This window comes from Thalassophryne amazonica, chromosome 4, assembly GCF_902500255.1.
Source record: "Thalassophryne amazonica chromosome 4, fThaAma1.1, whole genome shotgun sequence".
NCBI classification, from domain to species: Eukaryota; Metazoa; Chordata; class Actinopteri; order Batrachoidiformes; family Batrachoididae; genus Thalassophryne; species Thalassophryne amazonica.
In genome coordinates, this window is record NC_047106.1 from 24,231,928 (window position 1) to 24,300,958 (window position 69,031).

A 69,031-nucleotide genomic window follows, 5' to 3' on the forward strand; every position below is an offset into this window, starting at 1 on the left:
TTATGAGTAATTTCAATTCAATATAGGTTGAAGAGGATTTGCAAATCATTGTATTCTGTTTTTATTTACATTTTTCACAATGTCCCAACTTCACTGGAATTGGGGTTGTATAAGCATGCATTACTTACTGATTACAAAGCGGACCTATTACTCTGATTTGATCAACAAAAACAAGCATAACTGAAAGTTCTTGTTCGACATGGTGGCAACACTTATTCATGGACAACCACCTGTAGTTCGCTCTGCTTTTACAGCACAAGATTTCCTGGATTACTTTGAGAAGAAAATAGAAGACATCAGATTAAACATATCCCGGCATGCCTCAACCCAGCCACTACACCCTGCTATTGAGGTGGGCGCCACTACTGAGGTATTACCTAGATTTACAGAATTTGATAGTATCTCTCTCGGCATGCTGACAAAACCCATAACGTCAACAAAAAGCACAACCTGTTTATTTGATCCGATACGAACAAAACTGTTTAAGGACCTGTGGCCCACTCTTGGGCCGACGGTGCTGGAAATTATTAATCTTTCTTTAACATCTGGATCTGTTCCTAAATGTTTCAAATCTGCAGTGATTAAACCATTAATTAAGAAACCTAATCTTGACCCTAGTGTATTGAAAAAACGATCGGCCGATATCAAATCTATCATTTTGCTCTAAAATTCTGGAAAAAATGGTGTCACAGCAGCCCGTGGACTATCTTACTGAGAATAATCTCTTTGAGCCATTTCAGTCTGCTTTTAGAAAATATCATTCCACAGAGACGTCTCTCACTAAAGTGGTGAATGATCTTCTGCTTGCAATGGATTCAGACAGTGATGGGCACATTTCCGATAATCCGATAACCGATAATGATTATCTTTTTAGATAACTTGAAAAACCATTATCGAACTAATTATCTTGCAATAAATTTTTGACCGATAATTTTTAGGCCGACAACATGGTAAATAAAGCTGAACAGCTACAAATATTTATAAAACTTAATCAGTTGAGCACCTACCTGTTAAATATTTCATAGCTGATGTGTAGTTCCACCCTCTGCAAAACAGGAAGAGCTGCTTTAAGAAGAAACCACTCTATCCTCTATAGCAGTGGCGTCCAAACTATTCCAGAAAGGGCCGAGAGGGTGCAGGTTTTCCTTGCAGCCACTGAGTCCAGCAGGTGATTTCACTGATTAACATCACTTTGAGCAGGTGGGATGAGTTCATCAGTGAAATTGGACATGCCTATCTCGGCTTTCAATACTTACCAGTCCAGTAAGTATCAGAGAAATTGTGGAGAGCTGGACATGTCCAAACTTGTCCTCTGACACACCGAAATGGAGGTGTTCCTTTGTCTCGCTTCATCAGCGAATCGGTCTTTACACGCGAAGCCTCCGCACGGCTTTCCATGACAAAATCTCTTGTTAAAAGTGAAATCTGCCGGAAAATGGCTGATGTCCAGCTCTTGTGATAACCAGAGAAAGAGCACACGACGGTCTCGTATCCACAGAGCCATCCATTTAGAAATGGTCCGGTGGCTTGTGCCGCATCGTCTCAGCTCGGAGCGCGGCGCACCGAGCGTCCTTAAAGGGGTCCTTAAAGCTGTACTAACAGACCTTATTCTCTGTGAAGCCCGTAAAATTTTCACCGAAAGCCAGATAAATTTTTCGAATGGTTTCCAGGTGCCAGTCTCTAACAGCTTCTGAAAAAAGTCTGATGGAAAAAAGTCCTTTTCATTCCGCCACTTCCAGACAATGAAAATCCGACGAGGGGGCGGGACCACTCCTTCCCAAGGCGTGCTCACAGGCGAATGACGTCACTGACAGGCATGGAAAAACTCACGCATGCGCACGAGGGTTCAAGCATGTCTGACGTAAAAACATATGAATGAAATCCATATAGTTTTTGAAAAAAATAAAAGGGCCGTTACTTTATTGACAGACCTCGTATTCTCTGGGTTTATAGACGTTGTTATTGTGTCTGCGTTTATTAAATTCCACGCATCTTAAATGTAGCAGATGCGGATTATCTGGAATTTTGTTTTGGCAAGTTTTCAAGGACTACTAGTAGTGTTCATTCGCCCTATTGACGTATCCCATAATCCCTTGAATGCCAGAGAGTCACTGCAGTCAAACAATATAGAAAATAAACACGATGACAGTTGTAAATGAATATTATACTACAAAAATGTATTTTTTATGCTTTTCGTCATGTTAATAAGAGACTGCTGCACGATACCCTGAAAACCTGCTAAAACAATTATAACAAATAATCCGTGTCTGTTATGTTTAATCTGCGTGGAATTTAATAAACACAAACCGAATTTCAGACATATTATATATTAGTCTGGAACAAAGAGGACAAACAGTTTTGTAAAGAACAATAATCAAGACATTAAAGACCAAACTTCTTTCCCCCAGAACGACATGATCAGGAAGCGATTGTAGCTCACAGCAGCTCCCATTGAAAATAACGGAGACACAGACTGTGATTCTCGCATGTTTACATAAAATAAATTCAATAACAACATCTAAAAACCCAGAGAATATATTCATGAGAGTTTTAGGCACAGTATAAAAATAGTTTTATGTTGCGATGTAAATGGTGTTGTCTGTGTGCAGCGGACGGTTAAAGTGCAGCGTGATCAGAGCGTCTCAATGCAGTTCTCAGTGTTACTGAGATCTTGCAGTGCGGCGACCTCTCCGAGGTTTTGTGGGATTTGAAACGTCAATAGGGCGAATAGCCAACATTTATGTGTTAAGACAATATTGAGTGCACGTTTTACAATATAATAAAACGTGCACACAACATCATAAAACGTGCGCACAACGTCATAAAACGTGTGCACATTCTCTCCACATGTAAAACATTTTGCAATGACACTTCCAGGGCCCCGTAAAAATGCCTGTTTTTACAAATAAGAAAAAGTAGTCCTGGTGTATCATTGGATGGTCACTAACAGCCTAAACCTAAATTCTTATGGTTCTGGTGTGACATGTCCTTTAAATACATGGATATTTGGTCTCCTGGAAAGATATTGACATTGCCAAAAGCATCTGTCCAACAACTAAACCTACCCTAACCCCTCAACCCTTACCTCTTACCCTGAAACCTACCCCTAATGGCTCTAACCCTAACCTCCAACTTCTTTACAGGCATCTCTCAACCTCACAGGCCAAGGACCCAAAGATATGAAGGTCACTGAAGAGATAAATTAATGTTTCTACAAGTTCAACACTTTTGCTGCACATAGAAGGCTGAGTACAGGAAGTCATTGAAAGCTTGGATCTTTGTTGTGATCCAGGATAATCTCATACCCAGACACTCCAATTCCTCACTCAGCTTCTCAAGTGAGGGGGAGGTGATGGTCTAGTGATTAAGGTGTTGGGCTTGAGTCCAGAAGATCATGGGTTCAAATCCCCGCCTGACTGGAAAATCACTAAGGGCCCTTGGGCAAGGCCCTTAATCCCCTATTGCTCCCGGTGTGTAGTGAGCGCCTTGTATGACAGCACCCTGACATCGGGGTGAATATGAGGCATAATTGTAAAGCGCTTTGAGCATCTGATGCAGATGGAAAAGCGCTATATAAATGCAGTCCATTTGATGCAATCAGGGCATCCACTGATTCCACAAATATCACATCATCATCTGCAAAGCCAAGGTCAGTAAGCCTTTCTTCACCAACAAGGGCACCTAACCCACTGGTATCCACAATCCAACTCAATGCCCGATCTAATATACAAATTAAATAATGCTAAAATTTCACTAGATGGAAAAACTGGAAAACCAACCTTTTTGGAATTATTAAAATACAGGTAACTATATAGCAAGTCATATTATCTCAAATATTTTCAATAAAATGTTCAGAAACAACAAACGCTGTTGAGTCCAGAGTAGCCACCTGCTAGTGGATTTTGCTAGCAACTGGACCTGGGACACTAGCTGTCACTCAAAGTGACCAAATCCCCAATTATTCATAGCTTTATAACTTAAAATAGCTCCAACTAATGGCTTACATTAAAAATTCACCTACAGAGTTGTCATGAATAGGGAAATCAGGCAAAAGACCAAAACTGTTTTTGAACTAGGTTTTAAACATGTTTATTTCTGCTGTAAATTTGAACCTTTTATCAAGTCAGTGAGGGCTGACGTTTTTTTGGATCCAGCCTCAAATAGTTATTCAAGGAACTGCAGGTTTTGGCACTTCCACCTCAGCTTCATTTTTCAGCACCTGAGGTTGCTGCTATATTAAAATGCCACTTCATGCACATTCTTTTGTTTTGTCTGAGTTTTTTTTTTGTTTTGTTTTATTTTTTGTATTTGCCTGTTATTTGTTTTGTGTTATAATAAATATATATTATTATAGATATATTTTGGACCTGCCATTTTCTTGGGACAGCAGCTACTTTTAGGAGATAATTAAATTTAAAGATAGAAGTTTTAATGTACTCTTACTGCTGAAGGTCTGAAGAAATGTAAAGACTTGAAATGGCAATTTGACTGTAATATTAAAATGAAGCTATATTCAAAGAAATGATGTGAAGCTGTGGTCCCTCATGCTGTGGCATTAAGCCTTGAATAGATCCATTTTCTCCACCCTGGCATTTTAATATGCTGTCTGAGGCTCCAGGCGTCTGTGTAAATCAATATGGTTTCACTGAATAGCTGTGTTGACTCAGACTTATATATGTATTTATATAGTGTACATATGGTATTATGTTGTTGAGCTATTCTCAGACAAAGGTTATTTTTGAGCTGAGGACTCTGGAGCATAAACAGCAGCAACATATAGAAAAGTAATCAGTTTAGCCAAAGCCAAATGTGTTTCCAGTTCATTAGATTGGATTATTATTATAAAACTGTCAGTATTCTAACTCTGGCTCCTCTGTTAGTAGAGGAATTCACCTTTTATTCAAATAACTTTCTATGCATGTTTTGCACTTTTGCATGTGGTTTTATATACTGTATGTGGCTGGGAGACTTGGATGGTAAGCAGTGACCTAAAGTGATGGTGCCCGGTCTCTTCAGAGGATCCTTGGGTAGCACTGCAATAGCTTCTCTATGGGAGATGAAAATGAGGAACGTTACTCAGATGTGAAATTTTGGCCAAGTGGTGCGTTTCTCTGGGTGTGTACGAATATGTGCTTCAGTGTTGAGGATCCCAGCAGCTGGAGAAGGCCAAGGACACGCTGTGGTGGTGACAATAATGAAGATCAGCAGTGTTTACTCAAAGTGTCCCCCGTGTCTGGATGCTCCAGCATGTGATGAGTGTTCTGATTTGTGGTGAGAACTGATTCTCAGCTCTGTATGTGTGACGATGATGGTGATGATGAAGAACCTCCATCTTCTAATAAGTGTGCTTCCTGAGCACCAGCAGGTGGATGCTTCAGTCCTCATCTCATTACCCTCCTGGGATTCCAGAAAAAAAACAACAAAGTACTTGAATTGGGAATCAGACACAGAGAACACACAAGCTGTGGTGCTTCCTGTCTCACCGCATGAGTGTCAGACATGAATGACAAATAGTGACCTTTAGGGAACGTCTGTATGTGTTTGGCACTGGGACGTTTTCGATGATTCTGGCTACCGCTGGAATGGCCTTGTGTCAAATGGGAGTCTCTCTGGGAGGAGTATCACTTGCACTGTGAAGGAGCGTCAGCTACGACGTTTTGGCTGCGTGGTGTGTTTCTCTGAGCACGATCCAACATGGTGCCTCAGTGCTGAGGGCTCCAGTGGTTGGAGAAGATTAAGAACGCAGCCACATTTCATCTGGCTACTTATGCAGCATAGTGATGGTTTTGTTGGAGAGGTGGGGATGGACCGAATGCCTACCTGGGTGGTTGCCGCCCAGGATCCAGGGTGAGACATACATGCATGATGTCAGTGTTTAACGTTTCCCCCTAATGTTTGAGAACAGAGACAAAATCGACCCCTAATGGGAGCAGCCATAAGAAGAAGATAAATACATACCATATTTTCTGGAGCATAATTGGCGTTATTTATTTATTTTTACTAGTTTAGGAGGTCCTGCAAGTTATACTCCGGTGCAATTTATGTACCAAAAAAAAAAAAAGAAAAAAAATCACACTTTTTGTATAAATAATAATTATAATGACTAATTACACAGGACTTTCCCAGGAATCAAAGCACTAAACAACATACAAATAATGAATGTTTATAAGTTCAATGGGATGTTATGATTTTGGTGCGACATGTCCTTTAAAACATAGAAGAATGGAAATAATATACGCCGCTATCCAGCACCAAAATCTCAGAGAATGAAAGTGTGTCTCGGCGCCTCAAGAATTTTGATTTTTTGCCATCTTCTTTATAAGAGCCTCCCTGTTCCATGTCACAGTGGCTGCAGCATTGTTGTTAGCGACACGAGCTGTATAGTCATCACCGGGTGAAAGAAAAATGCAGAGATCGTCCTGTGATTGTCGGGCTTCGTGTAACAGGATAAAATATAGAGCTGAAGTTGTGTATGTAAAATTTCCCTGCAAAAATGGGTTTGCCCGCAGTCAGATTCCCACCAAGTTTTGCACTAAAACATCACACGATGATGCGCCAGTATTCCACTGACTGGAAAGAACCCATTTTGACGGAAGTCCATTATGATGAAAAACTGGCACCCATCATGTTTCAAAGAGCAATGCACTGGTACAGTCCGTTGCCTCATACAGAAGAAGAAAAAGAAGAAGAGCCTTTATTGTCATTGTACACACATACAATGAAATTTGTCCTCTGCATTCGACCCATCCTAATTAGTTTGGCACAATCCAGCCACTAGGAGCAGTGGGCAGCCACAGTCCGGCACGCGGGGACCAACTCCAAATGTAGAGACGCTGCCTTGATCAGGGGCAGAGAAAGGAGCAGACCCAAAATAAGTTTTGATTGTGGGCTAACCAGTAATCCACCGTGCTCATCCACCACACTGCAGAACAGTCTATTACCACCTCTCTGAAGGTCAGGTCTATCTGTTGCAACATGGGCATTCCCTTGACCTTCTCCAGCTGCCGTTGCCCTCTACATTGAGGCAGCCACATGCTGGATCATATCTGGAGAGAAACACACCATATGGCCAAATTGTTGTAGATGTCGTTCCCTCACAATGCAAGTGATAATTCTTATTTTAGTCTTCCAAAGAGACTCCCATTGGAGAGAAAGTCATTCCAGCATACCAATGATCCTCAGAAGAGTACCACAGATATCCAGTACCACCATACCTTAGGTCACTGGTTAGGCTGCAAGTCTCAAAACTATGCAGGAACACTGAAAGCACCAGGACTCTTAAATCTTGGACCTTTGTTTTCCTGCAAAGGTATCATCATCTCCAAACACCTCTCTCCAAGGATCTCCTGATTCTATAAGCACTTCCCAGGTGTGTCTCAATCAAAAAGGCCGAGGACTCACAGCCATGAACATCACCGCAGAGATAAGTGAATGTCTCCACCAGTTTGATACCTTCACCACATACAGATACGTGTATGATGGCCGAGCCCAGATAATCACTGAAATCCTGGATTTTTGCCTTTTACTGGGACAACTGTAAACCCAGAAACCCAGACTCTTCACTCAGCTTCTCAAGTTTCACAGTCAGGGTATCCAGTGGTTCCACAAAGATCACAACATCGTCTGCAAAGTCATGGTCAGTAAACAGGGTCTGTAAATGGGGACCAGCCTCAGCTGGGGAAGTAAGCTGCATTGGACTGGTGTCCTGTCCAGGGGTAGTTCTAGATTGTCATCCACTTGACGGTATCCAAAGATAAGCAACCAGCCTCACAGCTTATATAGGACTGTCTTCTTCTCCATTTATATGACCTAGTTTAACGTAACACATCTGGAAATACTTCATCTCATGTGTCAACCAAAACTGTGATAAAGGTTTTGGGTTGGTCCTGGAGGATTTTCAGATTTCAAAATGGGTGTCATTGTTCTTAAGTTTGTGAATGGCTGCCAAGACAATAAAAAGAAAGAAAAAAAAACACATATTTCAAAATCAGAGCGCTGTCAGAGCGCAAACCTCTTCCACAACCCAAAATTCATATCTCTAAATGTAAATATAATTATAAAGGTCTTAAAAATTTTGATGCGTGAACCCCATTTGTGATTATGTCTGAAATGTCACACACCCACCTTCTAACCAACTTTGGTAAAAATCACTTCATCAGCAATTAAGCAACGCTGCAAAAAACAAACAAAACCCCCGCAATTATTTTACTGGCAGGTAAATAATTTTTCACAGCTCAGTAAAGTGAATACATTCAGAATCCATGACCAAAGTAAACCTGGTTTGTTTGTCGTCCAACATTCAAAAAATATAACCAACACAGACCTAAAAAGGCAAACTTTAATAAATATCTGCAGTACATGCATTTATGTCTTATACCATTCTGATGCACAGTTATTAAGTTATTTTTCACTTAAACAACACAATTTTAACTGTTGATTGAGTCAATTCTGTTTATGCCTTGTTTGCATTTTGCTGTTACAGTGAAATATTTGCTTCCTTCCAACAACAACAACAAAGAAGAGAAAACATATATTTGACCCAGAGTCTCGTACGTGTGGTCGTGACAGCTCAGAGGAAGGACAGATTCACTTTAAAAACAACACAACCACTTTTCTACCAAACACAAGTGTAAGTCATGCAGTGTCTCAGAACGAGTGCATCAAAAATCAAAATGAAATTAGTGGAGCTGAATGCAGTCTCAAGGTTCACTTAGAGAGAAAAACCAGTGCAACTCGGCTGCCAAGTAACAGACCTCAGCAATTGGAATATTGGGTGTTTTCTCCTTCTTATTCTTTTCAATGAATGTGTCATTTTAGTTTCTTTAAGCTACAGTGTGTATAATTTAGTGCCATCTAGTGGTAAGGCCAAAATTTTGTTTTCCTTCATGTTTTCATCCTGTTCTTTTAGTCTTCAGTCTTCAGGCCCGGCTGCAAAATGCACAAGACTGCATGAGTATATTCATGTGTTAATGTATTAAATATTCCATTTCTGCTAATAAACGCCCCAAAATTATACATACGATAGCTTTAATGTGCAATCTTTGCTGCATCATGATGAATTTAATTCTTCATAATCATCTTTATATCCCTTTTAATATGCATATGTCACGAACATGAATGAGCGACGCTCGTCAGCATCTCACCATGTCCTTTAGGTCCTTCAGACTTTATTTTGAGTAAATGCTTCAGCAGAGCATTAGCATAGCAAAAACCTTTCAGCTTCTGGGGGGTTCCATCCCCTCCCAGACCCCCCGCCTTTTTAAGCATTTTTCTTTATTTACCTCTCACATGCCTGGAAAAGCTCCTCGCCATCTAACCATGTCCTTTAGGTCCTTCAGACTTTTTTCAGTCAAATTGTTCTTGGGAGCATGAGCATGACTAAAACCTTTCAGCTTCTGTGGGAGCCCCCCACCGTTTTAAGCATTTTCCTTATTTTGCTTTTCAGCTTCTGGAGAGCTCTGCCCCCCATACTCTCCACCTTTTTTAAGCATTTTTCTTTTTTTGTTTTTCAGCTGACCCCCCTAATTACAGCCCTCTTAACCCCCTGCCACTGTAAGCATTTTTTTATGTAGATATAAATTAATATTCAAAGTTTTCAGCTATTTGACAGTATTGTACAATATGGCCAAATGATCTTATCTCAATATTGTCATATAAATTGTCATGTAAATGTCACTTATATACATGCTGTCCATATTCTTGAGCCGCTTGGGTGGGTAGGGAGAGTTCCCATGGGATAAAAAAGCTTCTCAACCTACCATCCCTGGTTCTCAACACCAGGCACCTAAGTGGCTCTACTCTCTCTTTTATTTTTTTTTTTTAATATATTTAGGTGTACCTTAGTAAACACTAGTAGAGTTCCACCTTAGATTTGGAATGTATAATAAAAGATATACCTTTCTGAATTTTCATATCAATATGATATACAATATGATTATGATTTCACACAAAGTGCAGCAACAGTGAAAATTAAACATTCTTAAACAAAACAGTAATAATACTACACTCATTTTGCACTCATCATAAGGTTAGGATACTGTGCCCTCCAAAAGTATTGGAACACTTGGAATTTCACACATTTTAATTTGTTTATGGCATTTCAAATACAAGAAAAACAAAAAATAAAAGAGTATGAATTTCTCAAATGATCTTCCTCAAACTCAAACTGAAAGCAAATCTCTAAAACTTGATAAAACCTGTAAATAATAATCAGTTATTATCTAATCCCGACCTCCAGTCTAGCTCCACCCATGCCAGGAAGTGTTCAACATTTCCTGTTTCACTGTGACTGATAAATTGGCACTTCCTGTTTGAGTGTGAGCTTGCCACTGAGTTCCCATGAGATTCCATGGAATCTCGCCTGTCAATCCAGGAAGTGTTTAACATTTGAACATTTCCTGTTTTACTGTGGGCTTGAATTTTGGCACTTCCTGTTTAGGACGCCCTGTACCATGAGTGAGCTTCATGCCGCTGCGCGACGCTTTGCTCATATTATTCCTAGTCTTTGGAAAAGCCTAGGCATGCATTCTGTCACGTGCTGTGAATGAATGAATGAGTGCACCCCCCGTTTGTTTACACAATAAAAAGTGTGTATAGTAAAACCTTATAATAACAAACTAAAAGTGCATATAATGAGGATAACGCCATTTAAAGCTGATTCATTTTGATGCACCAAATCAATCCAAAAAGCAGCTTTGTTTTGCTTATGTAATACACTGTCAAACTACAGCCACCTACTGAACATTGCCACCTGCTGGGTTGTTGGTGGATGTTAGATGGATGGTGGAAATTAGGACCAGGTGTTGTTGAAGTTATACCCTAGGGACACAAACAGTCCTGCGACATAGGAATCGAGAGCCAAGGACCATCATTTCAGTCTTCTCCGAATTTAAAAGTACGAAATTGCTGGGCATCCAGCTTTTCACTGAAGCAAGGCTTCTAAAGTCTTGATGTGTATGAGATTACCAGCAGTTATCTGCATGTCCAACTGAGTATCATCAGCTAACAGTGAAAAGTAATCCCATAACTTCGCAGTAGAGGTGGGCGGATCGATCCTAATATCGATAATATCGGTACCAACGCTGGTATTGATATTGAACGATCCTCGTGTACAAAGATCGATACTCAAGCTTTTTTTCTCTCCCGCATGCACTGACTGTTGTGCACACAGATTCATCAAAGTCTACTCTCTGTCTGTAAGAGCAGCGCTGCGCTGTGTCACACAACACGGTGCAGCGCACCCTTGTATTGTGGTTTGTCAGCTCTCTACCTCAGGAGATTTTGTTTTAAGTTGTGTTGAGTGATTTTTTTTTTTTTAACAAAAATGTTGATTGTGATATTAAAGTATTTTGTTGTCAAGTACAATGTTTGGCAAAATTCTACCCTAGGTGTTTTGGATCCTTTGGCTCTATGAAGCTTCAATATGAAAAAGTATCAGTATCAGTATCGATATCGGCGATACTGGGCCTGTATTTACTTGGTATCGGATCAATACCAATATTCCCGGTATCGCCCACCTCTACTTCACCTCTGCCCAAGGGGTGCTATATAAACAGAAGCAGAATACAGTTAATACAAAAAAGGGGAGAAGATAGGTGAGTGTAAAAACAAATAAAAGTGATTACAGCTGGTGTTTGATTCCAGCCAATGACGGAGGTAGAACGCTCACATAAAAGCGAGTAGAGAACATCTGTCTGTCTCTCTGGCTGCTGGAGATTGGTTGCACGTTGTTGTCTGGTGGTTTCACTTCCGCGTTCCTGTGGGAAAAGGTCGGCACGCTTTTTTTTTGGTTAATCTGCTGCATCAAAGTTAACCAACATCTAACTGGTTCATTTGCATTATACACCCTTCTAATTTGGTGAGTTTCAAGATGATAGCATTTACTTTTTATTATTCATCTATTCATTCACTCGCTGCATTTTACAGCCTACATGCTTTGGCTTTTCCAAAGCCTGGGCGTAAATAACACTTCTGCTGAAGTGTGTGGTACATTAGATGTGCCAGTTCATTGCTGCAGAACAGGAGTTGTGCTCATAAATGGACCTGACCTTCAGGTTCTTACAAAAAAAAGCTTTAATAATATTTGGTGTGGTGTGTGTGCGCTTAGTGGCAGCAGAGTGATGCTTACTTCTTCATGTTCCGAATAATAATTTGGTCTTTGACTCAGCCTCGTTCTCCAGGCAGAGCAGAAGCACTTTGATTCAACTACTTGTAGGACTTTGCATGGATTGAGGTGCACATTTAATCTCCCACTGATGCATATACACATTGTTGGCACACAAATCCACACAAAAGGAGCACATTTGTTTGAGTGCATTGACAAGATGCAAAGTTAGACTTTGAAATCAACTGTCGAGGCTTAGAATAAACACCACACAACACCCAATCAGATAGATACATTAGATTATATTTGAATTAGACAGACAATATATGAGAGAGAAATTCAGATTCATCCGAAACTGAATGTATTTTTTGTTTTAAACAGGTATAAATACTGCTAGTACATTTTTTGATAAGGGTGAATATGGGAAATTTAAATGTAAATATGTTTCCCATATTCATGACTGGAATAAACTTATAATACAATTTCTCAGACCCCTGAAGTACAACATACCATGTTTTAACAGCAGTTGGACATTTGCCATCGTTGCAGTGGCTAATTTAAGAGCTCATCTCCACATAGTATTTTTTCCTGAGCAACCTGCGTTATTTTTTTAATTGCTCTAAATGAAAACAGTATGTTGTTGAGAGAAAAAGTGCTGCAAGCAGTGGCTTCACCTTTTTGGTGCAGCTGCTCACACATTTTGACAGTGCCGGTGCATTGAAAGTAAAATTTGTCTTGCATATTGACTGTGTAGTGCGCTGACCTTTGACTGAGCAGCCAAGGAGACAAGAGGCTCATTTATGCTCCATTTGTGTATGTAAATTGATACATGTGTTTTAAACCATGTAACCTGCATTGCACACACACATCCATACGTCTGTCACACTGGCATGGATGTTAAGCAATACAACCACTAGAGGGCACTGCACAGGCTCAAAGTTGCTGACAACATCAAATATGGTGACATTTTAAAAAGTCTTAATAATGTAGCTGCTGCAAAAGAGACAAAAAGCTGACAGAGCAGTCTGAGAGGCCATCAAATACTTTACAACAATATTACAACATTACAATATGTAATATGTTTTCATCGTGTCCGTTTGCCTTGTGGTCATGTCTCACTTGAACAAAGCTCCTCTGTTTTGTTCGTAACCACAAGCTTTCAAAAAGTGTGCACAAATACAAAATGAAAGCATAATGGGGTTTAAACGCTGTGTTTAACCTTAAGTATAAATGAGACTTAAGGCAGAGTCACTATAGATCACAATGAAAGAGGCTAATGCTGCTAACATATCTGTCGGAATTAGCAGACTTGTGCAACAAAAAAAATTCAACAAAAATATAAAAGCAACACTTTTGGTTTTGCTCCCATTTTGTATGAGATGAACTCATAGATCTAAAACTTTTTCCACATACACAATATCACCATTTCCCTCAAATATTGTTCACAAATCAGTCTAAATCTGTGATAGTGAGCACTTCTCCTTTGCTGAGATAATCCATCCCACCTCACAGGTGTGCCATATCAAGATGCTGATTAGAGACCATGATTAGTGCACAGGTGTGCCTTAGACTGTCCACAATAAAAGGCCACTCTGAAAGGTGCAGTTTTATCACAGCACAATGCCACAGATGTCACAAGATTTGAGGGAGCGTGCAATTGGCATGCTGACAGCAGGAATGTCAACCAGAGCTGTTGCTCGTGTATTGAATGTTCATTTCTCTACCATAAGCCGTCTCCAAAGGCGTTTCAGAGAATTTGGCAGTACATCCAACCAGCCTCACAACCGCAGACCACGTGTAACCACACCAGCCCAGGACCTCCACATCCAGCATGTTCACCTCCAAGATCGTCTGAGACCAGCTCGGACAGCTGCTGAAACAATCGGTTTGCATAACCAAAGAATTTCTGCACAAACTGTCAGAAACTGTCTCTGCGAAGCTCATCTGCATGCTTGTCGTCCTCATCGGGGTCTCGACCTGACTCCAATTCGTCGTCGTAACCGACTTGAGTGGGCAAATGCTCACATTCGCTGGCGTTTGGCACGTTGGAGAGGTGTTCTCTTCATGGATGATGCGAAGGAGATGTGTTGCACTGCATGAGGCAAATGGTGGTCACACCAGATACTGACTGGTATCCCCCCCCAATAAAACAAAACTGCACCTTTCAGAGTGGCCTTTTATTGTGGGCAGTCTAAGGCACACCTGTGCACTAATCATGGTGTCTAATCAGCATCTTGATATGGCACACCTGTGAGGTGGGATGGATTATCTCAGCAAAGGAGAAGTGCTCACTATCACAGATTTAGACTGGTTTGTGAACAATATTTGAGGGAAATGGTGATATTGTGTATGTGGAAAAAGTTTTAGATCTTTGAGTTCATCTCATACAAAATGGGAGCAAAACCAAAAGTGTTGCGTTTATATTTTTGTTGAGTATATATAGCGCTTTTCCATCTGCATCAGACGCTCAAAGCGCTTTACAATTATGCCTCACATTCACCCATTTACACAAACGCACTCACACACCGATGCCAGGGTGCTGCCATGCAAGGCACAAAGCAGAGATTTACAGCTTGAAGGGCAAAATGATGAGCCTTTGCAAAAGGACGTCTGTAATCGGTGCGGTGCAATGAGCTAATTGCTGGGTCATCTTCCTGAAATTACACCTTTAGCTCGTACCACTCAAACCAGTGCTTGAATCCAACACCCAGCTGTGTTACCAACAGAGCCACTCTGGCTCGGGTTCTGTTTACAGCCCTGCAAAGCCACAGGATCTGCTCAGTGTCCATCCGACAGAAACAAAGGCATAACAAGAGACAACTTGATCCTGTTTATCTTCCAAGACTGCAGTCTGGATTAGTTCTGCTTGTCCACTTCTCTGTCATGAGTGGCCTTATTTGGCACGGCCACTGCTGAAGCAACAGTTAGAACCAAATGTCTTAAACTCCCACAAACACAGAAGGCTGTGGGTTAAAATGATGTCTTTATTTCCTGTAGAACATCAGTATGGTGTTAGCGGCTCTGCTTGCGAGGAGGCTGTATTATCACAGTCACGGAGGGGAATCAGCTCCTGGACGCCGCTGATACCACAACGCCCCGCTGACGACTGTGACGAGGACAGAAGTAACCTTTCAGGTGCGAGCGTACCTTGCTGTGCAGGGAGGCGTAGATGAATGGGTTGTAACACGCAGAGCTCATCGCCACTAAGTGACAGCAGACTTGTAAGATGTTGACGTAGCGTTTGCCTATGATGTCAAATTCTGGATCCAGGTCCAACAACAGGTTCAGCACCTACACAGGGAGATGGGAATATGTGTCTTTACTGATGTCTTAAAATATATTCAACAAATCCTGATTGTGGCATCGACCCATCTGCACTGCAATCATTCATTATTATGATGATAAAATCCCAATCCAGCCTCATCTATGAGGCATTTGCAAGGCTCACTGTGAATGTAATGTTGCTTTTCAAGAGGCAGTTTCCTTGATGACTTGATTCTGTACTTAATGATGTATAAAATTATTACATCATGGATTTGGCTGAAAGCTTTCAGTCTCATTATGTTATGCTGCTGCCAGTTTATGATAAAAGACAAGAAAATGGAGGTCTGTGAGTGGTTGGAGATTTTTGACGCACCTAAATCAGACCTTTGGAGATACTTTGGCTGCTTTGAAAATGATGGGAACCTTCACAAGACATGTGACAACCTTCACCAACATTTGTACAGAATGCCGTGCTGCTAAACCATACAGCCGCCACTGCTTGTCTTAACTTGGATAGTCCTCTGAGGCAGATTGTAAACCTAGCTCAAGCAAAACTCTGGTCAGAAAAGTACCTGAAATTACTTTTACCAAGGCGGTACTCTGTCAATGAGTGACCCACTTTAAGTCACTCATTGAGGCTGATGTTTTTTACTATTTACTGTACTGTTTAAGTTCTGACTTCGTGATGAAGCAGGTTCCAAATATGAGGGAACGATTCCTGTTCCATAATGTTGAATCTGGTAAATTTGCTGCTTATTAGGAGTAAAACAAGTCCTTTACCTCTAGTCGAATCAGACGCAGAAGAAGAATACCATACTGAATTGCAGCTTCTTATTTTCTATTTAAATTTTTGGTATAATTTCTATGCATCATGTTGAATTGCATCATATCGCACCAAATCACATCGTATCACATTGTGAGGAATTGAATCTCCATCAAATTGCATCGAATCGGGAACAGGGGTGGATCGTATGGCATCACATCGTCATGTATCGTATCACTGGTAGTGTATCGAGGTGCGTATCGAATTAGGGCTGCAGCTATCAATTATTTTAGTAATAGAGAGTATTCTGGTGATTCATTGAGTAATCGGATAAAAAGTACTTTGCGTTTTTAAATATCAATAGTCCAGGGCTCTCCCTAAACAATGGCACAATGTCGCTGCTCCATCGCACAGATTGTCAAATTTAGTGTATCCCTTTCTGTTTTCCTGGTTAATTATTTTGTCATGTCTTTACAAGTTTTGGATCTTTCCCACATTGGATATTGCTCCCGGTGTGTAGTGAGCGCCTTGTATGGCAGCACCCTCACATCGGGGTGAATGTGAGGCATTATTGTAAAGCGCTTTGAGTGTCTGATGCAGATGGAAAAGAGCTATATAAATGCAGCCCATTTACCATTCCCAGTGCCAGGAGCTATCAGGGGCTCAGCACTCTCCTGTTGATGCTACAAAATGACACGTGCACTGTGAAGGTGCAGTGAAGGCAGGGAGAGTGCTGAGACGGGGGGCTGAGCCGCTCACATCCAGTGGTGGGCACAGATAACCAAAAAATTAACTTCGATAACAGATAATCAGATAACTGAAAAATTATCTGCTATAAAGATAAACCGATAAACCACCCAAAAATGTATCGGAAGTTACAGATAACCGATAACTTCCAGTATTGTCTTTGGTACACGTGCAACTACTAACAAGCTGATTTTGAGTTTTAACACCACGATTGGCCTCTACTGGTGGTTGGCTCTCACTGCGGTATTGTATCACTTCCTGTTCCGGAGCACAGCGGTGTTTTTCTGTATCTGTTAGCTGTTTAATCTGCGCAGTTAGATTGATCTAGTTATCTAGATTACGATTTGTTTCCCAGTGTAATCTTTACGTGCCTTAACTAAAGCACTCCTTCTGCTGAATCACCTCTAAATTATTTACACATTATTCACTTTGCGTGTTTTTAGGAATCCGCTAGCTTAGCGTAGCTACTAGCTCTTAGCCGATTTAGCATGGCGGCTTCTCCTGTCTCTCCCGCACTTTTCTGCTCTGGGTGTGAAATGTTTAGTTATTCCTCGGCCTCCTTTAGCAGTAATGGTACTTGTAATAAGTGTAGCTTATTCGTAGCTTTGGAGGGCAGGCTGGGCGAATTGGAGACTCGGCTCCGCACCGTGGAAAATTCTACAGCTAGCCAGGCCCCTGTAGTCGGTGCGGACCAAGGTAGCTTAGCCGCCGTTAGTTCCCCCCTGGCAGATCCCGAGCAGCCGGGAAAGCAGGCTGACTGGGTGACTGTGAGGAGGAAGCGTAGCCCTAAACAGAAGCCCCGTGTACACCGCCAACCCGTTCACATTTCTAACCGTTTTTCCCCACTCGACGACACACCCGCCGAGGATCAAACTCTGGTTATTGGCGACTCTGTTTTGAGAAATGTGAAGTTAGCGACACCAGCAACCATAGTCAATTGTCTTCCGGGGGCCAGAGCAGGCGACATTGAAGGAAATTTGAAACTGCTGGTTAAGGCTAAGCGTAAATTTGGTAAGATTGTAATTCACGTCGGCAGTAATGACACCCGGTTACGCCAATCGGAGGTCACTAAAATTAACATTAAATCGGTGTGTAACTTTGCAAAAACAATGTCGGACTCTGTAGTTTTCTCTGGGCCCCTCCCCAATCAGACCGGGAATGACATGTTTAGCCGCATGTTCTCCTTGAATTGCTGGCTGTCTGAGTGGTGTCCAAAAAATGAGGTGGGCTTCATAGATAATTGGCAAAGCTTCTGGGGAAAACCTGGTCTTGTTAGGAGAGACGGCATCCATCCCACTTTGGATGGAGCAGCTCTCATTTCTAGAAATCTGGCTAATTTTCTTAAATCCTCCAAACCGTGACTATCCAGGGTTGGGACCAGGAAGCAGAGTTGTAGTCTTACACACCTCTCTGCAGCTTCTCTCCCCCTGCCATCCCCTCATTACCCCATCCCCGTAGAGACGGTGCCTGCTCCCAGACTACCAATAACCAGCAAAAATCTATTTAAGCATAAAAATTCAAAAAGAAAAAATAATATAGCACCTTCAACTGCACCACAGACTAAAACAGTTAAATGTGGTCTATTAAACATTAGGTCTCTCTCTTCTAAGTCCCTGTTGGTAAATGATACAATAATTGATCAACATATTGATTTATTCTGCCTAACAGAAACCTGGTTACAGCAGGATGAATATGTTAGTTTAAATGAGTCAACACCCCCGAGTCAATCAATCAATCAATCAACTTTTTTCTTGTATAGCGCCAAATCACAACAAACAGTTGCCCCAAGGCGCTCCACATTGCAAGGCAAGGCCATACAATAATTATGAAACACAGTCTACGTCTAAAGCAACATAACCAAGGGATGGTCCAGGGTCACCCGATCCAGCCCTAACTATAAGCCTTAGCGAAAAGGAAAGTTTTAAGCCTAATCTTAAAAGTAGAGAGGGTATCTGTCTCCCTGATCTGAATTGGGAGCTGGTTCCACAGGAGAGGAGCCTGAAAGCTGAAGGCTCTGCCTCCCATTCTACTCTTACAAACCCTAGGAACTACAAGTAAGCCCGCAGTCTGAGAGCGAAGCGCTCTAATGGGGTAATATGGTACTACGAGGTCCCTAAGATAAGATGGGACCTGATTATTCAAAACCTTATAAGTAAGAAGAAGAATTTTAAATTCTATTCTAGCATTAACAGGAAGCCAATGAAGGGAGGCCAACACGGGTGAGATATGCTCTCTCCTGCTAGTCCCCGTCAGTACTCTAGCTGCAGCATTCTGAACCAACTGAAGGCTTTTTAGGGAACTTTTAGGACAACCTGATAATAATGAATTACAATAGTCCAGCCTAGAGGAAATAAATGCATGAATTAGTTTTTCAGCATCACTCTGAGACAAGACCTTTCTGATTTTAGAGATATTGCGTAAATGCAAAAAGGCAGTCCTACATATTTGTTTAATATGCGCTTTGAATGACATATCCTGATCAAAAATAACTCCAAGATTTCTCACAGTATTACTAGAGATCAGGGAAATGCCATCCAGAGTAACGATCTGGTTAGACACCATGCTTCTAAGATTTGTGGGGCCAAGTACAATAACTTCAGTTTTATCTGAGTTTAAAAGCAGGAAATTAGAGGTCATCCATGTCTTTATGTCTGTAAGACAATCCTGCAGTTTAGCTAATTGGTGCGTATCCTCTGGCTTCATGGATAGATAAAGCTGGGTATCATCTGCGTAACAATGAAAATTTAAGCAATACCGTCTAATAATACTGCCCAAGGGAAGCATGTATAAAGTGAATAAAATTGGTCCTAGCACAGAACCTTGTGGAACTCCATAATTAACTTTAGTCTGTGAAGAAGATTCCCCATTTACATGAACAAACTGTAATCTATTAGACAAATATGATTCAAACCACCGCAGCGCAATGCCTTTAATACCTATGACATGCTCTAATCTCTGTAATAAAATTTTATGGTCAACAGTATCAAAAGCAGCACTGAGGTCCAACAGAACAAGCACAGAGATAAGTCCACTGTCCGAAGCCATAAGAAGATCATTTGTAACCTTCACTAATGCTGTTTCTGTACTATGATGAATTCTAAAACCTGACTGAAACTCTTCAAATAGACCATTCCTCTGCAGGTGATCAGTTAGCTGTTTTACAACTACCCTCTCAAGAATCTTTGAGAGAAAAGGAAGGTTGGAGATTGGCCTATAATTAGCTAAGATAGCTGGGTCAAGTGATGGCTTTTTAAGTAATGGTTTAATTACTGCCACCTTAAAGGCCTGTGGTACATAACCAACTAACAAAGATAGATTGATCATATTTAAGATTGAAGCATTAAATAATGGTAGGACTTCCTTGAGCAGCCTGGCAGGAATGGGGTCTAATAAGCATGTTGATGGTTTGGATGAAGTAACTAATGAAAATAACTCAGACAGAACAATCGGAGAGAAAGAGTCTAACCAAATACCGGCATCACTGAAAGCAGCCAAAGTTAACGATACATCTTTGGGATGGTTATGAGTAATTTTTTCTCTAATAGTCAAAATTTTGTTAGCAAAGAAAGTCATGAAGTCATTACTAGTTAAAGTTAATGGAATACTCAGCTCAATAGAGCTCTGACTCTTTGTCAGCCTGGCTACAGTGCTGAAAAGAAACCTGGGGTTGTTCTTATTTTCTTCAATTAGTGATGAGTAGAAAGATGTCCTAGCTTCACGAAGGGCTTTCTTATAGAGCAACAAACTCTTTTTCCAGGCTAAGTGAAGATCTTCTAAATTAGTGAGACGCCATTTCCTCTCCAACTTACGGGTTATCTGCTTTAAGCTACGAGTTTGTGAGTTATACCACGGAGTCAGACACTTCTGATTTAAAGCTCTCTTTTTCAATGGAGCTACAGCATCCAAAGTTGTCTTCAATGAGGATGTAAAACTATTGACAAGATACTCTAACTCCCTTACAGAGTTTAGGTAGCTACTCTGCTCTGTGTTGGTATATGACATTAGAGAACATAAAGAAGGAATCATATCCTTAAACCTAGTTACAGCGCTTTCTGAAAGACTTCTAGTGTAATGAAACTTATTCCCCACTGCTGGGTAGTCCATCAGGGTAAATGTAAATGTTATTAAAAAATGATCAGACAAAAGGGAGTTTTCAGGGAATACTGTTAAGTCTTCTATTTCCATACCATAAGTCAGAACAAGATCTAAAATATGATTAAAGTGGTGGGTGGACTCATTTACTTTTTGAGCAAAGCCGATAGAGTCTAATAATAGATTAAATGCAGTGTTGAGGCTGTCATTCTCAGCATCTGTGTGGATGTTAAAATCGCCCACTATAATTATCTTATCTGAGCTAAGCACTAAGTCAGACAAAAGGTCTGAAAATTCACAGAGAAACTCACAGTAACGACCAGGTGGACGATAGATAATAACAAATAAAACTGGTTTTTGGGACTTCCAATTTGGATGGACAAGACTAAGAGACAAGCTTTCAAATGAATTAAAGCTCTGTCCCGAGTCACACTAACTGTCAGAATGCTCGTAGCACGGGCCGGGGCGGAGGATTAGCAGCAATCTTCCATTCCAGCTTATTAATTAATCAAAAACCCAGACAGAGCTTTAATTCATTTGAAAGCTTGTCTCTTAGTCTTGTCCATCCAAATTGGAAGTCCCAAAAACCAGTTTTATTTGTTATTATCTATCGTCCACCTGGTCGTTACTGTGAGTTTCTCTGTGAATTTTCAGACCTTTTGTCTGACTTAGTGCTTAGCTCAGATAAGATAATTATAGTGGGCGATTTTAACATCCACACAGATGCTGAGAATGACAGCCTCAACACTGCATTTAATCTATTATTAGACTCTATTGGCTTTGCTCAAAAAGTAAATGAGTCCACCCACCACTTTAATCATATCTTAGATCTTGTTCTGACTTATGGTATGGAAATAGAAGACTTAACAGTATTCCCTGAAAACTCCCTTCTGTCTGATCATTTTTTAATAACATTTACATTTACTCTGATGGACTACCCAGCAGTAGGGAATAAGTTTCATTACACTAGAAGTCTTTCAGAAAGCGCTGTAACTAGGTTTAAGGATATGATTCCTTCTTTATGTTCTCTAATGCCATATAACAACACAGTGCAGAGTAGCTACCTAAACTCTGTAAGGGAGATAGAGTATCTCGTCAATAGTTTTACATCCTCATTGAAGACAGCTTTGGATGCTGTAGCTCCTCTGAAAAAGAGAGCTTTAAATCAGAAGTGTCTGACTCCATGGTATAACTCTCAAACTCGTAGCTTAAAGCAGATAACCCGTAAGTTGGAGAGGAAATGGCATCTCACTAATTTAGAAGATCTTCACTTAGCCTGGAAAAAGAGTCTGTTGCTCTATAAAAAAGCCCTCCGTAAAGCTAGGACATCTTTCTACTCATCACTAATTGAAGAAAATAAGAACAACCCCAGGTTTCTTTTCAGCACTGTAGCCAGGCTGACAAAGAGTCAGAGCTCTATTGAGCTGAGTATTCCATTAACTTTAACTAGTAATGAGTTCATGACTTTCTTTGCTAACAAAATTTTAACTATTAGAGAAAAAATTACTCATAACCATCCCAAAGACGTATCGTTATCTTTGGCTGCTTTCAGTGATGCCGGTATTTGGTTAGACTCTTTCTCTCCGATTGTTCTGTCTGAGTTATTTTCATTAGTTACTTCATCCAAACCATCAACATGTTTATTAGACCCCATTCCTACCAGGCTGCTCAAGGAAGCCCTACCATTATTTAATGCTTCGATCTTAAATATGATCAATCTATCTTTGTTAGTTGGCTATGTACCACAGGCTTTTAAGGTGGCAGTAATTAAACCATTACTTAAAAAGCCATCACTTGACCCAGCTATCTTAGCTAATTATAGGCCAATCTCCAACCTTCCTTTTCTCTCAAAAATTCTTGAAAGGGTAGTTGTAAAACAGCTAACTGATCATCTGCAGAGGAATGGTCTATTTGAAGAGTTTCAGTCAGGTTTTAGAATTCATCATAGTACAGAAACAGCATTAGTGAAGGTTACAAATGATCTTCTTATGGCCTCGGACAGTGGACTCATCTCTGTGCTTGTTCTGTTAGACCTCAGTGCTGCTTTTGATACTGTTGACCATAAAATTTTATTACAGAGATTAGAGCATGCCATAGGTATTAAAGGCACTGCGCTGCGGTGGTTTGAATCATATTTGTCTAATAGATTACAATTTGTTCATGTAAATGGGGAATCTTCTTCACAGACTAAAGTTAATTATGGAGTTCCACAAGGTTCTGTGCTAGGACCAATTTTATTCACTTTATATATGCTTCCCTTAGGCAGTATTATTAGACGGTATTGCTTAAATTTTCATTGTTACGCAGATGATACCCAGCTTTATCTATCCATGAAGCCAGAGGATACGCACCAATTAGCTAAACTGCAGGATTGTCTTACAGACATAAAGACATGGATGACCTCTAATTTCCTGCTTTTAAACTCAGATAAAACTGAAGTTATTGTACTTGGCCCCACAAATCTTAGAAGCATGGTGTCTAACCAGATCGTTACTCTGGATGGCATTTCCCTGATCTCTAGTAATACTGTGAGAAATCTTGGAGTTATTTTTGATCAGGATATGTCATTCAAAGCGCATATTAAACAAATATGTAGGACTGCCTTTTTGCATTTACGCAATATCTCTAAAATCAGAAAGGTCTTGTCTCAGAGTGATGCTGAAAAACTAATTCATGCATTTATTTCCTCTAGGCTGGACTATTGTAATTCATTATTATCAGGTTGTCCTAAAAGTTCCCTAAAAAGCCTTCAGTTAATTCAAAATGCTGCAGCTAGAGTGCTGACGGGGACTAGAAGGAGAGAGCATATCTCACCCATATTGGCCTCTCTTCATTGGCTTCCTGTTAATTCTAGAATAGAATTTAAAATTCTTCTTCTTACTTATAAGGTTTTGAATAATCAGGTCCCATCTTATCTTAGGGACCTCGTAGTACCATATCACCCCAATAGAGCGCTTCGCTCTCAGACTGCAGGCTTACTTGTAGTTCCTAGGGTTTGTAAGAGTAGAATGGGAGGCAGAGCCTTCAGCTTTCAGGCTCCTCTCCTGTGGAACCAGCTCCCAATTCAGATCAGGGAGACAGACACCCTCTCTACTTTTAAGATTAGGCTTAAAACTTTCCTTTTTGCTAAAGCTTATAGTTAGGGCTGGATCAGGTGACCCTGAACCATCCCTTAGTTATGCTGCTATAGACGTAGACTGCTGGGGGGTTCCCATGATGCACTGTTTCTTTCTCTTTTTGCTCTGTATGCACCACTCTGCATTTAATTTAATTTAGTGATCGATCTCTGCTCCCCTCCACAGCATGTCTTTTTCCTGGTTCTCTCCCTCAGCCCCAACCAGTCCCAGCAGAAGACTGCCCCTCCCTGAGCCTGGTTCTGCTGGAGGTTTCTTCCTGTTAAAAGGGAGTTTTTCCTTCCCACTGTAGCCAAGTGCTTGCTCACAGGGGGTCGTTTTGACCGTTGGGGTTTTACATCATTATTGTATGGCCTTGCCTTACAATATAAAGCGCCTTGGGGCAACTGTTTGTTGTGATTTGGCGCTATATAAAAAAAAAATTGATTGATTGATTGAATTGATTGCTTCTGGTAGCATCAAAAGCGACAACAGACCCAAACAATGAGTCAGCACTTCTGTCTTTGAACATCTTGCTCCCTGCTGGAGTCTCCTGTTTACTACATGGCTTCCAGCAGAGAAGCAAGCTGAGAGGAGCCACAAAGCTCAGCTCTCTACTCAATCACAACACTGCCATCAGGCAGATGTCTTGGAAAATAAAACAGTGCTGAGTTATGGTTTGATGTATGAATAAAATTAATACTGATAGAATAACTCCATTAATGTCAATTCTGTTATTTGTACAAAGTTAAAATATAAAATATATCTTTTAACGTTGAATAATGCACTAATTCTGAAGTTTTGTAACAGAGACAGATCACAAAGGATTCTGGGTAAAATGTGCCTCTGCTAACACTGATTGGTTGACTCATTCATTCTATGTAAACCAACACGTTAATGTGAGGTGTGTCATGTGTTGGTGTTTACAGATAAATGTGCTTTTGTAAAATATTCCATTTTTTTATTTGTAAAAAAGGCATTATCAAAAAAAAGGAAAAAAAGCCAAGTTGTAATTAGATAATGTCTGATATAACCGTGTCAAAATAAATAGAACACTGCCATGATCTACTGGTGCCAGACGTTCAGTACTTCAGCTAGGTTTACACTGTGCGAGTTTTGGCCCTTTTTCAGCTGATTTTTCATTCGTGTGAGAATTTTTTTAGATCGCACCGAGTTTCAGGTTAATCGCGCGTCCTGCATCGTTTAGCATACATGGAATAACGAGGTGCGTTTAATATCTCACGATCACCTCCTGATCGGTGATCTTATGGTCAGATGAAAATCAAACCTGTTTGATTTGTTTTGTGAATTGTTCTGTAATTTGTGTCTGTAGCATGGCCGAAGCAGAGGGTCACCCCTTTGAGTCTGGTCTGCTTGAGGTTTCTTCCTCAGAGGGAGTTTTTCCTTACCACTGCTGCTCTGGGGGTTAGTAAGGTTAGACCTTACTTGTGTGAAGCGCCTTGAGGCAACTAGGTTGTGATTTGGCACTATATTAATGAAAATAAATTGAAATTGAAATTCACTCTTAAAACTACAGTGTGTTGTGAAGTTGCACATTGCATTTTGCCATCATTGGTCATGATTTTGGTTCCCTTCATGTTTTCACTTCTCTGTCAGTGGGGACATTTCCTCCCTGGCCTTCTCTTGTGAGACGCCGTATGTATGAGGCTCCATTTCACAAAAATGAAGGTTGTCAAACTTGTTAGCCTACACTAGCATCTAGTAGACAGTGCACAGGGGATCAACCACTGATTCCGTTCCTTTTTTCTTCAGTCTTCCAGCTTTGCTGCAAAATGTAAAAAGCGGAGTCAGTATGTCGTTTTCAGGCTGCTGTATTGAGCAGCCCTCCATGGGGGGCTACTACCATGTAAATATGAAGGGCTTATTCCTTATTCCTTATTCCTTATTCCTAAGCTTATGAAAACACATTGATTTATTGTTGTAGGTAATTGATACACTAATGAACAGATGGATATGATTCTAATTCCATTTCTGCTACCCTTAAATCCTACATACGATACCTTTAAACTGGCAATAATTTTTTATTATTTAATTGAGTTGCACTGAGACACTCTGAGGATCTCCTCAGCCGTACTGACATGCCCTCCCTCAAGCAGGCAGAGATGGAAGACTCGGGCAGATCCGCTGCCATCACACTAGCAGGAATCACTGAGGGAGTCAAAAAAACTCCTCGGTCGCAAGTCGCTGGGGGTGGATGAGATTGGTCCTAAGTTGCTGAGTCTCTGGATTTTGTTGGGCTGTCATGGCGTACACACTTATGGGATAGTAGCTCTGGACTGACAAACTCAGGTGGCGGTCCCCATCTGTAAAATAAGGGACTGGAGAGTGTTCCAATTATAGAGGAATCACACTTCTCAGCCTCCCTGGGAAGCCTATGCCAGCGTACTAGAGAGGAGACTTAGACCGTTAGTCGAACCTCAGATTCAGGAGGAGCAATAGGGCTTCCATACTTATCGTGGAATGGTGGACCAGCTCTTTACCCTGGCAAGGATATTGGAGGGGTCATGGGAGAATGAGCAGTCTACATGTGTTTTGTGGACTTGTAAAAGTCATATGACCAGGTCCCTCGGGGTATCCTGTGGGGAGGTGTTGAGGGAGTATGAGGTATAAGATTCACTGCAACGTGCAATCCAGTCTCTACACTGAAAAATGAACTTAAAAAAGCGCTACAATTGGTAAAACCTGACTGAATTAAGTTGTCTGAACTTACGTTTGTAAGTTCATAGAACTTAATTCATTCAGGTTTTACCAATTGTAATGCTTTTTTTAAGTTGGTTCAACTATTCTCTTTTTCTGTGTATGTACCCAGGGTAGGAGATGTGTCTGCATTTTGGGCATTAGAACAGACCTGTTTCCGGTGAGAGTTGCACTTCTCCAGTGCTGCCCCTTGTCACCAATCCTGTTTGTGATGTTCATGGACAGGATTTCAAGTCCAGTTTGGTGACCTTAGAATTACATCTCTGCTCTGCAGATGGTGTGGTTCTGTCAGCTTCATCAGGCAGTGACCTCCAATGCACACTGAGCAGGTTTGAGGCCTGCCCCCTCTGGGTCAGAGGAGAGTTACTGCCCCAAGTGGAGGAGTTTAAGTATCTCTGGGGGATTGGAGTGGGGGATCAATAGACAGATTGGGGAGTTGTCAGACATTTTTACGGACGTTGTACCTGTCTGTTGTGGCAAAGAAGGACCTGAGCCAGAAGGCGAACCTTACAATTTACCAGTCGATTTACACTCCTATCCTCACCTATGGTCATGAACTTTGGGTAATCCCTGAAAGAAGATGATCGCAGATACAAGTGGCAGAAATGAGATTCCTCTGTTGGGTATCTGGGCTTACACTCCTGGACAGCTTGATTATCTGGGAGGGACTCAGACTAGAGCTGCTACTTCTTAGCATCAAAAGGAGCCAGTTGAGATGGTTTGGGCATCTGGTGAGGAGGTCCCCTGGTCACCTCCTGAGGTCTTCCAGGCACGTCCAACCAGGAGGAGGCCCAGAGGAAGATCTAGGACACGCTGGAGACATTATATTTCCCAGCTGGCTTGGGAATGCCTTGGGATGACAAGGGAAGAGTTTCATGACTTAGCTGAGGATATGGAAGTGTAGGATGAGCTGCTTGCTCTGCTGCTAGTGTGACCTGGACCCAGATAAGCGGTTGATAATGAATGAATGCATTGAACAGTCCATCGGTAAACATCTGCTTTTTGTGGTGCCTGTACTTTTGTTGTGTTGCTGATATTTGCTACGTCTGTGTTTTTGTATGTGTTGTGTGAATTTGCAGCAGACAAGATATCAGATTAAATTGTTGTATGTATGTATGAATGTAGGTTACACTGGCTTGCAATTTTCTAAGTTTTCAAGCATTTATAACAATTCACAAGATGTTTCTTGATACAACTACATATTTTTGAATTGATGCGTGCGTTTGTTATTGTTTTTGGGTTTTTAAAAATGTATTTATAAGTGTTTTCTGTATCTCCTAGTGTTGTCTTAATTAGTAAGTGTTGTGGCCTTTCACGACCACCATATCAATGATATCACCATTTTAAATAGAGTAGTATGTCACTGGGGTGGGACTGTTGGCGAATGGCATTCCTGAGGGAGTTCCCGAAATTTCACAAAAAACATGCATAGAGGTTTGCATTCTCCCCACGAGTCGCAGGGTGTGACTCACGTTGGTTGAAAAAATTATTTTCATGACAGTTTTTCTGTGTAAATAGTCACAGTCTTTGCAGGCAACTCGAACCCTTCTGAATTTAGTTTCCACTAGTCAGAAAGTGTGCAACATGTAAGACAACTTGTGTGGGTTTGATGACACACGTTCCTTTTATATGAATGGAGAGGAACTGCCCATCTGGAAGCGGCCAAATGAGTCCAGCAGCTGATCTGGCTACAACCCGGCATGCAGTGAAAGGCAATGGGCTGCAAGAGACCTGTCCAGCGGTGGAGGACGACGACATGTGTGACCTTTTATATACTGTATTGTCGAGATGCAGTGGGGTGTCACTCTTATCATTCTGCATGTCAGTGAGTCACCACACCTGACAGGTTTTTCTATGTATATATTAGCAATATGATTATCAAATATTAATGTCTTTACTTTGATTGTTAATGTCTTCACTTTGATGTACTCTCTGTGATCTTGTCTTTGATTCTGTTCTCTATTTTTCATATACATATACGTATGCATGTGTGAGAGTTCATGTACCATTATTCTTTTAAATAATTACTCATTGTCAAAGCAATCATAAACACTGAACTGTTCAAGTAATCATTAAAACTGTCACACAAGAAAGTGAGCAGATGATCTTTGGCTTAGTGGATGTGCAGACTGTTTTGCTAGAATGTGCAGACTGTTTTGCTAGAGTTATGTTTTTGCTAAGCGCAGATGTGCATCTTTAATTAATGGTTCAGCCTTGAGGGAAGAGCGGTGTGACCAGCACACTGGTTCAGGGCTGGACATTATTATGGGAAGCCTAGGAGACTGAGGGCTCAAAGCCATAACAGTTTTCATGTCAACGTGAGACCAGACTTTGTGTCTTTTCATTGTTTTTTGATATTGTCACTCCTATATGCTTGTATGTAACTACACTCAACAAAAATATAAACGCAACACTTTTGGTTTTGCTCCCATTTTGTATGAGATGAACTCAAAGATCTAAAACTTTTTCCACATACAAAATATCACCATTTCCCTCAAATATTGTTCACAAACCAGTCTAAATCTGTGATAGTGAGCACTTCTCCTTTGCTGAGATAATCCATCCCACCTCACAGGTGTGCCATATCAAGATGCTGATTAGACACCATGATTAGTGCACAGGTGTGCCTTAGACTGCCCACAATAAAAGGCCACTCTGAAAGGTGCAGTTTTGTTTTATTGGGGGGGGATACCAGTCAGTATCTGGTGTGACCACCATTTGCCTCATGCAGTGCAACACATCTCCTTCGCATAGAGTTGATCAGGTTGTCAATTGTGGCCTGTGGAATGTTGGTCCACTCCTCTTCAATGGCTGTGCGAAGTTGCTGGATATTGGCAGGAACTGGTACACACTGTCGTATACGCCGGTCCAGAGCATCCCAAACATGCTCAATGGGTGACATGTCCGGTGAGTATGCCGGCCATGCAAGAACTGGGACATTTTCAGCTTCCAAGAATTGTGTACAGATCCTTGCAACATGGGGCCGTGCATTATCCTGCTGCAACATGAGGTGATGTTCTTGGATGTATGGCACAACAATGGGCCTCAGGATCTCGTCACGGTATCTCTGTGCATTCAAAATGCCATCAATAAAATGCACCTGTGTTCTTCGTCCATAACAGACGCCTGCCCATACCATAACCCCACCGCCACCATGGGCCACTCGATCCACAACATTGACATCAGAAAACCGCTCACCCACATGACGCCACACACGCTGTCTGCCATCTGCCCTGAACAGTGTGAACTGGGATTCATCCGTGAAAAGAACACCTCTCCAATGTGCCAAATGCCAGCGAATGTGAGCATTTGCCCACTCAAGTCGGTTACGACGACGAACTGGAGTCAGGTCGAGACCCCGATGAGGACGACGAGCATGCAGATGAGCTTCCCTGAGATGGTTTCTGACAGTTTGTGCAGAAATTCTTTGGTTATGCAAACCGATTGTTTCAGCAGCTGTCCGAGTGGCTGGTCTCAGACGATCTTGGAGGTGAACATGCTGGATGTGGAGGTCCTGGGCTGGTGTGGTTTCACGTGGTCTGCGGTTGTGAGACTGGTTGGATGTACTGCCAAATTCTCTGAAACGCCTTTGGAGACAGCTTATGGTAGAGAAATGAACATTCAATACATGAGCAACAGCTCTGGTTGACATTCCTGCTGTCAGCATGCCAATTGCACGCTCCCTCAAATCTTGCGACATCTGTGGCATTGTGCTGTGTGATAAAACTACACCTTTCAGAGTGGCCTTTTATTGTGGGCAGTCTAAGGCACACCTGTGCACTAATCATGGTGTCTAATCAGCATCTTGGTATGGCACACCTGTGAGGTGGGATGGATTATCTCAGCAAAGGAGAAGTGCTCACTATCACAGATTTAGACTAGTTTGTGAACAACATTTGAGGGAAATGGTGATATTGTGTATGTGGAAAAAGTTTTAGATCTTTGAGTTCATCTCACACAAAATGGGAGCAAAACCAAAAGTGTTGCGTTTATATTTTTGTTGAGTGTATATTCAATAAAAAGGAGAAGCAAATGGGCGGGGCCTTGAGAGCAAACGACGGTTCTTGACGAAGGGACTCCCTCGTTTGTTCTCTCCTGATCAGGAAAAGAAATTCAGTGTCTTCTGCGTGATTATTTTCTGTGTGTTAACTAAGTTGTTCTTTTCAGTTCCAACTCTGAACAACTCTGACAACACCAAAACATCCACTTTTCTTTATTTTATCTCCTCTGTTAGGCTGATTTTTAATTTATTATTGACAGGGCTTTGTCTTCCATGGGTACAGTCTGGGGTATTTCCACAGCCTCTTTTCACATAAAAACAGCATCATAGCAGCCTGCAGCCATCTTGAGCACTGTGTTTGCAAATGTGTCATTATCTCAGTGTGATTCTGTGTAAAACTGTCAGTAATTCATGTATATTCTTGCAAATTTGTGTTTCCTACTACTACTAACAGTCACAGCCCAGTAAGACACCGCCCTTAGCTTTCACACAATACATGAATCAGGGTAGGTTAACCAAGAAAAGCATGTACTTTAGTTTTGGGCTTCTAATGCTCAAACACATACCTGCAGGGGAAGCCAGCACAGGGCAAAAGCAAGCACTGAGGCCACCAGCAGGGAGAAGGTGCGCTTCCTCCTCTGGTTCCAACGCTGCTGGCTGTTGGATGGCTCCCCAGGTACAGCGTAGCGCTTTAAGATGATGGTGATGGCACAATATGACACACTGACTGACAGCAGTGGGAGCATATACGAGGCGATGAGTATGAAGCAGGAGTAGAGTAGCCTCAGATGGCCTCTATCCTGCCAGAATTCCTCACACACAACCAGGTTATAGCCACTGGGTCGGAGGTCAAGATAGCGCGTGTGTAGAGATGGAGGTGCAGCCAGGGCCAGAGATAAGAGCCAGACACCCAGAGTGACTGCTCCACAACGCCACACCGAGATCCTCTTCCTGACTGGGTGAGCTGAGAGAGTGGGAATAGAAACATGAAACACCAGGAGCATTATGTGATGTCACACATGTAAGCAAAGAATTAACGTTACTGTAACAGCAGTGTTAATATTCCACTGCAATTATTCAAATCTGGTGTTAAATAGAATAGAAAAATAGAAATGCCTGTGGATTTTACTGTACTGGTATTTCTTCTGAATGTGACGTAGCCCCGTTTTCACCACTGGACAAACACTCATCCGTAGATGTTCTGAAGGGTGGTTATAAAGCTCAAATGGGGTGGCACTGGATGCTTAACTCTGCCTAACTCCTGGTCAATCCACAAATGAGTAAAGAGCAAGAGGGAAGCTTCAGTGGCTCAGATGAAGCCCAACCAGATGAACAAGTTGCAATTCCTTGACTGGCTGCTTGAGGTTGACTCCAGCACATTCCCATTCAAGTCTGTGTTAAAATGTCCAACTTTAGAGCAGAAATAAACATGTTCACTGCCTGGTGCATAAAGTGTTTTGGTCTCTATAGATAGTTTCCTCAATCCATGACAATTACTTTCACACTTTTTAATTAAGTTATTTGTTTAAGCCGTAAATTTCTATATGACTGAGGGCGTGGCCACTTTGAATGACAGAGGCTGAGCCCAGCAACTCCACCTCAGGTAAATTCGGTAACCCAGTGTCTGCTCAATCTGGCTGCTAACTGTTGTGAAGAGCTGTGATTGTTGTTTTGAGCATTTTATTACAAATACCTGGAATAATCTCGCTTATTATGTGGTAAAACACTCTAATGGATCATCTAAAACATCTCTGCGGCAATATCCATGCTAAGCCAGCAGGGGTCATTGTGCATATGGTAGTCAATAGGGCTCACTCCACCGACAGCCAAAGGGTACTCTGGCCACTCAGGCCAGCACCCGGGTTTTAGGTGACTGGACAAAGTATCCACCTTGCATGCCGGAGATTGTAAGTTGGCACCTGAGGGGAGTGAGCGGGAGGAGTCACAACAGAAACAACGCAGAATAGAGAGAGTACAGCTGCTACACTAGCTGTAGGCAGCTATCGGTTGCCTGATCTGTGAGGTCCATTTAATGCACTACTACTAGTGCAGCAGATAAATCCATTTTAACAGGAAAATACTTCAGTTAGACAAAGAAGCATGAAATGTTTTGCACATCTTCTCCTCTGGCTACAGATTTACTGGATAGCCACTCAAAATTTCTCAGAATTACTCAAAACCTACTTAAAACCTATTTTTATTCTCTTTCTTATGAAAAGTTTTTATTTTTTTTTATCTGTTTTACTCTTTTACTTCTGTTTTTAATTGTGTATTTTAATTTTTTAAATTTTATTCATTTATTTAAATTTTTTATGTTGAACTGTTCTGTGTGAGGCACCTTGAGATGGCTTTTGTTGTGAATTGGCGTTTTATAAGCTGATTAAATTGATTAAATTAAATTTCAAGATGGCTGCCTTTTTCAAGATGGCTGCCAATCAAGTTTTTATCACACAGGTTATGTGCTTCTGGTCATGTGATTATGAATTTTTGTTGGTTTTATATAGCCTAAGCATAGGAGCATTATGCATTTTTGCTAAAGATCTCATTTAGCATATATGTGTGAACAAAGACGGCAGCCAAGATGGCAGCCAAATGCCTTTGTCGTTTCTCATATTTCAGTTGAAACAAAAATACTCTTTTCATAAAAGTTTGTTGAATGTGAGTATGTTCTGTGTAAGTCATTGTAACACATACCTTTGTGGCTATTAATTCATGTCTATGTACAATTTAGATGGTGGTGTTAGTGATATATTTAGTTTGTGGGAGTGAATGTCAGCACACAACCAGGGCACACTGGCGACTTCACTGCTGTGAAGCTCAGCATGGGGTTCAGTGTCAGCTCATCCTGCTTTACTAATGCATCACCTAGCTTTACTAACGCCAATATGGTAGAATAGTACTAGTTTGAGTGTAGTTTACCTTAGTTTATTGTCCCAAATGCTGTCTAATAACCCAGGACAGGGTTTGAATGCTTAATTGAGTATTTTTTCACAAACCAAAGCAAATTGTTATGAGAACCAACAGTCACTAAAAATATCATGTAATAAACACCAAACTGAACAGAACCGAATGGAACAGTGATATGATCATACTTACAAATCATATAATCATATGTTTACTGTGACCAGATATGAAACAGGTGGTTAATTTCTGCAGTACTTTAAAATGTACTTGTACCTACGACAATGTAGCGGTCAACAGCAATGGCAGTGAGGGACAGCACGGATGCAAAAACTGTAGCACATTGCACCAAGGGGACCAGGTGGCAGAGGGGTCTTCCAAATGCCCAACCGTGGCTATCAAAGGCATAAGACACCGTCAGAGGAACACAACTCAGACACATCAGCAGGTCGCCAGCTGCTAAATTGCCAATGAAGAAATTGGTGGTATTGTGAAGCTTCTTGTCAGCCAAGATGCAAGCCAACAGGAAAGAGTTGCCAACACCAGCCACCACCACTACAAGGCAGTAGAGAGGCAGGAAGAGGGGCTTGAAGGGTAGAAGGAGCTCCATGCCTGTAAACCCATCCAGGGTGTGACTGTGATTCAGTGCGTCACTGTTGATGTCTTCTAGCCTTTCTCGGCCCATTTCATGGCTGGCGTTTTTCATCACAGCAAAATCTTCATCCATGAAGGAATCCATTACACCACAGACACACCTAAAAACAAGGAAAAACTTGATCAAAATTTTGTAATACAATGAGCTGATGCTCACATTTGGGAATAGTCCAGTTTGTGAATCAGATTTCTTGTTTTACTCTCATGGAAACAGTTGGAGTTAGGACACAGAATTAAAGGAAAATGACTGACTTGAGAAGCAGTGGTAACTTTATTCTGTAATCAGAAGATACAATCTTCATGCTATATTTACAGTAGTATTACTAGGCCTTAAGGTCACCATATACTATCTCTATATACTACCTCTTCAATAGCAGTAGTATATAGTGTAATTTGGTCCTCTATTGAAAAGGACCAAAATCTCTTTTGAACACACCTTTTTTTGACGTTGACAAAAAAGAAGAAGTAAGTCCTACATAGACCCCTAGGCCCGTTAGTGCCGGTGAGTGGAATTTAAACCCAAGTGTACACATTTATTATTTCTGCCAGCTTTTTACTTATAATATTAAGCCAAGTTATCTTTGGTTTACCTCTTGGTCTTTTAATTTGTGTTAAAGCCTTATTTAGGGCTTTCCTTGCTGGTGTATCTTCTGGTAGGCAGACTAGGTTACCAACCTATTTAAGTCTTCTACATTTCACTTGTCTCACACAAACGTCTTACTTCTCTGATGTAGTTCATCATTTGATCATTTGTCCTTCCGGTATATGTTCATCACTCTTCTTAATATAGATCATTGGAATATATCGATAATGAATTTGAGTTCTTTTGATAGGGTCAATATTTTGCTGTTGTATAGAACAATGCGTTTAATATAGGTGTTTATTGCTTTGATATTGAGATTCTGAGATATTTTGTGTTTGAGTTTGTTGTTTGCAGCTGTCACTAGTCCTTTCCTTCTGTTGTATATGTCTGTGGTTAATTAGATTCCCTACTAGCTTGTACTTTTTTCCAGTCTTCATTTTCATTTCATTCAACTATACAATCTTCTGTCTTGTCTAGATTTGCTTTTAGGTTTCTTTTGTTGATGGTTTTCAGGATTCTGTCTTTATGTTTTTCATGATTATGTTGGGCAGTGGTTGTGTAGCTGATGTCATATGCATATTGGAATGGAAGTACTATATTTGCAACCTCGTAAACATTCTGGTATAAGATCTTCTGGCATTGTGTGGGGGATAGCACAGCTGTGTTCGATCATGTGCTGTTATTCCTTTGCTGGTCTTAGTGCTTGGAATAGATAGGGTGTAAACAGGAGAGGGCTGAGACTGCCTCCTTGTGGGACACCATGTTAGTGATGAACACACTTACTAAGCCGATTCCACTCCTAACTTGTAGTTCTATGTCTTGCAGCATGATGGATATGATGTGTAGTTCGTCATGTTCCAGTAGTTTTCTGAAGAATAATTCTGTTCGTGCCACTGTGTCAAAGGATGTATTCATGTCAAGCATGAGAAGCGTGTCCGTAGGACTTTCGTGGCCAGGACGGCGGTGGGATCGAACCCGAACAGCTCGCACTAAAGACCATTCCTCTACCAGGTCAGCCAAAGGGAAATTCCCCCCTAGCCAAGCTCGCGGGAACGTCTTTTCAATCAGGATCCGGGACCTTCATCCCGCTACATATCTCCCCACCATTTTTGACTTAGTCCAAAAGTCACAGGTGCATTTAAGCATGTTCTGTGACTACCCACATCCTGTTCGTGATGCCAGATTGTGACCGTAGGATTTTTGTGGCCAGGACGGCGGTGGGATCGAACCTGGACAGCTCGCACTAAAGACCATTCCTCTACCAGGTCAGCCAAAGGGGAATTCCCCCCTAGCCAAGCTCGCGGGAACGTCTTTTCAATCAGGACCCGGGACCTTCATCCCGCTACATATCTCTCCACCATTTTTGACGTTGTCCCAAAGTCACAGGTGCATTTAAGCATGTTCTGTGACTACCCAATCCTGTTCATGATGCCAGATTGTGACCGTAGCACTTTTGTGGCCAGGACGGCGGTGGGATCAAACCCGGACGGCTTGCACTAAAGACCATTCCTCTACCAGGTCAGCCAAAGGGGAAATCCCCCCTAGCCAAGCTAGCGGGAACGTCTTTTCAATCAGGACCCGGGACTTTCTTCCCGCTACAGAAGGAACAGCTTGTAGTTTCTGGATGTAATTGCTTTTTCTGCTTTTTCTTTTTGAAGGTGAAGATTAGTTCTACGGTGTTCTTTCCCTTTCTATATGCTGCTTGGATCACTGGTATTAGTTGGTATTTGGCTGTACGTCTTCCTCTTATGCATATCCCTAGTATTTACCTTCAATTGAAAGGAGGATGATGGGTCTTAAATGAGTCGGTGGTCCCGGCCTCTTCCCTGGTTTCTGTAGTAGTATTAGGACCCCGTGTTTCACTTATTTTGGATGTTTGCCTGCTTTTACCATATCACTGAAGATTTCTGCAATTCTTTGTTAGGGGATTTTTGGCCTGTACTTTATTATTTCTTTAATTATCATTCAAGTATTTTGCTGTTTTTTTCTATTTCTTCTGTTGTGAAAGGGTTTATAAATTCTGTTGGGAGAACATTTGGTAATTTTCTGCCTCCCATGTAATGATTGGACAATTACATCTTTTCAGTGAAATCTGTAATGATTCTGTTTGTTGTTGCTTGTCTGTGGCCAATCCTTCTTTGCTGTCTACTGCTATTTGTGGATGTTCAAAAATAACAGGCCATTAGACGGGATGGTTACATTTGAGAGGCTTCATTTCCTCCTTTAAATTATACAATTTAAGATCATTATTCAATTTCAGATGGCTGCAAGTTGGACAGTATAAGTGGAAGATGCCCAACAGGACCACAAGCAGGCCAAATAAGACCAAAAACCATCTACTACAGCTAGAATCAATGTTGAAGCTAAAGCTAAAGACAAGCTGGTGGATGTGAACAATGACAAAGCTGACCTAATGGCTGCAATTAATAGACACAAAGTTTCTGTCCCTCAATGCAGCTATTAAAAATCTGGAGGAGCAATGTTCAAGGTGGGCAAAGGAGGTTAGATCGCTCAGTGAGCAGGTGGATGACCTTGTCTTGACATCGAGGTCATAAAATATTTGGATCATTTGTGTTCAAGATGATATAGGGTTGTCCCACAGGCATTTTTTTTTAATTGCAGCGCAACCAGAAAGTGTTCACAGTGTTGCACTATTTCCACATTCTTTTATGTTACAGCGTTCTTCACAAAATGGATGAAATTCATTTTTTTCTCAAAATTCTACACACAATACCCCCTAATGACAATGTGAAAAGTTTTTATTTGTGAGGTTTTTGCAAATGTATTCATAATAATAATAATAATAATAAACAAATCACATGTACTCGTATACAAGTATTCACAGCCTTTGCCATGAAGCTCAAAATTGAGTTCAGGTGCATCCTGTTTCAACTGGTTATCCTTGAGATGTTAGCTTAACTGGAGTCCACCTTGGGTAAATCCACTTCATTGGACATGATTTGGAAAGGCACACACCTGATTGCATATAAGGTCCCACAGTTGACAGTGCATGTCAGCGCACAAACCAAGCATGAAGTCAGAAAAAAAAATTAATTTACTCTATTTTGGAATAAGGTTGTAACATAACAAAATGTGGAAAAAGTGAAGCGCTGTGAATACTTTCCAGATGCACTGTATGCCAATATTAGTGGGAGAATAAAACTTTGACAACAAACCTGTCAATGTGGACTGTGCACATCAGGTCCGTGTGAAGACAGCCACAACACAGAGTCCTCTTTGTCAACTTATTGCACAGATTCACCACAACACACTAAAGGAGCGAATGTTGAGTGCGTCTGAGGGAATTAATTTAATTTTTTTGTGACGTGTAATGGAGCAGCTGTACTCTCTCTCGTCCTCATTGTGTTTTTGTGTTTGACTCCTCCCACTCGCTCCCCTCAGGGTGCAAACTCACGATCTCCGCCATGGGAGGAGGAAAGCTCTGAACAGTTGGACAAAACCCGTGCTCTGGCCTGTGTGGCCAGAGTGTCCTTTGGCTGTCGGGGAGTGACGCCTACTGACTACCACATGCACAGTGACTCCTGCTGGCTTCCATCACACTCACCCCCTTCAACCTCACCCCATCCAGGTCATGCACCCATTGTAGCAGTTGTCAGGAAAATTTATAACCTCATGTGACCTTATAGCATCTTTGCAACAGAATGCTTTTTTCTTTTTGCATGCAGAAACTGCTGACAGCCTTGAAATTCTTGCAATCGTCTTCCCGGACACAGGTTGTTCAAAGAGTGACCCGACCACAAGCTAATCTTGTGAAACCCAATGAAACTATTCATAAAAGCCAAAACCAGATGAAGCCACCGTGCCTGTATAATAGATGTGTTGGACTGACAGTTTTATGCTCCTCCTATATAGAGTGTGTGAATCCAGAGCTCAGTGACGCTCTGACCAGTCATCCAAAATCCATCACACTTGCAGTAGGCAGGGTTTCGACAAGCTGAAGGTAGGGTTGGTGCTGAACACCTGGTTGGAGGTGTGGCGGTCCAGATTCACCAGCCTATATCAGTCACACCTGTGTGAAGAGTGTAAAGGTGCTTTGTTCTGGAGAGATGGCAGAACACTACAACTCCAAGGACACCACCAACATTGTGAGAGTGACAGACTGAGTTTTATGTGCACCGCAACTGACTGTTTGGCATGTGTCTTACACCTTAAAAGAAAACCTGAGCTGTGTGTATCGAGCACAAGCCTGCCACCGGGCCTCATAACTGCAGAGGAGTGTGGCTGGGCAGGAAGAGCAAGAGGGAGTGGCGGTGAGTCAGCCATTCACCACACTTCCCACCATCAGATAGATGAGACCCACTCATTCAGGTCAGACCAGTATGTATGCACACGTAGGGAGAGAGTTCAGTTTGCAGGCTGTTTAGGCCTTGCAGGGGCTCAGTTAATTTAGAGGCTAGCTTAGACTTTCCTCGATAAAGTTTTCTTTACAATATGAGTGTGTATCCGAGGTGTGATGGGGGGACATAACAAAACCCAGTGGTTGATAACATCAAGTCTAGATGCAGAACTGCGGAGGTGAGATATGGGTTTTAATATCCAGCAACAATTAGTTGTCTTGGTCAGTGCAGAAATGCATGCATTCAACAACCTGAAGGATGCTAGGAAATTCCCAGTTGACAACAGCTGCCACGCCAGCCCATTTAAATATAATGATGTAAGACTTAGCTGATATTTCTATGAACACAATGTAAATGGACCCAAAGCTTCGTTCCGAACTTTGTTGACTTCTCAGGTTCAACATGACAGGAGAAAGCAGTCGCACACAGACTGATGGTATGTTACAGAGGGGAGTGAAAGAGAGAGGGTTTAAGTTCTAAAGTGGCAGTTCAGAAAAAGTACCGTCAGACTGGTTATTGAGCAGAGATACAGTACCTGAGTGTGCTCCCATTACACTGATAAATGTTTGGTTCAAACTTTGATCAGACAGTTATCAATTTATTTCCAAAAGTTGGTGATACAAATATTATAAATGGAGGGGATTTCAAGTGTATTATGGATGTTTTTCAAGTATGAGCAGCAAAACTCATTCTATACAAATGGAGACTGATTAACTCTCCCACTAGAAATTATTCTTTCCCCTCAATTCATGAGAATTATTCTGGGATAGATTTTGTGTTATTCAACTCTAAATTGATCAGTCTGGCATCTACACAGTATCACAACATCGTGAAAAGCAATCACTCTCCTTCTCCAGTGTCACGTGATATCAGAATTAGCAAAGAGGTGCCCCAGACTCTTGAAACAACTATGGAAAACTTTCAAGGTCATCTGGAGGAGGGGGAAGGTGGCACAGCAGTGGTGACATGCAGAGGGTGTCTGGAGTCCAAAGGACGAGAGCTCAAGTACCACTGAGCAGTTCAGGGTCCTCTCACACCTCAGTGTCGAGGGCAAGATATTCTTTAGTATTGTTGCAGGACGCATGATGGAGTTCCTTCTGAGGAACACTTACATCAACACCTCTGTGTAGAAGGGAGGAGTCTCGAAGGTGCCAGGATGCATCGAGCATACAGGGGTCATCACACAGCTGGTCCGGGAGGCATCTGAAGGCAAAGGAGACCTTGCAGTTCTCTGGCTCGATCTTGCCAATGCCTATGGGTCTATCCCGCACAAGCTGGTGGAAACCTCACTTGACAGACACCATGTTCCAGGCAAGATCTAAGACCTCATTGTAACCCAGGTTAGCAATGTCAACTTTAAAGTAAAAGCATGTTAATAAACATCAATAAATACATTGAATAAAAAAAAAAAAAAATGTCAGTATGGTTATTTTGGTTTAAAATGTCTTTTGGCTTTTATTTTGAAATGCACCTTGCTGCGTGACCCGTGTAACTTGCAGCAACCAATCGGACTGTTCTAGAGTCTTCCCTGCTAGATGAGGGAGATACGCACATAGCAGACGCGGGCTGGAGAAAGAAGGAAGGAAAATAGAAGTCTAAAGACGTTAAAAATATATTTTTGTTAAGAAAAACGGTACAGAGAAGAGTAATTTTTGTTTTTTTCAACCTGTCGTGTGTGGGAGACGAATTGTACATTGGAGAAACGCGACTTGGTGAGTGAAAAGAAGAATTGTATTTTATTTTAATGGAGAGCTGCACAATGTGGTTATAATTTAGGGAAATATGAAGCTAAAGTATTGAATTTCTGTTCTTTTGTGGTAAAATGTGAAGCATTGAAGCTAAAACTAAACTCAGTGTGTGTGCGAGCTCAATGTCTGGACTTGCTGCCGCCCGTCTACTCTATGTGACGTAGCCATTTTGATGGGCACAAGTTGAGACAAAGAGTAGACTTTTCTTTATTTTAGAGCTACCTGGTTATGTATTTTGTGTATTTATGCACCTTTTATGTTTATGGTAGGCCATTCAGAGTTGGGTTGGAGAAATAGCCAACTTAAGTCCTCTTTGAGCACGAGGTTGAAACAAGATGGCGAGCCGTCTGAGAGTTAACGCCCTCTGCTGGACTGTACATATATTCCTTCTGAACTGGTAGGGTTTACCCAAACTTCTGCAAGCAGCCGTGGACACTGAACTGCTAATTCAAAGACAGTAAAGGATTATTGAAAACTGGGAAGAAGAAAAAAGACTTTATATTCATTTTGGGAAGAAAAAAATACTTTATATTCATTTTGATACTGTGGTATGCAGATTGTTCAGTCTTTTGCTGAATCACTTTTGTTTTAACTATTAACAATATATTGTAAAGAGATCATTTTACAATGCAATTACTTTTCTTTGAATGGTGTTAAACGAGGAGTAGATTTTAAAAAGGGTAACTTGAATATTTCAACTTAAAGGTGAACTTCACTGAATTTAAACAGCGTTAACTCAAAATAAATCTAAAACTCAACTGAAAATAGAACTAAAGTGAACTAAAACTAACAAAAAGGTTGCAACCTGAAACTAAACTTGAACTAAATCTAGACTTACAACCAATATTAAATCAAACCAAAGGTTTAATTAAAAGTGTTGGATCTTAGCTACCCAAAACAGGAGTTAATGTATTGTAAAATTTATGTTTATTGTTGCCCATTGTCTTTCGTCTAATTTGTAAATAATAAGCTGGCAATTTAAACTTATTCCTTGGTCTGTGGTCTTTCAACACCCTTCCTACGTTCAGTAATCCAACTTTTACTCCAGTAGACAAATTTAGTTGATTGTTTCTGGTCCATAGGATATTGATTAGCAGTTTTGCTGGTTATTACCCTGTAATTACCCCTCGTAGATGTTACATCATACTGGACTATTACAGCTGCTTCAGTTTGAGAGTCACCTCTGGAACAGTAATATCTGCATTTCATCAGCTTGAGAAGGGCATTATCACTGGATGCACCATTTCTGTGACATTGTTTGCCTTAGCCATGAATATGCTGGTGAAGTCAGCAGAGGTGCAGTGGAGAAGCCCACTCACCAAATCAGGTATGCGGCAGCCCCCCATCAGAGCATTTCTGGATGATCTGACAGCAGTGGTGGGCACAGATAACTAAAAATTAACTTCGATACCAGATAATCAGATAACTGAAAAATTATCTTAGATAAAGATAAAATGATAAACCACCCAAAAAAGTATTGGAAGTTGCAGATAACTAATAAATTCCAGTATTGTCTATAGTTGCAACTACTAACAAGCTGATTTTGAGTTTTAACACTGCGATCGCTTTTGGAAGCATCAAAAGTGACAAGAGACCCAAACAATGAATCAGCACTTTTGTCTTTCAGCATCCTGCCCCCTGCTGGAAGCACCAGTTTACTACATGGCTTCCAGCACAGACACAACTGAGAAGAGCCAGAAAGCTCAACTCTATCCAGTCACAGCACTGCCATCAGGCCGAGGTCTTGGAAAATAAAGCAGTGCTGACTTATGGTTTGGTTTATAAATAAAATGAATACTGATAGAATAACTCCATTAACGTCAATTCTGTCATTTGTGCAAAGTTAAGATATAACATATATATTTTAATGTTAAATAAAGAATGCACTAATTCTGAAGTTTTGTAACAAACATAGACAGATGGCATTCTGGGTAAAATGTGCCTCCGCTACACTGATTGGTTGATTAATTCTATGTAAATCAACATGTTAATGTGAGGTGTGTCGTGTGTTGGTGTTTACAGATAAATTTCTTCTGGAGGTTTCTTCCTGTTAAAAGGGAGTTTTTCCTTCCCACTGTCGCCAAGTGCTTGTTCATAGGGGTCGTTTTGACCGTTGGGGTTTTTCTGTAATTATTGTATGGCTTTTGCCTTACAATATAAAGCGCCTTGGGGCAACTGTTTGTTGTGATTTGGCGCTATATAAATAAAATTGATTTGATTTGAAATGTGCTTTTGTAAAATATGCCATTTTTTATTTGTAAAAAAAGGCATTTTCAAAAAAAAAAAAAAAGCCAAGTTGTAATTAATAACCGTCTGATATAACAAGTGTCAAAGTAAATAGAACACTGCCAACTACTGGTGCCAGTGTGAGTTTTGGCCCTTTTTCAGCTGATTTTTCATTCGTGTGAGAATTTTTTGGATCGCACCGAGTTTCAGGTTAATCGCGTGTCCTGCATTGGGTAGTATACACGGAGCAACGAACTGCGTTTAACATCTCACACCACCTCCTGATCGCCGATCGTATGGTCAGATGAAAATCAAACCTGTTTTATATTCTTGTGCCTGTGCAAACACCGCAGACCTGTCTTGTAATGTTTTTTTTAACTTTGATGTCTCCCATCGAGAGTTTTTGTAAATTAAGTTTGAAAAAAAAGCTTCTGTTTACGTTTTGCTTCTGGAAACATGAGGCCGACGTGTGGTTTTTGAACGTACAGTGTGTGTGAGAACATAAATCGGGCGCTCTGAACTTTTACACCGTGCGGTTCTCTGGTACAGTGTCTGCCCAGCTTCAGTCTGAGCACTGCCATGAACACTACTGGCCAGTAGATGGCAGTAGAGACCTTGAAAACCTGCCAAAACAAAATTCCAGATAATCTGTGTTGCTACTTGCTACGTTTAAGATGCGTGGAATTTAATAAAAGCAAACACAAAAACAACGTCTATAAACCCAGAGAATATATTCACGAGAGTTTTAGGCACTAGTTTAATGCTGTTGTCCTGATCAGAGTGTCTCAAATGCATTCTCCTGTGTGAACGTACTGAGATTACCCTATCCTACCCATAATGCACTGCTGGGCACAGCATGCACCACTAAAACCTTAAAAATTAGCGCATTACTTTAAAACTAAAACATATATCTGATATTTTCACTTTATAAAACTTCAGAAGTGACGTTAATTTAAATAACTTGTCCGAAATAAGTTTGGTTAAAATTTGAACCATAAGTTAAAAATATATGACTCTGGATGACTTGGGTGATATTGGCCACATATCGGTATGAGATTAAAATAATTTTTTTTTTTTTTGTGACCAATTTTCCTTTGCCTGCAGAGGATAGAGCGGTTTCTCCTAGAACCAGCTCTCCTCTGTTTGTCAATGGTAGAACTACACATCTGTTCACCCTTGTTTACCATGTTAACAGTCTAAAAATTATCACTCTTAAAACTACAGTGTGTTGTGAAGTTGCACATTGCATTTTGCCATCATTGGTCATGATTTTGGTTCCCTTCATGTTTTCACTTCTCTGTCAGTGGGGACATTTCCTCCCTGGCCTTCTCTTGTGAGACGCCGTATGTATGAGGCTCCATTTCACAAAAATGAAGGTTGTCAAACTTGTTAGCCTACACTAGCATCTAGTAGACAGTGCACAGGGGATCAACCACTGATTCCGTTCCTTTTTTCTTCAGTCTTCCAGCTTTGCTGCAAAAGTAAAAAGCGGAGTCAGTATGTCGTTTTCAGGCTGCTGTATTGAGCAGCCCTCCATGGGGGGCTACTACCATGTAAATATGAAGGGCTTATTCCTTATTCCTTATTCCTTATTCCTAAGCTTATGAAAACACATTGATTTATTGTTGTAGGTAATTGATACACTAATGAACAGATGGTATGATTCTAATTCCATTTCTGCTACCCTTAAATCCTACATACGATACCTTTAAACTGGCAATAATTTTTTATTATTTAATTGAGTTGCACTGAGACACTCTGAGGATCTCCTCAGCCGTACTGACATGCCCTCCCTCAAGCAGGCAGAGATGGAAGACTCGGGCAGATCCGCTGCCATCACACTAGCAGGAATCACTGAGGGAGTCAAAAAACTCCTCGGTCGCAAGTCGCTGGGGGTGGATGAGATTGGTCCTAAGTTGCTGAGTCTCTGGATTTTGTTGGGCTGTCATGGCGTACACACTTATGGGATAGTAGCTCTGGACTGACAAACTCAGGTGGCGGTCCCCATCTGTAAAATAAGGGACTGGAGAGTGTTCCAATTATAGAGGAATCACACTTCTCAGCCTCCCTGGGAAGCCTATGCCAGCGTACTAGAGAGGAGACTTAGACCGTTAGTCGAACCTCAGATTCAGGAGGAGCAATAGGGCTTCCATACTTATCGTGGAATGGTGGACCAGCTCTTTACCCTGGCAAGGATATTGGAGGGGTCATGGGAGAATGAGCAGTCTACATGTGTTTTGTGGACTTGTAAAAGTCATATGACCAGGTCCCTCGGGGTATCCTGTGGGGAGGTGTTGAGGGAGTATGAGGTATAGATTCACTGCAACGTGCAATCCAGTCTCTACACTGAAAAATGAACTTAAAAAAGCGCTACAATTGGTAAAACCTGACTGAATTAAGTTGTCTGAACTTACGTTTGTAAGTTCATAGAACTTAATTCATTCAGGTTTTACCAATTGTAATGCTTTTTTTAAGTTGGTTCAACTATTCTCTTTTTCTGTGTATGTACCCAGGGTAGGAGATGTGTCTGCATTTTGGGCATTAGAACAGACCTGTTTCCGGTGAGAGTTGCACTTCTCCAGTGCTGCCCCTTGTCACCAATCCTGTTTGTGATGTTCATGGACAGGATTTCAAGTCCAGTTTGGTGACCTTAGAATTACATCTCTGCTCTGCAGATGGTGTGGTTCTGTCAGCTTCATCAGGCAGTGACCTCCAATGCACACTGAGCAGGTTTGAGGCCTGCCCCCTCTGGGTCAGAGGAGAGTTACTGCCCCAAGTGGAGGAGTTTAAGTATCTCTGGGGGATTGGAGTGGGGGATCAATAGACAGATTGGGGAGTTGTCAGACATTTTTACGGACGTTGTACCTGTCTGTTGTGGCAAAGAAGGACCTGAGCCAGAAGGCGAACCTTACAATTTACCAGTCGATTTACACTCCTATCCTCACCTATGGTCATGAACTTTGGGTAATCCCTGAAAGAAGATGATCGCAGATACAAGTGGCAGAAATGAGATTCCTCTGTTGGGTATCTGGGCTTACACTCCTGGACAGCTTGATTATCTGGGAGGGACTCAGACTAGAGCTGCTACTTCTTAGCATCAAAAGGAGCCAGTTGAGATGGTTTGGGCATCTGGTGAGGAGGTCCCCTGGTCACCTCCTGAGGTCTTCCAGGCACGTCCAACCAGGAGGAGGCCCAGAGGAAGATCTAGGACACGCTGGAGACATTATATTTCCCAGCTGGCTTGGGAATGCCTTGGGATGACAAGGGAAGAGTTTCATGACTTAGCTGAGGATATGGAAGTGTAGGATGAGCTGCTTGCTCTGCTGCTAGTGTGACCTGGACCCAGATAAGCGGTTGATAATGAATGAATGCATTGAACAGTCCATCGGTAAACATCTGCTTTTTGTGGTGCCTGTACTTTTGTTGTGTTGCTGATATTTGCTACGTCTGTGTTTTTGTATGTGTTGTGTGAATTTGCAGCAGACAAGATATCAGATTAAATTGTTGTATGTATGTATGAATGTAGGTTACACTGGCTTGCAATTTTCTAAGTTTTCAAGCATTTATAACATTCACAAGATGTTTCTTGATACAACTACATATTTTTGAATTGATGCGTGCGTTTGTTCTTGTTTTTGGGTTTTTAAAAAATGTATTTATAAGTGTTTTCTGTATCTCCTAGTGTTGTCTTAATTAGTAAGTGTTGTGGCCTTTCACGACCACCATATCAATGATATCACCATTTTAAATAGAGTAGTATGTCACTGGGGTGGGACTGTTGGCGAATGGCATTCCTGAGGGAGTTCCCGAAATTTCACAAAAAACATGCATAGAGGTTTGCATTCTCCCCACGAGTCGCAGGGTGTGACTCACGTTGGTTGAAAAAATTATTTTCATGACAGTTTTTCTGTGTAAATAGTCACAGTCTTTGCAGGCAACTCGAACCCTTCTGAATTTAGTTTCCACTAGTCAGAAAGTGTGCAACATGTAAGACAACTTGTGTGGGTTTGATGACACACGTTCCTTTTATATGAATGGAGAGGAACTGCCCATCTGGAAGCGGCCAAATGAGTCCAGCAGCTGATCTGGCTACAACCCGGCATGCAGTGAAAGGCAATGGGCTGCAAGAGACCTGTCCAGCGGTGGAGGACGACGACATGTGTGACCTTTTATATACTGTATTGTCGAGATGCAGTGGGGTGTCACTCTTATCATTCTGCATGTCAGTGAGTCACCACACCTGACAGGTTTTTCTATGTATATATTAGCAATATGATTATCAAATATTAATGTCTTTACTTTGATTGTTAATGTCTTCACTTTGATGTACTCTCTGTGATCTTGTCTTTGATTCTGTTCTCTATTTTTCATATACATATACGTATGCATGTGTGAGAGTTCATGTACCATTATTCTTTAAATAATTACTCATTGTCAAAGCAATCATAAACACTGAACTGTTCAAGTAATCATTAAAACTGTCACACAAGAAAAGTGAGCAGATGATCTTTGGCTTAGTGGATGTGCAGACTGTTTTGCTAGAATGTGCAGACTGTTTGCTAGAGTTATGTTTTTGCTAAGCGCAGATGTGCATCTTTAATTAATGGTTCAGCCTTGAGGGAAGAGCGGTGGTGACCAGCACACTGGTTCAGGGCTGGACATTATTATGGGAGCCTAGGAGACTGAGGCTCAAAGCCATAACAGTTTTCATGTCAACGTGAGACCAGACTTTGTGTCTTTTCATTGTTTTTTGATATTGTCACTCCTATATGCTTGTATGGAACTACACTCAACAAAAATATAAACGCAACACTTTTGGTTTTGCTCCCATTTTGTATAGATGATGTAACTCAAAGATCTAAAACTTTTTCCACATACAAAATATCACCATTTCCCTCAAATATTGTTCACAAACCAGTCTAAATCTGTGATAGTGAGGCACTTCTCCTTTGCTGAGATAATCCATCCCACCTCACAGGTGTGCCATATCAAGATGCTGATTAGACACCATGATTAGTGCACAGGTGTGCCTTAGACTGCCCACAATAAAAGGCCACTCTGAAAGGTGCAGTTTGTTTTATTGGGGGGGGATACCAGTCAGTATCTGGTGTGACCACCATTTGCCTCATGCAGTGCAACACATCTCCTTCGCATAGAGTTGATCAGGTTGTCAATTGTGGCCTGTGGAATGTTGGTCCACTCCTCTTCAATGCTGTGCGAAGTTGCTGGATATTGGCAGGAACTTGTACACACTGTCGTATACGCCGTCCGAGCATCCCAAACTGCTCAATGGGTGACATGTCCTGTGAGTATGCCGGCCATGCAAGAACTGGGACATTTTCAGCTTCCAAGAATTGTGTACAGATCCTTGCAACTGGGGGCCGTGCATTATCCTGCTGCACATGAGGTGATGTTCTTGGATGTATGGCACAACATGGGCCTCAGGATCTCGTCACGGTATCTCTGTGCATTCAAAATGCCATCAATAAATGCACCTGTGTTCTTCGTCCATACAGACCCTGCCCATACCATAACCCCACACGCCACCATGGGCCACTCGATCCACAACATTGACATCAGAAAACCGCTCACGCCACATGACGCCACACACGCTGTCCTGCCATCTGCCCTGAACAGTGTGAACTGGGATTCATCCGTGAAAAGAACACCTCTCCAATGTGCCAAATGCCAGCGAATGTGAGCATTTGCCCACTCAAGTCGGTTACGACGACGAACTGGAGTCAGGTCGAGACCCCGATGAGGACGACTAGCATGCAGATGAGCTTCCCCTGAGATGGTTTCTGACAGTTGGTGCAGAAATTCTTTGGTTATGCAAACCGATTGTTTCAGCAGCTGTCCGAGTGGCTGGTCTCAGACAGATCTTGGAGGTGAACATGCTGGATGTGGAGGTCCTGGCTGGTGTGGTTTCACGTGGTCTGCGGTTGTGAGACTGGTTGGATGTACTGCCAAATTCTCTGAAACGCCTTGGAGACAGCTTATGGTAGAGAAATGAACATTCAATACATGAGCAACAGCTCGGTTGACATTCCTGCTGTCCAGCATGCCAATTGCAACGCTCCCTCAAATCTTGCGACATCTGTGGCATTGTGCTGTGTGATAAAACTACACCTTTCAGAGTGGCCTTTTATTGTGGGCAGTCTAAGGCACACCTGTGCACTAATCATGGTGTCTAATCAGCATCTTGGTATGGCACACCCTGTGAGGTGGGATGGATTATCTCAGCAAAGGAGAAGTGCCTCACTATCACAGATTTAGACTAGTTTGTGAAACAACATTTGAGGGAAATGGTGATATTGTGTATGTGGAAAAAGTTTTAGATCTTTGAGTTCATCTCACACAAAATGGGAGCAAAACCAAAAGTGTTGCGTTATATTTTTGTTGAGTGTATTATCATAAAAAGGAGAAGCAAATGGGCGGGGGCCTTGAGAGCAAACGACGGTTCTTGACGAAGGGACTCCCTCGTTTGTTCTCTCCTGATCAGGAAAAGAAATTCAGTGTCTTCTGCGTGATTATTTTCTGTGTGTTAACTAAGTTGTTCTTTTCAGTTCCAACTCTGAACAACTCTGACAACACCAAAACATCCACTTTTCTTTATTTTATCTCCTCTGTTAGGCTGAGTTTTAATTTATTATTGACAGGGCTTTGTCTTCCATGGGTACAGTCTGGGGTATTTCCACAGCCTCTTTTCACATAAAAACAGCATCATAGCAGCCTGCAGCCATCTTGAGCACTGTGTTTGCAAATGTGTCATTATCTCAGTGTGATTCTGTGTAAAACTGTCAGTAATTCATGTATATTCCTTGCAAATTTGTGTTTCCTACTACTACTAACAGTCACAGCCCAGTAAGACAACCGCCCTTAGCTTTCACACAATACATGAATCAGGGTAGGTTAACCAAGAAAAGCATGTACTTTAGTTTTGGGCTTCTAATGCTCAAACACATACCTGCAGGGGAAGCCAGCACAGGGCAAAAGCAAGCACTGAGGGCCCACCAGCAGGGAGAAGGTGAGCTTCCTCCTCTGGTTCCAACGCTGCTGGCTGTTGGATGGCTCCCCAGGTACAGCGTAGCGCTTTAAGATGATGGTGATGGCACAATATGACACACTGACTGACAGCAGTGGGAGCATATACGAGGCGATGAGTATGAAGCAGGAGTAGAGTAGCCTCAGATGGCCTCTATCCTGCCAGAATTCCTCACACACCAACCAGGTTATAGCCTGGGTTCGGAGGTCAAGAAGCGCGTGTGTAGAGATGGAGGTGCAGCCAGGGCCAGAGATAAGAGCCAGACACCCGAGTGACTGCTCACACAACGCCACACCGAGATCCTCTTCCTGACTGGTGAGCTGAGAGAGTGGGAATAGAAACATGAAACACCAGAGCATTATGTGATGTCACACATGTAAGCAAAGAATTAACGTTACTGTAACAGCAGTGTTAATATTCCACTGCAATTATTCAAATCTGGTGTTAAATAGAATAGAAAAATAGAAATGCCTGTGGCTTTTACTGTACTGGTATTTCTTCTGAATGTGACGTAGCCCCCGTTTTCACCACTGGACAAACACTCATCCGTAGATGTTCTGAAGGGTGGTTATAAAGCTCAAATGGGGTGGCACTGGATGCTTAACTCTGCCTAACTCCTGGTCAATCCACAAATGAGTAAAGAGCAAGAGGGAAGCTTCAGTGGCTCAGATGAAGCCCAACCAGATGACCAGTTGCAATTCCTTGACTGGCTGCTTGAGGTTGACTCCAGCACATTCCCATTCAGTCTGTGTTAAAATGTCCAACTTTAGAGCAGAAATAAACATGTTCACTGCCTGGTGCATAAAGTGTTTTGGTCTCTATAGATAGTTTCCCTCAATCCATGACAATTACTTTCACACTTTTTAATTAAGTTATTTGTTTAAGGCCGTAAATTTCTATATGACTGAGGGCGTGGCCACTTTGAATGACAGAGGCTGAGCCCAGCAACTCCACCTCAGGTAAATTCGGTAACCCAGTGTCTGCTCAATCTGGCTGCTAACTGTTGTGAAGAGCTGTGATTGTTGTTTTGAGCATTTTATTACAAATACCTGGAATAATCTCGCTTATTATGTGGTAAAACACTCTAATGGATCATCTAAAACATCTCTGCGGCAATATCCATGCTAAGCCAGCAGGGGTCATTGTGCATATGGTAGTCAATAGGGCTCACTCCACCGACAGCCCAAGGGTACTCTGGCCACTCAGGCCAGCACCCGGGTTTTAGGTGACTGGACAAAGTATCCACCTTGCATGCCGGAGATTGTAAGTTGCACCTGAGGGGAGTGAGCGGGAGGAGTCACAACAGAAACAACCGCAGAATAGAGAGAGTACAGCTGCTACACTTAGCTGTAGGCAGCTATCGGTTGCCTGATCTGTGAGGTCCATTAATGCACTACTACTAGTGCAGCAGATAAATCCATTTTAACAGGAAAATACTTCAGTTAGACAAAGAAGCATGAAATGTTTGCACATCTCTCCTCTGGCTACAGATTTACTGGGATAGCCACTCAAATTTCTCAGAATTACTCAAAACCTACTTAAAACCTATTTTTATTCTCTTTCTTATGAAAAGTTTTTATTTTTTTTTATCTGTTTTACTCTTTTACTTCTGTTTTTAATTGTGTATTTTAATTTTTTAAATTTTATCATTTATTTAAATTTTTTATGTTGAACTGTTCTGTGTGAGGCACCTTGGAGATGGCTTTTGTTGTGATTGGCGTTTTATAAGCTGATTAAATTGATTAAATTAAATTTCAAGATGGCTGCCTTTTCAAGATGGCTGCCAATCAAGTTTTTATCACACAGGTTATGTGCTTCTGGTCATGTGATTATGAATTTTGTTGGTTTTATATAGCCTAAGCATAGGAGCATTATGCATTTTGCTAAAGATCTCATTTAGCATATATGTGTGAACAAAGACGGCAGCCCAAGATGGCAGCCAAATGCCTTTGTCGTTTCTCATATTTCAGTTGAAACAAAAATACTACTTTTTCATAAAAGTTTGTTGAATGTGAGTATGTTCTGTGTAAGTCATTGTAACACATACCTTTGTGGCTATTAATTCATGTCTATGTACAATTTAGATGGTGGTGTTAGTGATATATTTAGTTTGTGGGAGTGAATGTCAGCACACAACCAGGGCACACTGGCGACTTCACTGCTGTGAAGCTCAGCATGGGGTTCAGTGTCAGCTCATCCTGCTTTACTAATGCATCACCTAGCTTTACTAACGCCAATATGGTAGAATAGTACTAGTTTGAGTGTAGTTTACCTTAGTTTCTTGTCCCAATGCTGTCTAATAACCCAGGACAGGGTTTGAATGCTTAATTGAGTATTTTTCACAAACCAAAGCAAATTGTTATGAGAACCAACAGTCACTAAAAATATCATGTAATAAACACCAAACTGAACAGAACCGAATGGAACAGTGATATGATCATACTTACAAATCATATAATCATATGTTTACTGTGACCAGATATGAACAGGTGGTTAATTTCTGCAGTACTTTAAAATGTACTTGTACCTACGACAATGTAGCGGTCAACAGCAATGCAGTGAGGGACAGCACGGATGCAAAAACTGTAGCACATTGCACCAAGGGGACCAGGTGGCAGAGGGGTCTTCCAAATGCCCAACCGTGGCTATCAAAGGCATAAGACACCGTCAGAGGAACACAACTCAGACACATCAGCAGGTCGCCAGCTGCTAAATTGCCAATGAAGAAATTGGTGGTATTGTGAAGCTTCTTGTCAGCCAAGATGCAAGCCAACAGGAAAGAGTTGCCAACACCAGCCCACCACCACTACAAGGCAGTAGAGAGGCAGGAAGAGGGGCTTGAAGGGTAGAAGGAGCTCCATGCCTGTAAACCCATCCAGGGTGGGACTGTGATTCAGTGCGTCACTGTTGATGTCTTCTAGCCTTTCTCGGCCCATTTCATGGCTGGCGTTTTTCATCACAGCAAATCATTCATCCATGAAGGAATCCATTACACCACAGACACACCTAAAAACAAGGAAAAACTTGATCAAAATTTTGTAATACAATGAGCTGATGCTCACATTTGGGAATAGTCCAGTTTGTGAATCAGATTTCTTGTTTTACTCTCATGGAAACAGTTGGAGTTAGGACACAGAATTAAAGGAAAATGACTGACTTGAGAAGCAGTGGTAACTTTATTCTGTAATCAGAAGATACAATCTTCATGCTATATTTACAGTAGTATTACTAGGCCTTAAGGTCACCATATACTATCTCTATATACTACCTCTTCAATAGCAGTAGTATATAGTGTAATTTGGTCCTCTATTGAAAAGGACCAAAATCTCTTTTGAACACACCTTTTTTTGACGTTGACAAAAAAGAAGAAGTAAGTCCTACATAGACCCCTAGGCCCGTTAGTGCCGGTGAGTGGAAATTTAAACCCAAGTGTACACATTTATTATTTCTGCCAGCTTTTACTTATAATATTAAGCCAAGTTATCTTTGGTTTACCTCTTGGTCTTTTAATTTGTGTTAAAGCCTTATTTAGGGCTTTCCTTGCTGGTGTATCTTCTGGTAGGCAGACTAGGTTACCAACCTATTTAAGTCTTCTACATTTCACTTGTCTCACACAAACGTCTTACTTCTCTGATGTAGTTCATCATTTGATCATTTGTCCTTCCGGTATATGTTCATCACTCTTCTTAATATAGATCATTGGAATATATCGATAATGAATTTGAGTTCTTTTGATAGGGTCAATATTTTGCTGTTGTATAGAACAATGCGTTTAATATAGGTGTTTATTGCTTTGATATTGAGATTCTGAGATATTTTGTGTTTGAGTTTGTTGTTTGCAGCTGTCACTAGTCCTTTCCTTCTGTTGTATATGTCTGTGGTTAATTAGATTCCCTACTAGCTTGTACTTTTTTCCAGTCTTCATTTTCATTTCATTCAACTATACAATCTTCTGTCTTGTCTAGATTTGCTTTTAGGTTTCTTTTGTTGATGGTTTTCAGGATTCTGTCTTTATGTTTTCATGATTATGTTGGGCAGTGGTTGTGTAGCTGATGTCATATGCATATTGGAATGGAAGTACTATATTTGCAACCTCGTAAACATTCTGGTATAAGATCTTCTGGCATTGTGTGGGGGATAGCACAGCTGTGTTCGATCATGTGCTGTTATTCCTTTGCTGGTCTTAGTGCTTGGAATAGATAGGGTGTAAACAGGAGAGGGCTGAGACTGCCTCCTTGTGGGACACCAATGTTAGTGATGAACACACTTACTAAGCCGATTCCACTCCTAACTTGTAGTTCTATGTCTTGCAGCATGATGGATATGATGTGTAGTTCGTCATGTTCCAGTAGTTTTCTGAAGAATAATTCTGTTCGTGCCACTGTGTCAAAGGATGTATTCATGTCAAGCATGAGAAGCGTGTCCGTAGGACTTTCGTGGCCAGGACGGCGGTGGGATCGAACCCGAACAGCTCGCACTAAAGACCATTCCTCTACCAGGTCAGCCAAAGGGAAATTCCCCCCTAGCCAAGCTCGCGGGAACGTCTTTTCAATCAGGATCCGGGACCTTCATCCCGCTACATATCTCCCCACCATTTTTGACTTAGTCCAAAAGTCACAGGTGCATTTAAGCATGTTCTGTGACTACCCACATCCTGTTCGTGATGCCAGATTGTGACCGTAGGATTTTTGTGGCCAGGACGGCGGTGGGATCGAACCTGGACAGCTCGCACTAAAGACCATTCCTCTACCAGGTCAGCCAAAGGGGAATTCCCCCCTAGCCAAGCTCGCGGGAACGTCTTTTCAATCAGGACCCGGGACCTTCATCCCGCTACATATCTCTCCACCATTTTTGACGTTGTCCCAAAGTCACAGTGCATTTAAGCATGTTCTGTGACTACCCAATCCTGTTCATGATGCCAGATTGTGACCGTAGCACTTTTGTGGCCAGGACGGCGGTGGGATCAAACCCGGACGGCTTGCACTAAAGACCATTCCTCTACCAGGTCAGCCAAAGGGGAAATCCCCCCTAGCCAAGCTAGCGGGAACGTCTTTTCAATCAGGACCCGGGACTTTCTTCCCGCTACAGAAGGAACAGCTTGTAGTTTCTGGATGTAATTGCTTTTTCTGCTTTTTCTTTTTGAAGGTGAAGATTAGTTCTACGGTGTTCTTTCCCTTTCTATATGCTGCTTGGATCACTGGTATTAGTTGGTATTTGGCTGTACGTCTTCCTCTTATGCATATCCCTAGTATTTACCTTCAATTGAAAGGAGGATGATGGGTCTTAAATGAGTCGGTGGTCCCGGCCTCTTCCCTGGTTTCTGTAGTAGTATTAGGACCCCGTGTTTCACTTATTTTGGATGTTTGCCTGCTTTTACCATATCACTGAAGATTTCTGCAATTCTTTGTTAGGGGATTTTTGGCCTGTACTTTATTATTTCTTTAATTATCATTCAAGTATTTTGCTGTTTTTTTCTATTTCTTCTGTTGTGAAAGGGTTTATAAATTCTGTTGGGAGAACATTTGGTAATTTTTCTGCCTCCCATGTAATGATTGGACAATTACATCTTTTCAGTGAAATCTGTAATGATTCTGTTTGTTGTTGCTTGTCTGTGGCCAATCCTTCTTTGCTGTCTACTGCTATTTTGTGGATGTTCAAAAATAACAGGCCATTAGACGGGATGGTTACATTTGAGAGGCTTCATTTCCTCCTTTAAATTATACAATTTAAGATCATTATTCAATTTCAGATGGCTGCAAGTTGGACAGTATAAGTGGAAGATGCCCAACAGGACCACAAGCAGGCCAAATAAGACCAAAACCATCTACTACAGCTAGAATCAATGTTGAAGCTAAAGCTAAAGACAAGCTGGTGGATGTGAACAATGACAAAGCTGACCTAATGGCTGCAATTAATAGACACAAAGTTTCTGTCCCTCAATGCAGCTATTAAAAATCTGGAGGAGCAATGTTCAAGGTGGGCAAGGAGGTTAGATCGCTCAGTGAGCAGGTGGATGACCTTGTCTTGACATCGAGGTCATAAAATATTTGGATCATTTGTGTTCAAGATGATATAGGGTTGTCCCACAGGCATTTTTTTTTAATTGCAGCGCAACCAGAAAGTGTTCACAGTGTTGCACTATTTCCACATTCTTTTATGTTACAGCGTTCTTCACAAAATGGATGAAATTCATTTTTTCTCAAAATTCTACACACAATACCCCCTAATGACAATGTGAAAAGTTTTTATTTGTGAGGTTTTTGCAAATGTATTCATAATAATAATAATAATAATAATAATAAACAAATCACATGTACTCGTATACAAGTATTCACAGCCTTTGCCATGAAGCTCAAAATTGAGTTCAGGTGCATCCTGTTTCAACTGGTTATCCTTGAGATGTTAGCTTAACTGGAGTCCACCTTGGGTAAATCCACTTCATTGGACATGATTTGGAAAGGCACACACCTGATTGCATATAAGGTCCCACAGTTGACAGTGCATGTCAGCGCACAAACCAAGCATGAAGTCAGAAAAAAAAATTAATTTACTCTATTTTGGAATAAGGTTGTAACATAACAAAATGTGGAAAAAGTGAAGCGCTGTGAATACTTTCCAGATGCACTGTATGCCAATATTAGTGGGAGAATAAAACTTTGACAACAAACCTGTCAATGTGGACTGTGCACATCAGGTCCGTGTGAAGACAGCCACAACACAGAGTCCTCTTTGTCAACTTATTGCACAGATTCACCACAACACACTAAAGGAGCGAATGTTGAGTGCGTCTGAGGGAATTAATTTAATTTTTTTGTGACGTGTAATGGAGCAGCTGTACTCTCTCTCGTCCTCATTGTGTTTTTGTGTTTGACTCCTCCCACTCGCTCCCCTCAGGGTGCAAACTCACGATCTCCGCCATGGGAGGAGGAAAGCTCTGAACAGTTGGACAAAACCCGTGCTCTGGCCTGTGTGGCCAGAGTGTCCTTTTGGCTGTCGGGGGAGTGACGCCTACTGACTACCACATGCACAGTGACTCCTGCTGGCTTCCATCACACTCACCCCCTTCAACCTCACCCCCATCCAGGTCAATGCACCCATTGTAGCAGTTGTCAGGAAAATTTATAACCTCATGTGACCTTATAGCATCTTTGCAACAGAATGCTTTTTTCTTTTTGCATGCAGAAACTGCTGACAGCCTTGAAATTCTTGCAATCGTCTTCCCGGACACAGGTTGTTCAAAGAGTGACCCGACCACAAGCTAATCTTGTGAAACCCAATGAAACTATTCATAAAAGCCAAAACCAGATGAAGCCACCGTGCCTGTATAATAGATGTGTTGGACTGACAGTTTTATGCTCCTCCTATATAAGAGTGTGTGAATCCAGAGCTCAGTGACGCTCTGACCAGTCATCCAAAATCCATCACACTTGCAGTAGGCAGGGTTTCGACAAGCTGAAGGTAGGGTTGGTGCTGAACACCTGGTTGGAGGTGTGGCGGTCAGATTCACCAGCCTATATCAGTCACACCTGTGTGAAGAGTGTAAAGGTGCTTTGTTCTGGAGAGATGGCAGAACACTACAACTCCAAGGACACCACCAACATTGTGAGAGTGACAGACTGAGTTTTATGTGCACCGCAACTGACTGTTTGGCATGTGTCTTACACCTTAAAAAGAAAACCTGAGCTGTGTGTATCGAGCACAAGCCTGCCACCGGGCCTCCATAACTGCAGAGGAGTGTGGCTGGGCAGGAAGAGCAAGAGGAAGTGGCGGTGAGTCAGCCATTCACACACACTTCCCCACCATCAGATAGATGAGACCCACTCATTCAGGTCAAGACCAGTATGTATGCACACGTAGGGAGAGAGTTCAGTTTGCAGGCTGTTTAGGCCTTGCAGGGGCTCAGTTAATTTAGAGGCTAGCTTAGACTTTCCTCGATAAAGTTTTCTTTACAATATGAGTGTGTATCCGAGTGTGATGGGGGGACATAACAAAACCCAGTGGTTTGATAACATCAAGTCTAGATGCAGAACTGCGGAGGTGAGATATGGGTTTTAATATCCAGCAACAATTAGTTGTCTTGGTCAGTGCAGAAATGCATGCATTCAACAACCTGAAGGATGCTAGGAAATTCCCAGTTGACAAACAGCTGCCACGCCAGCCCATTTAAATATAATGATGTAAGACTTAGCTGATATTTCTATGAACACAATGTAAATGGACCCAAAGCTTCGTTCCGAACTTTGTTGACTTCTCAGGTTCAACATGACAGGAGAAAGCAGTCGCACACAGACTGATGGTATGTTACAGAGGGGAGTGAAAGGAGAGAGGGTTTAAGTTCTAAAGTGGCAGTTCAGAAAAAGTACCGTCAGACTGGTTATTGAGCAGAGATACAGTACCTGAGTGTGCTCCCATTACACTGATAAATGTTTGGTTCAAACTTTGATCAGACAGTTATCAATTTATTTCCAAAAGTTGGTGATACAAATATTATAAATGGAGGGGATTTCAAGTGTATTATGGATGTTTTTCAAGTATGAGCAGCAAAACTCATTCTATACAAATGGAGACTGATTAACTCTCCCACTAGAAATTATTCTTTCCCCCTCAATTCATGAGAATTATTCTGGGATAGATTTTGTGTTATTCAACTCTAAATTGATCAGTCTGGCATCTACACAGTATCACAACATCGTGAAAAGCAATCATTCTCCTTCTCCAGTGTCACGTGATATCAGAATTAGCAAAGAGGTGCCCCAGACTCTTGAAACAACTATGGAAAACTTTCAAGGTCATCTGGAGGAGGGGGAAGGTGGCACAGCAGTGGTGACATGCAGAGGGTGTCTGGAGTCCAAAGGACGAGAGCTCAAGTACCACTGAGCAGTTCAGGGTCCTCTCACACCTCAGTGTCGAGGGCAAGATATTCTTTAGTATTGTTGCAGGACGCATGATGGAGTTCCTTCTGAGGAACACTTACATCAACACCTCTGTGTAGAAGGGAGGAGTCTCGAAGGTGCCAGGATGCATCGAGCATACAGGGGTCATCACACAGCTGGTCCGGGAGGCATCTGAAGGCAAAGGAGACCTTGCAGTTCTCTGGCTCGATCTTGCCAATGCCTATGGGTCTATCCCGCACAAGCTGGTGGAAACCTCACTTGACAGACACCATGTTCCAGGCAAGATCTAAGACCTCATTGTAACCCAGGTTAGCAATGTCAACTTTAAAGTAAAAGCATGTTAATAAAACATCAATAAATACATTGAATAAAAAAAAAAAAAAATGTCAGTATGGTTATTTTGGTTTAAAATGTCTTTTGGCTTTTATTTTGAAATGCACCTTGCTGCGTGACCCGTGTAACTTGCAGCAACCAATCGGACTGTTCTAGAGTCTTCCCTGCTAGATGAGGGAGATACGCACATAGCAGACGCGGGCTGGAGAAAGAAGGAAGGAAAATAGAAGTCTAAAGACGTTAAAAATATATTTTTGTTAAGAAAAACGGTACAGAGAAGAGTAATTTTTGTTTTTTTCAACCTGTCGTGTGTGGGAGACGAATTGTACATTGGAGAAACGCGACTTGGTGAGTGAAAAGAAGAATTGTATTTTATTTTAATGGAGAGCTGTACAATGTGGTTATAATTTAGGGAAATATGAAGCTAAAGTATTGAATTTCTGTTCTTTTGTGGTAAAATGTGAAGCATTGAAGCTAAAACTAAACTCAGTGTGTGTGCGAGCTCAATGTCTGGACTTGCTGCCGCCCGTCTACTCTATGTGACGTAGCCATTTTGATGGGCACAAGTTGAGACAAAGAGTAGACTTTTCTTTATTTTAGAGCTACCTGGTTATGTATTTTGTGTATTTATGCACCTTTTATGTTTATGGTAGGCCATTCAGAGTTGGGTTGGAGAAATAGCCAACTTAAGTCATCTTTGAGCACGAGGTTGAAACAAGATGGCGAGCCGTCTGAGAGTTAACGCCCTCTGCTGGACTGTACATATATTCCTTCTGAACTGGTAGGGTTTACCCAAACTTCTGCAAGCAGCCGTGGACACTGAACTGCTAATTCAAAGACAGTAAAGGATTATTGAAAACTGGGAAGAAGAAAAAAGACTTTATATTCATTTTGGGAAGAAAAAAATACTTTATATTCATTTTGATACTGTGGTATGCAGATTGTTCAGTCTTTTGCTGAATCACTTTTGTTTTAACTATTAACAAATATATTGTAAAGAGATCATTTTACAATGCAATTACTTTTCTTTGAATGGTGTTAAACGAGGAGTAGATTTTAAAAAGGGTAACTTGAATATTTCAACTTAAAGGTGAACTTCACTGAATTTAAACAGCGTTAACTCAAAATAAATCTAAAACTCAACTGAAAATAGAACTAAAGTGAACTAAAACTAACAAAAAGGTTGCAACCTGAAACTAAACTTGAACTAAATCTAGACTTACATCCAATATTAAATCAAACCAAAGGTTTAATTAAAAGTGTTGGATCTTAGCTACCCAAAACAGGAGTTAATGTATTGTAAAATTTATGTTTATTGTTGCCCATTGTCTTTCGTCTAATTTGTAAATAATAAGCTGCCAATTTAAACTTATTCCTTGGTCTGTGGTCTTTCAACACCCTTCCTACGTTCAGTAATCCAACTTTTACTCCAGTAGACAAATTTAGTTGATTGTTTCTGGTCCATAGGATATTGATTAGCAGTTTTGCTGGTTATTACCCTGTAATTACCCCTCGTAGATGTTACATCATACTGGACTATTACAGCTGCTTCAGTTTGAGAGTCACCTCTGGAACAGTAATATCTGCATTTCATCAGCTTGAGAAGGGCATTATCACTGGATGCACCATTTCTGTGACATTGTTTGCCTTAGCCATGAATATGCTGGTGAAGTCAGCAGAGGTGCAGTGGAGAAGCCCACTCACCAAATCAGGTATGCGGCAGCCCCCCATCAGAGCATTTCTGGATGATCTGACAGCAGTGGTGGGCACAGATAACTAAAAATTAACTTCGATACCAGATAATCAGATAACTGAAAAATTATCTTAGATAAAGATAAAACGATAAACCACCCAAAAAGTATTGGAAGTTGCAGATAACTAATAAATTCCAGTATTGTCTATAGTTGCAACTACTAACAAGCTGATTTTGAGTTTTAACACTGCGATCGCTTTTGGAAGCATCAAAAGTGACAAGAGACCCAAACAATGAATCAGCACTTTTGTCTTTCAGCATCCTGCCCCCTGCTGGAAGCACCAGTTTACTACATGGCTTCCAGCACAGACACAACTGAGAAGAGCCAGAAAGCTCAACTCTATCCAGTCACAGCACTGCCATCAGGCCGAGGTCTTGGAAAATAAAGCAGTGCTGACTTATGGTTTGGTTTATAAATAAAATGAATACTGATAGAATAACTCCATTAACGTCAATTCTGTCATTTGTGCAAAGTTAAGATATAACATATATATTTTAATGTTAAATAAAGAATGCACTAATTCTGAAGTTTTGTAACAAACATAGACAGATGGCATTCTGGGTAAAATGTGCCTCCGCTACACTGATTGGTTGATTAATTCTATGTAAATCAACATGTTAATGTGAGGTGTGTCGTGTGTTGGTGTTTACAGATAAATTTCTTCTGGAGGTTTCTTCCTGTTAAAAGGGAGTTTTTCCTTCCCACTGTCGCCAAGTGCTTGTTCATAGGGGTCGTTTTGACCGTTGGGGTTTTTCTGTAATTATTGTATGGCTTTTGCCTTACAATATAAAGCGCCTTGGGGCAACTGTTTGTTGTGATTTGGCGCTATATAAATAAAATTGATTTGATTTGAAATGTGCTTTTGTAAAATATGCCATTTTTTATTTGTAAAAAAAGGCATTTTCAAAAAAAAAAAAAAAGCCAAGTTGTAATTAAATAACCGTCTGATATATAACAAGTGTCAAAGTAAATAGAACACTGCCAACTACTGGTGCCAGTGTGAGTTTTGGCCCTTTTTCAGCCGATTTTTCATTCGTGTGAGAATTTTTTGGATCGCACCGAGTTTCAGGTTAATCGCGTGTCCTGCATTGGGTAGTATACACGGAGCAACGAACTGCGTTTAACATCTCACAACCACCTCCTGATCGCCGATCGTATGGTCAGATGAAAATCAAACCTGTTTTATATTCTTGTGCCTGTGCAAACACCGCAGACCTGTCTTGTAATGTTTTTTTTAACTTTGATGTCTCCCATCGAGAGTTTTTGTAAATTAAGTTTGAAAAAAAAAGCTTCTGTTTACGTTTTGCTTCTGGAAACATGAGGCCGACGTGTGGTTTTTGAACGTACAGTGTGTGTGAGAACATAAATCGGGCGCTCTGAACTTTTACACCGTGCGGTTCTCTGGTACAGTGTCTGCCCAGCTTCAGTCTGAGCACTGCCATGAACACCACTGGCCAGTAGATGGCAGTAGAGACCTTGAAAACCTGCCAAAACAAAATTCCAGATAATCTGTGTTGCTACTTGCTACGTTTAAGATGCGTGGAATTTAATAAAAGCAAACACAAAAACAACGTCTATAAACCCAGAGAATATATTCATGAGAGTTTTAGGCACTAGCGTTTAATGCTGTTGTCCTGATCAGAGTGTCTCAAATGCATTCTCCTGTTGTGAACGTACTGAGATTACCCTATCCTACCCATAATGCACTGCTGGGCACAGCATGCACACACTAAAACCTTAAAAATTAGCGCATTACTTTAAAACTAAAACATATATCTGATATTTTCACTTTATAAAACTTCAGAAGTGACGTTAATTTAAATAACTTGTCCGAAATAAGTTTGGTTAAAATTTGAACCATAAGTTAAAAATATATGACTCTGGATGACTTGGGTGATATTGGCCACATATCGGTATGAGATTAAAATAATTTTTTTTTTTTTTGTAGATAGATAGATAGGATAGAGCGGTTTCTCCTAGAACCAGCTCTCCTCTGTTTGTCAATGGTAGAACTACACATCTGTTCACCCTTGTTTACCATGTTAACAGTCTAAAAATTATCAAACAAAATTTTATCGGGAGATAATTAATCCAATAATGGTTTTCAAAATTATCTGAAAAGATAATCCAATAATGAAAACTTTATCTTCGATGGATCCTCCAAGGGCTTGAGTATCTCATCAACTGGGCCCAGATGGACTTCAAGCCAGCCAAATCCAGGTTGGGACACAGGGAGCTGGTGGGAGCAGTGGCATCCAGGCAGGCAGGGCTTGGGAGCAACCCAAGACCCCGGTACAACAAGGCCCAGGGGAAGGAAAGACGCCAGCTGATCCAGGATGAGGTCCGAGCAGGGGTGGAGGAGGCCCGTTGCAGTAGGACAGTAGCCGTGCAGCAGCAGGGGACGTGGACGGATGGGAGCAGACAGTAGACCGGAAGATATCATGGGCAGAGCTGTGGAAGTCTGAACCACACTGGATAAAGTTCCTGGTTCAGTCAGTCTGCGATGTTCTCCCTAGCCCATCCAACCTCTTCCGCTGGGTCCTGGCAGACACTCCACTGTGCCCACTCTTCCAGAGAGGAGGATCGCTGGAGCACATCTTGAGCTGTTGCCCAAGAGCACTGGGAGATGGGTGCTACCATTGGTGACATGACCAGGTGCTGAAGGTTATTGCAGAGGTCATCAGCACTGGGAACTCTAGCAGCAGGCAGCAGCAGCCAGCAGGGCATTCCATCACCTTTGTAAAGGCTGGGGAGAAACCACGGCAGCACCCAAGACCAACAGGAGGGCTGCTGGCAACAGCAGTTGTTTGAATTCTAGCAGCTCTGAAATGCAATCTGGGATGATTCCAGACAATAAACTGCAGTGAGTGCAGCATCCATTTTGGTGAGGAAAAAAACAAAACAAACAACGTTCCTTATTCAAATTCATTCCAGTAGTATTGTGCTCTTACTATGGATGCAGCAGTTTTCTACCTTGGCAGATAGTTCTGGAGGAAATCACTGAAGAAATTAACAAATTAAAAATATGGTTTGACCGAAACAAATTGTCATTAAACTTAAATAAAACAGGGATTAAGTGGAGGTGTAAGAGTCACTAGGTGTTCACAGGAAACAGTTATTTATTTCTAGATGTATTTATTTATTTATTTATGTTCATTGTTAGTTGGGTTTGTATTTTTTTCTGTTATGTTTTTAATCAGGTTCTTTTTGTCTTTCTCTAAAATTGTATTGTAGCATTATTAGTTATTATTACTATTATTGCTGTTGTTGCTATTATGATGATGATGATGATTATTATATAAACAAAAATAAATAAAAAATTACAATTTGTAATACATTTGACGCTTTTACAAAACGCTGAGCCATTAATTATTATACAGAAAACAAATGCACACAAACGTGCTGAGATGCAAACAGCTTAATGCTAACTTTAACAATGAAAATGCCATAGACATGCTACCGCGTTAACATCAGTCCCTTTTTTAAGTTATAAAATGCATCTATCAACTGTTTCAGAAGATCATAACAGGTCGGTTTAACATAAAAAAGGTAAATACGAGGTCTATTAGACAAGTATCCGACCTTATTTTTTTCAAAAACCATATGGATATGAATCACGTGTGATTACATCAGACATGCTTGAACCGTCGTGGGCATGCGAGAGTTTTTTCATGCCTGTCGGTTACGTCATTCGCCTGTGGGCAGTCTTTCAGTGAGGAGTGGCCCACCCTTTCGATTTTTTCATTGTTTAGGAATGGCTCAGAGACTGCTGCTTTGTTTGATCAAAATTTTTTCAAAACTGTAAGGCACAACTGAGTGGACACCATTCAATAAATTCAGCTGGTTTTCGGTAAAAATTTTAACGGCTGATGAGAAATTTTGGTCTGGTAGTGTCGCCGTAAGGACGGCTCATGGCACCTGACGGCGATCTGCGCTTCGAGGCGGCAGCGTCTCGCCGTTTCAAGTTGAAAACTTCCACATTTCAGGCTCTGTTGACCCAGGAAGTCGTCAGAGAACAGAGAACTTTCAGAAGAAGTCGGCATGAGGAGTTTATTCAGACATTCCATTGTTAACGGACATTTTGTAATGAAAGAACGTGCGGGCAGAGTTGCATGTCGGGCCGGACCCGACCGCGGGGGTCGCGACAGGAAAAACACCTCCATTGGAAACCTTAACGGGCAAGTTGGAACATGCCCAAGCTGTTAAACAATTTCTCAGTTACTCACTTGTTGAAAGCCATCAAAAGCCGCCTGAATTTTACAAATGGTTTTCAACACGGAGGTGTTTTTTCTGTCGCGGCGCGCACAGATTTGCCGAGTCGTCACGGAAACGACTCGGCGAATTTGCGTGCACGTCTTTCAATCAATCAATCAACTTTTTTCTTGTATAGCGCCAAATCACAACAAACAGTTGCCCCAAGGCGCTCCACATTGCAAGGCAAGGCCATACAATAATTATGAAACACAGTCTACGTCTAAAGCAACATAACCAAGGGATGGTCCAGGGTCACCCGATCCAGCCCTAACTATAAGCCTTAGCGAAAAGGAAAGTTTTAAGCCTAATCTTAAAAGTAGAGAGGGTATCTGTCTCCCTGATCTGAATTGGGAGCTGGTTCCACAGGAGAGGAGCCTGAAAACTGAAGGCTCTGCCTCCCATTCTACTCTTACAAACCCTAGGAACTACAAGTAAGCCCGCAGTCTGAGAGCGAAGCGCTCTAATGGGGTAATATGGTACTACGAGGTCCCTAAGATAAGATGGGACCTGATTATTCAAAACCTTATAAGTAAGAAGAAGAATTTTAAATTCTATTCTAGCATTAACAGGAAGCCAATGAAGGGAGGCCAACACGGGTGAGATATGCTCTCTCCTGCTAGTCCCCGTCAGTACTCTAGCTGCAGCATTCTGAACCAACTGAAGGCTTTTTAGGGAACTTTTAGGACAACCTGATAATAATGAATTACAATAGTCCAGCCTAGAGGAAACAAATGCATGAATTAGTTTTTCAGCATCACTCTGAGACAAGACCTTTCTGATTTTAGAGATATTGCGTAAATGCAAAAAGGCAGTCCTACATATTTGTTTAATATGCGCTTTGAATGACATATCCTGATCAAAAATAACTCCAAGATTTCTCACAGTATTACTAGAGATCAGGGAAATGCCATCCAGAGTAACGATCTGGTTAGACACCATGCTTCTAAGATTTGTGGGGCCAAGTACAATAACTTCAGTTTTATCTGAGTTTAAAAGCAGGAAATTAGAGGTCATCCATGTCTTTATGTCTGTAAGACAATCCTGCAGTTTAGCTAATTGGTGCGTATCCTCTGGCTTCATGGATAGATAAAGCTGGGTATCATCTGCGTAACAATGAAAATTTAAGCAATACCGTCTAATAATACTGCCCAAGGGAAGCATGTATAAAGTGAATAAAATTGGTCCTAGCACAGAACCTTGTGGAACTCCATAATTAACTTTAGTCTGTGAAGAAGATTCCCCATTTACATGAACAAACTGTAATCTATTAGACAAATATGATTCAAACCACCGCAGCGCAATGCCTTTAATACCTATGACATGCTCTAATCTCTGTAATAAAATTTTATGGTCAACAGTATCAAAAGCAGCACTGAGGTCCAACAGAACAAGCACAGAGATAAGTCCACTGTCCGAAGCCATAAGAAGATCATTTGTAACCTTCACTAATGCTGTTTCTGTACTATGATGAATTCTAAAACCTGACTGAAACTCTTCAAATAGACCATTCCTCTGCAGGTGATCAGTTAGCTGTTTTACAACTACCCTCTCAAGAATCTTTGAGAGAAAAGGAAGGTTGGAGATTGGCCTATAATTAGCTAAGATAGCTGGGTCAAGTGATGGCTTTTTAAGTAATGGTTTAATTACTGCCACCTTAAAGGCCTGTGGTACATAACCAACTAACAAAGATAGATTGATCATATTTAAGATTGAAGCATTAAATAATGGTAGGACTTCCTTGAGCAGCCTGGCAGGAATGGGGTCTAATAAGCATGTTGATGGTTTGGATGAAGTAACTAATGAAAATAACTCAGACAGAACAATCGGAGAGAAAGAGTCTAACCAAATACCGGCATCACTGAAAGCAGCCAAAGATAACGATACATCTTTGGGATGGTTATGAGTAATTTTTTCTCTAATAGTCAAAATTTTGTTAGCAAAGAAAGTCATGAAGTCATTACTAGTTAAAGTTAATGGAATACTCAGCTCAATAGAGCTCTGACTCTTTGTCAGCCTGGCTACAGTGCTGAAAAGAAACCTGGGGTTGTTCTTATTTTCTTCAATTAGTGATGAGTAGAAAGATGTCCTAGCTTCACGAAGGGCTTTCTTATAGAGCAACAAACTCTTTTTCCAGGCTAAGTGAAGATCTTCTAAATTAGTGAGACGCCATTTCCTCTCCAACTTACGGGTTATCTGCTTTAAGCTACGAGTTTGTGAGTTATACCACGGAGTCAGACACTTCTGATTTAAAGCTCTCTTTTTCAGAGGAGCTACAGCATCCAAAGTTGTCTTCAATGAGGATGTAAAACTATTGACAAGATACTCTAACTCCCTTACAGAGTTTAGGTAGCTACTCTGCTCTGTGTTGGTATATGACATTAGAGAACATAAAGAAGGAATCATATCCTTAAACCTAGTTACAGTGCTTTCTGAAAGACTTCTAGTGTAATGAAACTTATTCCCCACTGCAGGGTAGTCCATCAGGGTAATGTAATGTTATTAAAAAATGATCAGACAAAAGGGAGTTTTCAGGGAATACTGTTAAGTCTTCTATTTCCATACCATAAGTCAGAACAAGATCTAAAATATGATTAAAGTGGTGGGTGGACTCATTTACTTTTTGAGCAAAGCCGATAGAGTCTAATAATAGATTAAATGCAGTGTTGAGGCTGTCATTCTCAGCATCTGTGTGGATGTTAAAATCGCCCACTATAATTATCTTATCTGAGCTAAGCACTAAGTCAGACAAAAGGTCTGAAAATTCACAGAGAAACTCACAGTAACGACCAGGTGGACGATAGATAATAACAAATAAAACTGGTTTTTGGGACTTCCAATTTGGATGGACAAGACTAAGAGACAAGCTTTCAAATGAATTAAAGCTCTGTCTAGGTTTTTGATTAATTAATAAGCTGGAATGGAAGATTGCTGCTAATCCTCCGCCTCGGCCCGTGCTACGAGCATTCTGACAGTTAGTGTGACTCGGGGGTGTTGACTCATTTAAACTAACATATTCATCCTGCTGTAACCAAGTTTCTGTTAGGCAGAATAAATCAATACGTTGATCAATTATTATATCATTTACCAACAGGGACTTAGAAGAAAGAGACCTAATGTTTAATAGACCACATTTAACTGTTTTAGTCTGTGGTGCAATTGAAGGTGCTATATTATTTTTTCTTTTTGAATTTTTATGCTTAAATAGATTTTTGCTAGTTATTGGTGGTCTGGGAGCAGGCACCGTCTCTACGGGGATGGGGTAATAGGGGGATGGCAGGGGGAGAGAAGCTGCAGAGAGGTGTATAAGACCACAGCTCTGCCTCCTGGTCCCAACGCTAGACAGTCACAGTTTGGAGGATCCCAAAAAATTGGCCAGATTTCTAGAAATGAGAGCTGCTCCCTCTAAAGTGGGATGGATGCCGTCTCTCCTAACAAGACCAGGTTTTCCCCAGAAGCTTTGCCAATTATCAATGAAGCCCAC

General features: G+C 41.3%; 1 protein-coding gene and 1 pseudogene across 1 annotated transcript; both read right to left on the reverse strand.

Annotated features, from left to right (window-relative positions):
- Positions 1–15,084: 15,084 nt before the first annotated feature.
- LOC117509117 (prolactin-releasing peptide receptor-like) lies at positions 15,085–34,452 on the reverse strand. The gene is made up of 3 exons (XM_034168901.1): positions 33,978–34,452; positions 31,367–31,764; positions 15,085–15,394 (listed from the first exon to the last, which is right to left on the reverse strand). Exons 1-3 carry the CDS (start codon positions 34,438–34,440, stop codon positions 15,167–15,169), a joined length of 1,089 nt encoding a protein of 362 aa, XP_034024792.1. The 5' UTR covers positions 34,441–34,452; the 3' UTR covers positions 15,085–15,166.
- An 11,902-nt stretch (positions 34,453–46,354) lies between these two features.
- On the reverse strand, positions 46,355–53,272 carry LOC117508884 (annotated as a pseudogene).
- Between the last annotated feature and the right edge of the window lie 15,759 nt (positions 53,273–69,031).

What these genes read in the sequence shown, in the direction of transcription:
- LOC117509117 (XM_034168901.1), bottom strand. Translation starts at nt 34,440, where the DNA reads ATGGATTCCTTCATGGATGAAGATTTTGCTGTGATGAAAAACGCCAGC. An exon ending in TGACCGCTACATTGTCGTAG is followed by an intron (nt 31,765 to 33,977) that starts GTACAAGTACAT and finishes CCACTCTCTCAG; the next exon opens with CTCACCCAGTCAGGAAGAGG. An exon ending in TGTGCTGGCTTCCCCTGCAG is followed by an intron (nt 15,395 to 31,366) that starts GTATGTGTTTGA and finishes CTCCCTGTGTAG; the next exon opens with GTGCTGAACCTGTTGTTGGA.